This window comes from Henckelia pumila, chromosome 4, assembly GCF_033568475.1.
Source record: "Henckelia pumila isolate YLH828 chromosome 4, ASM3356847v2, whole genome shotgun sequence".
NCBI classification, from domain to species: Eukaryota; Viridiplantae; Streptophyta; class Magnoliopsida; order Lamiales; family Gesneriaceae; genus Henckelia; species Henckelia pumila.
This window is the reverse complement of record NC_133123.1, coordinates 34,528,590-34,599,958: the sequence shown is the minus strand read 5'-3', so window position 1 is coordinate 34,599,958 and position 71,369 is coordinate 34,528,590. Positions and strand designations below refer to the sequence as shown.

General features: G+C 32.4%; 6 protein-coding genes and 1 non-coding gene across 19 annotated transcripts; 2 read left to right on the top strand and 5 right to left on the bottom strand.

Moving 5' to 3' along the window:
* Positions 1-24,188: 24,188 nt before the first annotated feature.
* On the bottom strand, positions 24,189-28,429 carry LOC140862493 (uncharacterized). 7 transcript variants are annotated; one of them, XM_073265517.1, is made up of 7 exons: positions 27,991-28,428; positions 27,781-27,895; positions 27,625-27,670; positions 27,288-27,533; positions 26,379-26,617; positions 25,182-25,330; positions 24,189-24,550 (listed from the first exon to the last, which is right to left on the bottom strand). In XM_073265517.1, exons 4-7 carry the CDS (start codon positions 27,455-27,457, stop codon positions 24,338-24,340), a joined length of 771 nt encoding a protein of 256 aa, XP_073121618.1. In that variant the 5' UTR covers positions 27,458-27,533; positions 27,625-27,670; positions 27,781-27,895; positions 27,991-28,428; the 3' UTR covers positions 24,189-24,337. The 7 variants fall into 7 exon arrangements, with proteins under 7 accessions (XP_073121618.1, XP_073121623.1, XP_073121624.1 ...); XM_073265522.1 differs by having other exon boundaries at positions 27,881-27,895; XM_073265523.1 differs by lacking the exon at positions 27,625-27,670 and having other exon boundaries at positions 27,881-27,895; positions 27,991-28,429.
* Positions 28,430-28,896: 467 nt separating this feature from the next.
* Positions 28,897-33,621, bottom strand: LOC140863015 (protein ARV 2-like). Of its 2 annotated transcripts, XM_073266096.1 has the most exons (11): positions 33,488-33,621; positions 32,886-33,213; positions 32,739-32,786; positions 32,559-32,648; positions 32,381-32,426; positions 32,213-32,295; positions 31,960-32,054; positions 30,758-30,824; positions 30,478-30,553; positions 29,379-29,589; positions 28,897-29,300 (listed from the first exon to the last, which is right to left on the bottom strand). In XM_073266096.1, the coding sequence occupies exons 2-10, from the start codon at positions 33,006-33,008 to the stop codon at positions 29,492-29,494; spliced, it is 726 nt and encodes a 241-aa protein (XP_073122197.1). In that variant the 5' UTR covers positions 33,009-33,213; positions 33,488-33,621; the 3' UTR covers positions 28,897-29,300; positions 29,379-29,491. The 2 variants fall into 2 exon arrangements, with proteins under 2 accessions (XP_073122197.1, XP_073122196.1); XM_073266095.1 differs by lacking the exons at positions 28,897-29,300; positions 29,379-29,589 and adding an exon at positions 29,609-29,984.
* Positions 33,622-34,964: 1,343 nt separating this feature from the next.
* LOC140865495 (uncharacterized) lies at positions 34,965-37,117 on the bottom strand. Its single transcript, XM_073270158.1, has 2 exons — positions 36,274-37,117; positions 34,965-36,176 (listed from the first exon to the last, which is right to left on the bottom strand). The coding sequence occupies exons 1-2, from the start codon at positions 37,007-37,009 to the stop codon at positions 35,035-35,037; spliced, it is 1,878 nt and encodes a 625-aa protein (XP_073126259.1). The 5' UTR covers positions 37,010-37,117; the 3' UTR covers positions 34,965-35,034.
* A 10,870-nt stretch (positions 37,118-47,987) lies between these two features.
* Positions 47,988-50,877, bottom strand: LOC140866219 (uncharacterized). Of its 3 annotated transcripts, XM_073271144.1 has the most exons (5): positions 50,539-50,736; positions 49,085-50,274; positions 48,834-48,912; positions 48,259-48,373; positions 47,988-48,161 (listed from the first exon to the last, which is right to left on the bottom strand). In XM_073271144.1, the coding sequence occupies exons 2-5, from the start codon at positions 49,198-49,200 to the stop codon at positions 48,055-48,057; spliced, it is 417 nt and encodes a 138-aa protein (XP_073127245.1). In that variant the 5' UTR covers positions 49,201-50,274; positions 50,539-50,736; the 3' UTR covers positions 47,988-48,054. The 3 variants fall into 3 exon arrangements, 1 of the variants encoding a protein (XP_073127245.1); XR_012144822.1 differs by lacking the exon at positions 47,988-48,161 and adding an exon at positions 50,782-50,877 and having other exon boundaries at positions 48,265-48,373; positions 48,834-50,274; positions 50,539-50,686; XR_012144823.1 differs by lacking the exon at positions 47,988-48,161 and having other exon boundaries at positions 48,265-48,373; positions 48,834-49,093; positions 49,248-50,274.
* A 6,191-nt stretch (positions 50,878-57,068) lies between these two features.
* On the top strand, positions 57,069-61,415 carry LOC140864102 (filament-like plant protein). 4 transcript variants are annotated; one of them, XM_073268031.1, is made up of 5 exons: positions 57,069-57,259; positions 57,976-58,089; positions 58,883-59,063; positions 59,532-60,712; positions 60,887-61,415. In XM_073268031.1, the coding sequence occupies exons 2-5, from the start codon at positions 57,976-57,978 to the stop codon at positions 61,022-61,024; spliced, it is 1,614 nt and encodes a 537-aa protein (XP_073124132.1). In that variant the 5' UTR covers positions 57,069-57,259; the 3' UTR covers positions 61,025-61,415. The 4 variants fall into 4 exon arrangements, with proteins under 4 accessions (XP_073124132.1, XP_073124131.1, XP_073124130.1 ...); XM_073268030.1 differs by having other exon boundaries at positions 57,069-57,446; XM_073268029.1 differs by having other exon boundaries at positions 57,069-57,446; positions 57,821-58,089.
* Positions 61,416-61,562: 147 nt separating this feature from the next.
* Positions 61,563-68,420, bottom strand: LOC140867167 (fatty acid amide hydrolase-like). The gene is made up of 19 exons (XM_073272244.1): positions 68,315-68,420; positions 66,837-66,946; positions 65,136-65,196; positions 64,727-64,911; positions 64,522-64,651; positions 64,314-64,391; positions 63,975-64,122; positions 63,770-63,882; positions 63,593-63,668; positions 63,415-63,486; positions 63,178-63,316; positions 62,963-63,043; positions 62,758-62,861; positions 62,584-62,676; positions 62,436-62,504; positions 62,262-62,326; positions 62,126-62,187; positions 61,952-62,047; positions 61,563-61,865 (listed from the first exon to the last, which is right to left on the bottom strand). The coding sequence occupies exons 1-19, from the start codon at positions 68,412-68,414 to the stop codon at positions 61,803-61,805; spliced, it is 1,845 nt and encodes a 614-aa protein (XP_073128345.1). The 5' UTR covers positions 68,415-68,420; the 3' UTR covers positions 61,563-61,802.
* TRNAQ-UUG (transfer RNA glutamine (anticodon UUG)) lies at positions 61,702-61,773 on the top strand. The gene has a single exon. It is a non-coding gene; the product is annotated as a tRNA-Gln (tRNA).
* Positions 68,421-71,369: the final 2,949 nt, after the last annotated feature.

Here is a 71,369-nt window from a genome sequence, read left to right as displayed (position 1 = left end):
AAAATGTCATGAATACCAGATAAAGACGGAGGAAGTGCAAGCCTGTAGGCAAGATCTCCTATCTTCTCGAGAATCTCGTACGGCCCGATGAATCTCGGAGATAATTTTCCTCTCTTACCGAATCTGACAGTGCCTCTGAATGGAGAAATCTTCAGAAAGACTCGGTCTCCCTGATCAAAACTCAAAGGTCTACGCCTGACATTCGCATGCTTTGCCTGTCTATCTTGAGCTGACTTCATTCTAGTCTGAATGATCTTAACCTGCTCTGCCATATCTCTAAGCATATCCGGTCCCAAATCTGGTGACTCGAACAAGTCATCCCAAAACAACGGAGATCGGCATTTCTTACCGTACAATGCCTCAAAAGGCGCCATACCGATACTCGCTTGGAAGCTGTTGTTGTAAGAAAACTCGACAAGAGGCAAAGAATCCTGCCAACTAGTGCCAAAGTCTAGCACTACCGCTCGCAGCATATCCTCTAACGTCTGTATAGTCCGCTCTGACTGTCCATCGGTCTGAGGATGATAAGATTTACTCAGATGCAATCGAGTACCAAGTGCCCCCTGAAGACTGTGCCAGAAGTGAGAAGTGAATCTAGGATCTCTGTCTGAAACGATCGACTTCGGCACACCATGCAATCTCACAACATTGCTAACATACAACTCAGCCATCTGATCATGATGATACGTCATCCTGTACGGAATAAAACATGCAGACTTCGTCAATCGGTCGATCGCTACCCAAATGGCATCGCATCCTCGAACGGATCGTGGTAGCTTCGTGACGAAATCCATGGAAATGTGATCCCACTTCCATTCAGGAACAGATAGACTGTGCAATAGACCTCCTGGTCGCTTCCGTTCTGCTTTCACCTGTTGACAATTCAAACACTGAGATACAAACCTCGCTACGTCGCTCTTCATTCTCTTCCACCAGAACTGGTTCTTCAGATCGTTGTACATCTTAAGACCTCCAGGATGAATACTAAACCGACTGCAATGAGCCTCTCGGAGAATACGCTGTCTCAACTCCGAAATATCAGGCACAACAATACGGTTATTCACGAACAAAACATCATCTCTAACTTGGAATTCAGACTGATGACCCGATCTAACTTTCTCTACTGAAATCTGGATGCTCAGCTCAGACTTCTGTGCTTCTCTGATTGCAACAAACAACTCTGGCTCGGCTTGAATAGAAAACACTCTGATAGTCTCCCTATCTGTTTCAAACTCTAAACCAGAAGTGCAACAATCATCGATCAACTGAGAAACACCGATAGTAGAAAGAGATAAAGAACAAAGCTTTCGGCTCAAGGCATCTGCAACTGCATTAGACTTCCCCGGATAGTACTTGATTTCACAGTCGAAATCCTTCAACAGATCTAATCATCTTCTCTGTCTCATATTTAGCTCTGCCTGTGAAAACAAGTACTTAAGGCTCTTATGGTCAGAAAAGATCTCGAAAGACTCACCATAAAGATAGTGACGCCAGATCTTCAGAGCAAAGACGATCGCAGCTAGTTCAAGATCATGGACTGGATAACGAGTCTCGTGCGGTTTCAGCTGCCTCGATGCATACGCTATCACATGCTTATGCTGCATAAGAACACAACCCAAGCCTCGGTTAGAAGCATCACAATAGACTGTGAAACCTCCAGTACCCTTCGGAATAGAAAGAATTGGAGCACTGGTCAGTCTCCTCTTCAGATCAACAAAGCTAGCCTCACAATCTGGAGTCCAAACAAAAGGCGCATTCTTCTGAGTCAGCTGGGTAATAGGCTTGGCAATAGACGAGAAACCCTCGATGAAACGACGGTAATAACCAGCTAAACCCATGAAGCTTCGGATCTCCGGCACTGAAGTAGGTCTAGGCCAATTCATAACCGCTTCAATATTGCTAGGATCGACAGAAATCCCATCTTCAGAAATAATATGACCGAGAAAGACAACTCGATCTAACCAAAATTCGCATTACTTCACTCGTGTGTTCTTCAGTGTTTCCAACACTACTCGGCAACACAGTGTAGTAGCGATGAACACTTCAGAAATTCTTCAACGATTGATCTTCAATACTTTAGAATTTCTGCAGTACTTTCTCTATGTATTTTGCTCTCTATATTTCACTCTCTTCTCTCTTGATTGTCTTCTTTGATCGATCCTATGCACTCCTTTAAATAGAACTTCAAATTGTTTCCATAAATAAGAACCTACATATCAGGGAAACAAAATATCATTAGATATTGAATATTTCGTATCAGATTTAATCAATATTACCAACTTTAACACTTGTCTAAGAAAGGCAAAACTCCAAAGATAGAAATCGAATGTAATAAAAAAATAATTTAAAAGACAAGTGCACAACATGATCTTTCAAACTCCCCCTTTTTGCCTTTCTGGACAAAACACACAAACAAGTGCAAATAGCTCCCCCTATCTTTATGCAACTAATGCTCCCCCTGAATTTAAGCATCTCAGAAACAGTGTTGTGTGGTTGTATTATCAACACCGACTCTCAACACACAAGATCAGAGTATCAGATAGTGCATTAGCATATCAGAGATTAATAAATATTTTCGAACTTAAAGCAAAATAACAAACTAATAGATAAGGATAAGAAAAATCTTAAAACCAAATATCTAAACAGCTTCCTCTTCAGCTTGATCAGCACTTGATCCTACTCCCCCTTTTTGTCCAGAGGGCCCTGGTAGTCCAAGTTTAAGCCTATACTCAGCCATTAAGGCTTCATAATACTCGAGATCAGCTTTGGCTTGAGCAATTTTCTGTTCAGCATGAGCCATTTGAGAGCGAATAGCAGTAGCATTCAACATAATCTGAGCAGTGTTATGAACGATCATAGGTGGAACTGACTCAGTGTTGGCAACACTGGGTACAACACCAGTCCATGGTAGATCAAGCTTCCTATTTCCCTTCAACAGTCCAGGTGCAATCTTGATAAGCTCTTCTCCTCCGATCAATTCTTCATCATCCTTTGGTTTGAAACCTTGAGATTCCAGCATACCATAGATCAAAGAAGGAAACGGAAACTTTGTTGCTTTCCAACCACCTTCTCTAAAGGTCATAATATTTTCAAACACCAAATTTCCAAAGTCCAAAGGTGCTTAAGTTCCAATAGCAAACAATGCAAGTGCTTGTGGCTTAGTTACCACGGTTGTATTGGTCGATGGCGTCCAATTCCTGATTGCAATCTTGTGAAGCACAGAAAAGAAAGAGGTAAGCTTTGCAGCTGACAACCTTTCTGGGTGCAGTGGAAATTTGTGAACCATGCCACCAGTGATCACCTTTGTGACTTGATCAATGTCTTCAGTAACTGCATCATCTTCGAAATCAGCAGTATTGTAGTGCTCATTGATCAAAACAGGAGTAAAATCATACACCTTTCCCCTGATGTATACTCTTCCAAACTTGAATGATTCTTCATCTCCAGTCTTGATGTTCAGGTTGCAGTAAAATTCTAAAACAGCTTTCCTGGAAAAAGGTCCAGCAGTGGTGACAGTAGAATATAAATTCTGTTGTTTCAAGAATGTCACCAAATTCTGCTTTTCGAAGGACACTTCATCAATATTCCTTTCTTCCAAACAGTCCTTTCCAGATAGACTCTCCCATTCGTCAGTAGACTCTTTTGAATAAAACTGAAGATTGTATGCTTTATCAGGATCAATCTCAGAGTCAGATTTGGCTGTAGTGTTGTCATCAGTGTTGGAAACACTGTCATCAGTAGTTTGTTCCTCAGAACTTCCAGATTCATCAGAAGCAGCATCCTCAAAATTTTCTTCTTCAGAACTTGAAGAGGATGAACTATCAGACTTCTGGGGCCTGTTATCCTCAAATTCCTTCATAATTTCAGAATCTGGTTCATCATCATCATATGGAACCTGTGAAGATGCAACGGGTTTAGCCTTGGTCTTTCGAATATTCGCCATGAAAGTAGCCAGTGAAATTTTCTCATCAGTAGACACTGGAACCTCTGTGGTTGTCTTTGTGGTATCATCAACAACAGCAGCAGTTGGATTTTTCTCACTCGAAGCCACAACATTAGAATCTTCTTTAGATGAATCATCACTCGTTGATGATTCCTCATTCTTTGAGTTTGCCTTTGCAGCAACAGAAGGTTTTGGTATGGCAACCACCTCAAAGTCTTGATCTGCAGAATCATCTCCAGAAGAAAAATCTGGATCATCTACAATAGGACGAGAAGTCTCCCCTTTTCCACGAAATCTCTTGGTGGTAGTAAAATCGGGGTTGAATCCCGCTTGGCTCTTTGACCTCCTTGCTATTGGCTGCATTGGGAACACACGATTCAACACTGAGAAATCAGGAGGATTCTCAAGGTCGATTTCGTTCCCTGGTTCTCCTGGAGCAATTTCTGCCAAAGGTGTAGGTTGAATGGTAGCAGGAACAATCGCGAGAGTGGGGTTTTCAGAATGAACCTCTGAAGGTTTGTCTTCCTCTTGGTATCCCATCTCCGATCATATATCATGCGAATCAAAAGCTTTGCCTGCCATTATACAAAATTTAGAGAGTAAGGGTTTCAGAAAATTTTAGCAGAGAGAAAATTAGAGAAGGTTGAAAACGATAAAAGCAATTTCTACAGTAATAGAAATATATAGGGATACGAGGTTCAAACGGTTAAAAAAAATCAAACGCCCCTATCCCTCAAATCAGACTAGGATTCTCCCCCTAACGGTAATAATCCTCAACGGTTAAAAATCTCTTAATTAAGGAAATTCAATTTGATTAATTAAGGAATCTCTGAAAACTCTCACTTAAGAAAATATCAATAATTTCCCAAAATAAATAACTCCACATCGAGTTTTAACACCACTGAAACATGTTCAATCACAAACAATTTCAATTTTCAGCAAGTTGGGCAATTTTTCCAATTTTTGTTCGTCTTTGAACTTTTAACCCTGAGCTCGATATGATCACAAAAATGCAAAATGCATGACCTAATTTATGTCTAAACAGAATGTAATGAGATTAGATCAAAAATGTATGCAAAGTATGTGCAGTACGTGTTAAGCACTAGTGTTGGCAACACCTTCCAACAACACTGTAGTCTTCAAAATATTTTGAACTTTTTCACACTTTCAGAGCCATGTTTTTCTTCTTTTTATTTTGATTCAGTAGTGGTAGCCTGCACACTAAAAGAACGGTCTTCATTGGACTCTTTTAGGTAGCTTTTTTCAATTTTCTTCCGATTTTTGTTTGATTTTCAAGACATTGGTCACTGAAATTTTATCAAACCATGCTTTTTAATTTTTAAAATCACTTTTCACATGAGACAAGATCATGGAATATACGAACATCCCTCAACTACTTCGTGATTTAAAGCACTTTTTCATGGCAAGTGTGATCTGAAAATAACTTTGGTAGAAGAACTACAAAGTGTTAGTCACTATTATCAAACAGTGCAAAACATAGAACATTATGAATATGCAATATGCCTAAAGTCCTAAAAATGCAACATGCATGATTGGTGTTGTCCTTCAGTGTTGGCAACACTTCAGGACAGCAACTGTGAGTGCTTATAAAGAACACATGTTGAGAGATTTCTTTAAACTGGAAAATCTCTCAAAGTTTAATGCTTTTGTAAAAATATCGGCCAGTTGATTATTGGTCCCGACAAACTCCATTTGGATCATGTCCTTCTCAACTAAATCTCGAATGAAGTGATGTCTTATGTCAATGTGTTTAGTTCGAGAGTGTTGTACTGGGTTTTTTTATATTTCTATAGCACTTGAGTTATCACAGTACACAATTGGTGTTTCATTTTTAAGACCATAGTCTTGCAGCATTTGATTCATCCAAATTAATTGAGAACAGCAACTTCCCGCTGCTACATATTCGAATTCAGCAGTGGAAAGTGACACACGGTTCTGTTTCCTACTATACCATGACACCAAGTTGTTACCCAAATAAAAACAACCACCCGTGGTGCTTTTTCTTTCATCAACATCTCCTGCCCAATCAGCATCACTATAGCCTACCAAATTAGTATTGGTTTCGTTAGAGTACCATAGCCCCAAGTCTAAAGTTCCTGCAACATACTTCAAAATTCGTTTTATAGCCTTCATATGTGTGACTTTAGGATCAGATTGATATCGGGCACACAAACACACACTGAACATAATATCAGGTCGACTTGCACTTAAATACAGCAGACTTCAAATTATGCTTCTGTACAGAGTGTTGTCAACACTGTCAGCAACACTGTCTTTGCATATTTTTTCATTAGTTTCCATTGGTGTTTTCATATGTCTAACATGATCAGTACAAAATCTCTTTATCAAATTCTTAGCATATTTGCTTTGACACAAAAAGATTCCATCACTCATTTGTTTCACTTGTAAACCTAGAAAGTAATTCAATTCTCCTACCATGCTCATTTCAAAGGTAGCAGTCATGCTTTCAACAAAATCATTCACAAGTTTTTGAGATGAAGCACAGAAAATTATGTCATCAACATAGATTTGACAAATAAGAATGTTACCTTGTACTTTTTGAACAAAAAGTGTTTTGTCTACCTCACCTCTTTTGAATCCAATGTCAAGCAAATATTTCGTGAGTCTTCCATACCAAGCACGAGGTGCTTGTTTCAATCCATATAAGGCCTTCTTCAACTTATAAACATGATCAAAATGATTTGGATCTTCAAATCCCTTTGGTTGTCTTACATAAACTTTTTCATTCAAAATTCCATTCAAAAATGCGCTTTTGACATCCATTTGAAAAAGTTTCATCTTCATGTAACAAGCAATAGCTAACAGTAATCTAACAGACTCTATTCGGGCTACAGGTGCGAAGGTTTCATCAAAGTCCACCCCCTCAACTTGTGTATACCCTTGAGCTACTAATCTAGCTTTGTTCCTTACAATATTTCCTGATTCATCAGTTTTGTTCTTAAAAATCCACTTTGTTCCAATGATATTACTATGATCAGGTGGAAGAACTAAAATCCACACATCATTCCTAACAAATTGTTCAAGTTCATCATGCATAGCATTGACCCAAAACTCGTCTTTTAAAGCTTCACCAATATTTTTTGGTTCAATACTAGACACAAAACAAGAATGTCTTACCTGAGAGTATGCGGAAGTCATGCACACTAACCAGCTCATCTTTCGATAATCAACTTTTTCCTTTCTTCGGGTCTGCATCCTTCCTTGTGCATCTCCTATGATTTGTGAAGTAGGATGGTTTTTCTGAATTTTGCTAGGTACATCATGTCCAGCATCTTGTATTTAATCTTCAAAATCATCCTGATCTTCTGTATTCTGTTCATCCATAGTCAGTGTTGGACTCAGTGTTGTGCTGGGTGATTTTTCAGGTGGGACAACACTATTGACAACACTGGAATCAGTCTGTGGAGCAACAGTATCTAGCAGATCATCAATATGGTCTTCAATTGTTTTCCCTTTTAGATCTGCATAATCATCAAATACCATGTTAATAGATTCAATGATAGTTCTAGTTCTCAAGTTAAACACACGATAAGCTCGACTATTCAAAGCATATCCAAGAAATAAACACTTATCGCTTTTTGAATCAAACTTATCCAACTGCATCCTGTCATTCAAAACATAACATATGCATCCAAAAATATGAAAATATTTAAGGTTAGGCCTCTTTTCCATGAGAATTTCATAGGAAGTCATAGTAGAACCTTTTCTTAAATACACCCTATTGGATATGTGACAAGCAGTATTTAAAGCCTCAGCCCAAAATCTTTTTGCAATATTTTTTGAGCTTAACATAACCCTTGTCATATCTTGGAGGGTTCTGTTTTTCCTTTCGGCAATGCCATTCTGTTGAGGTGTCTTTGGTGCTGAATATTCATGTGATATTCCTTTCTTTTCACAGAATTGCTCAAACAATGAGTTTTCAAATTCCTTACCATGGTCAGTTCGAATCCTGATAACCTTCAAAGCAAACAGAGTAGTGATCTGCTTTATCAATTTTTTGAAAGAATCGAAAGTCTCAGACTTTTCTCTTAAAAAACTTACCCATGAGTACCTTGAAAAGTCATCAACACATACAAATGAATACTTCTTACCTCCACAGCTTTCAACCTCCATAGGTCCCATTAAATCCATGTGTAAGAGTTCAAGACATCGTGTTGTCCCACAGTGTTGTAACACTGGATGTGACACACGAGTTTGCTTACCTTTTTGACAGTCTTCACACACGTATGGAACTCCAGAAGTCAAATTTGGCATCCCACGAACAGCTTCATACTTGCTCAGTTTCTTCAGAGCTTTGAAGTTAGCATGTCCTAACTTTTGATGCCACAAATTCAAATCATCAACCTTGGTGAATTTACAAGCAATTTCTTCTCCAAGTTGATAACAGTTGTCCGATGATCTAGTTCCTGTCAAAACACAAGAGTTACTTTTATCAAATACTTAACATAGATTCTTATCAAATTTAACATAAAGATCATCATCACAAAGTTGACTAATGCTAATAAGATTAGCATTTAATCCTTCAACATGTAGAACATTGTGAAGCTTAGGCAGTCCTTCTACATTCAATGTGCCTTTTCCAACAATCTTTCCATTAGCTCCTCCTCCATAAGTCACTTTTCCTTTATCCTGTTCAACACAGTCAGAAAGATACTTTTTCAATCCTGTCATGTGGCGTGAACTGCCACTGTCGAAGTACCAATGACCTGCAACATTAGTTTTCAAGGAAGTATAAACAACATTACAACTGGATTTAGCTTTTGGTACCCAAACCTTTTTCTCAGTATTTTTCCTCCTGGCAGTGTTCTGGTTCAGTGTTGGCAACACTGATGACAGCTCTTTCCTGGAATTCCAGTACATATAGTCATACCTGAGTTTGAAACAGTAAGGCTTGATGTGACCTTGCTTGTGACAGTAATGACAAACAAACCTACGCTTCCTTTGATTTTTCCTCTGAACAGGAGCTTGTGTCTTCAAAGGAATTGGTTTTTCTTTTGCAATTACAGTTGGATTCTTAACAGAGTTATTGTTCTTCTTGACAAAAATAGTTTTTGATGACTCTCCTTCTTAAAACTTGCTATTATGAAAGCCTAGACCAGCTCTATCATCTTTTCCCATCATCAGAATTGAATCCAGCTTGGTCTTGCTCGAATTAAACTTTGCAAGAGTTGCATTGGCTCTTCCAAGCTCTTCTTTAACCTTGCCAAGTTCTAAATCCTTCTTGCTCAGCACAACTTCAAGTCTAGCCACTGAAGCTTTTAGTTCACTGTTCTCCTTTGTTAAAGCAGAATTTGACTTGTTCCTTACTATCCAATCATTAGACAATTCTTCATACATCTTCTGAGTATTATCCCAAGAAAGTTCTACTTCACCAGCTTCCTGATTTGAGTCTCCAGAAACAGATGCATTCAGACAGAATAACTTTTGGTCAGTGTTGTGACCAAGTGTTGGGACACCTGTGACAACACTGTTTTTCTGCTATACCAGAACTAACAGTGCATTGTGAGTTTCATCATCTCCTTGTTCTGTACCCTCCTCATCTTCATCATCACTTAGCGAAGCACTCATTCCTTTGCGAAGTCTGGTTGGACACTCATTAGCAAAGTGACCGAAGCCAGTGCACTCATGACACTTCACAGACTCAAACCTCTTTGAGTTATTCAAGGTTTTTCCTTCATTCTGAAATCGATTTTGACTCTTTGATGGGATGGTATTCTGTTCTGGTCCACCGATTCTTAAGGGTTTTCCAACAGCAGGAGTATTTAAAACTTTGGGCTTCTGACCAGGTTTCTTTGAATCTCTCATCCTTTTAAAATAGGTACCAAATTGTTTGGTAAGAAAGGCAATGGAATCATCTCCTAGATCAGACTCATTTACTCCTTGTGTCAAATCAACAAAATCATTATATGAGTCGTTAGAAACTTGAAGTGCAATAGACTTACCTTTGTCCTTTTTCCCTACATTCATCTCCAACTCATATGTTCGTAGTGAACTCATCAATTCATCCAATCCCAGAATTGATGTGTCTTTTGATTCATCAATTGCACAAATCTTCATTTGAAATCTTTCAGGCAGTGATCTCAACACTTTGCTCACAAGTCGTTCATTCGAAATAGCATCACCAAGATCAATTGCCTCATTTTCAATCTTCCTCAAGCGGCGTTCATAATTATCAATCGTCTCACTTTCTTCCATTCTCAGATTTTCAAACTGAGTAGTGAGAATCCTTCTTTTGGTTCGACGCATACTATCGGATCCTTCACAGTGCATTTGAAGTTTTTCCTAGGCCTGTTTAGCACAAACACAAGTAGTGACCAGAGAAAACATATTAGAATCAAGAGCAGTGAAAATAGCATTAAGGGCTTTGTTGTTCATATTCGAAGCAGCAGTTTCTTCGGCATTCCATTCCGTTTCTGGTTTGAGTGGAAAGTCTCCTTCTCCATCAGTTCTTCTTGGTGGATTCCATCCTTGTAGCACACGTTGTCATGCCCTTTCATCAATCGATTTGATGTAAACACGCATCCTGACTTTCCAGATAGCATAGTTGGATCCATCCAAGGTTGGAGGACGTTGAGCAGTTCCTGAATAAGGTATTTCCATTGTGATGTCCTGTCAAACACAAAAACAGAATCACACTTAGTATCGTCAAATGAATGTCTCTGATGCCACTTGTTAGGTTTGGACAGTCTAAAATCACAGAAATACCAAAAAACTTTTTGAGTGAGTGTTATCTGTTAGTGTTGTCAACACTTCACGATAACACTGTGCAGCAGATTATTTAACTAATAGCAAAAGTAAACAATAACACAGATAATTATGCACAAGTATCAAGTACTTGCGCGATGCCTCATGGCAAAATAATCACTAGAAAAATAAAATCAGTTTACAAAATCCAACTAGTGATTGTTTTATGAAAAACTATTTTTTTCAACAAATTGAGAAAATAAAAGACTTCCTAAAAACTAGTAAAAACTAGAATAAAACATCAATAGGAAGTTCTAAACCGTAAAACGAAAACCAAAGAAACACTTTCTGAACAACACTTCACTCGTGTGTTCTTCAGTGTTTCCAACACTACTCGGCAACACAGTGTAGTAGCGATGAACACTTCAGAAATTCTTCAACGATTGATCTTCAATACTTTAGAATTTCTGCAGTACTTTCTCTATGTATTTTGCTCTCTATATTTCACTATCTTCTCTCTTGATTGTCTTCTTTGATCGATTCTATGCACTCCTTTAAATAGAACTTCAAATTGTTTCCATAAATAAGAACCTACATATCAGGAAAACAAAATATCATTAGATATTGAATATTTCGTATCAGATTTAATCAATATTACCAACTTTAACACTTGTCTAAGAAAGGCAAAACTCCAAAGATAGAAATCGAATGTAATAAGAAAATAATTTAAAAGGCATGTACACAACATGATCTTTCAGTCGTGCTTGCGTATCGTATCTATATGTTTGTGCATGCACATGTGTGCGCTTATACTATATATGCTTGTATGAGCGGGTAGTTTGATTGGATAGACTTACAGACATAAATCAAAATACATAAATTCCATAGTCCGGCTTTACTTAGTGCATACCGAATGTTAACCACAACGAGTTCTTACGACATAAAAAATGCATAATACTCTCTGTCCCGCACATTAATTAGCTTTTAATTTTTTATATTGCTTCAAAAACACTTTTAGACTTTTTTCTTCACAAAATTTTGAAAAATTTGTAAAAATTTTGTGATATTATTTCACTGGTTGATTTTGTGAGACGTATATCCTATTTCATCTAACCCACGAGAAAGTACTGTTTTTTAATGTCAAAACTATCACTTTTTATCTCATATAGCATCGAATCGATTCGTGTAGATCATTTCACAATAAACTTATCTTGATTCTTTTTATATGTTTATCATTACGTATTCTAAGATCGCTATCATTGACTTTGGGTAGGTATATAGATTTAATTCAATATGTGGGGATAGTTTGGTCTTTTAAAATATGAAAATAAAAATTAAAAAAATATCAAATATATAGTATATTTGAAAATTTATAACCTATAATATATTAACTTAGGATATTAACGAATTGGATCGAACCGAATATTAAAATAATTTTAAGACCACAATTTGATTTGGATTAGTTATATTTGAGCTCGAATTCAATTTGAAGCACGAAAATTTTAATATTATTTGCTCGAATTCGATTCAAATCAAGACTCGAGTTCGAAATATTCAAATATGCACACGAGTTACTTGAAAATAAACGATATGCACATATATTTAATGTGCAGTTACATTATATCAATAAAATATTCAAGCTCACGAGCAGCCTTGCAAATTATTGAACAATCGGATCATAAAAGTTTAATACATGTTTGATGAGTTTAGATGGAATATAGATCAAATATTTTTCGAGTTGGTTCGATTCATATATATATATATATATATAAAAGGACAAAAATTGTATGATTGTGAATTTACATATTTGCTCTTTTACTCTACACAATTTTATGTAAAAGTAAATGTATATAAGGATATAAATGTAAAAGTTAAATATTGGCTAGGACATAAAAATAAATGTATAATTTTTTATATAAATAAATGCAAAATACATGACTTACTAATTATTACATATTAAATACATTCATTAGTGAGTATTAGTGGGTTGATTAGAATAAATAAATCAAAAAAATGTTACAATATAATGAGCCTAAAATGAATTTCCATCATTTAAGGTTTTTGGGAGAGATTTCATATTTGTTTTCATTTAATTAACTAAATAAATGAAATGAAATGAAATATTTTTGTAAAGAAATCAATTTTAAAAAGAAAAAAACAAAAAGTTAAAACTTTCCATAATAATTTTAGAAAAAAAGTTTAGAATTAAAATTTATTTTATACAAATTTAATTAATAATTATATTAGCCTAATATTATTCATTTTTTAATTGGCTAAAAATAAATATTTTTCGCAATGTAACACGCTTTTTTTCAACAAAAATCAATTAAAAAAAATATTTTTGTAAATAATTTAAAAATAAAAAAACCAAAAATTAAAACTTCCAATAATAATTTTAAAAAGGTTAGAATTAAAAAATATATTTTTAAAACCTTGATATTTTTGTATAGATAGATACGAAGAAGAACAAAATGTTAAATAATAATTATACAAATTTAATAATTATATCTATCTAATATTACTTATAAATTTTTATTGGCAAAACAAATATTTTCGAATCCATGAACAATGTAAAATGTAATTTTCCTACAAAAAGAAAATTTTCAAATTGTGAAATAATTTTTTTTTTTTTTATTCTATAGAATTTTGTACCGGATTGAAAAATAGTTTGACACATAAATGTAAAAGTGAGATATTAGTGCATGTGAATGAAATACTAGATCAATTATATTATTAATTAATTAAAATATGAATTATATATACAATTATATTTTTAAATTATTAAATGATAAAAATAATAAAAAAATTTATGTTTAAATAATAATAAAAATAACCATAAAACGGAGAAAAAATGATATTTTAATAGTAAAAATAATTATCAAATAAAATCAAATTTAGGATAACTAGTATTTCTATTTTTTTATTTAAATTAAAATTAATTGAATGATTAATGATCTCTTTTGAACTCTCGTAACTACAACACTAATTAAATATATTTCACCCCTATATATAATTTACAATATTTCCTTATCCCATAATTATTCTTTCCTCGACATCCAATCCATATTTATTTTGTGGTTTTCATGAACGTTTTTTACTTGAAAGAATTGACTTCTAATAATTTCTTGAAGAAGGTGGGTAGTGCTATAATTAAGCTCTAAGCTTTTAAAAAAATTGGTATTTATTTATTTTTTTCATCGACCACCACTGTTACTTGATATGACGATTTCATTTAATTTGTTTTCAAGAAAATTTATTCATGGTATGCAATTTATGAAGATGTATAAGTGATAATGAAATGTGTTGTGGTGCAATAATTGTCTCTGCTGGTAGAGCGGTCGAACCATGGTGCTTGAACTGCTGTGCGTTTAAAATATTTGAGTTGCACCATTACCATCAGCTATAACTTTTGGTGAAACGGCAAGCGCTCGGTCCTACAATTGGTATCAGAGCCAAGGTCATGAGTTCGATTCTCATTGATTAATTGTAATGAGTGCAATTATTGGGAGAAAGATTGTTGGGGTGCAATAATTGTCTCTGCTGGTAGAGCGGTTGAACCATAGTGTTTGGAATATTGTGCGGTTTAAAAGATTTGAATTGCACCATAACCACCAGCTATAGCTTTTGGTAAAGCGGCAAGTGTTCGGTCCTACAAAATGATAGTTAGTCTTAAAATTGACGTGTTTAGTTTTTTTAATTGCTAAAATTATTCAGACAAAATTATGAGCAAAATCTGACATATACAATTAATAATAAAATTAAAAATTAAATTTTAAAAATTTTTAGTAGCTTAAAAAAACACACATGAATTTTGCATTCCGGTAAAGAACTGCTTCAAAAGTCTAATCGAGATTTACAACTATAAAATGTGTTTAAAAAATATAGGGATAGAAAACATTATCATACATATTATTAGGATTAAATTTCATAATTTAGGTAATGTCCATATTTTGTAACGCATTTTTTCAAACTAAAATATTATGATTATATTAAGGAGGTGGATTTTAATTTCACAAAATAAATTCTAAAAAAAATGATTATAACTCTAAGTAAATATGATCACAAATTATAAATAGATTATGTATACTCATGAACGACACACGTGTTTTTTACTAGTATATATATATAGGGATGGAGCCACCCAAAATATATAGGGATGGAACCACCCCAAAGGCTGGGTTGGGCTCCAGCCCAGTCTACTTTTTTTTTTTGTTATAGTATATGGGCTTTTGCTTTTATTATTGGGCTTAGCCTTACATAAAATTTTACCATTTAGTATTTTTATTTGTTTAGCCCACTTGTAAAACATATTACGCTCATAGACTTTCAAAATTGATTTGTCTCCTACGCTAATCGACCGTTGTTTATTTCTGATGAAACTCCACTCTTCGTTGTCTGAACCTCCAAAGTTTAAATATTTAAGTCAGCCCTTGTATTATATATATATATATATATATATATATAAGTTTTGATTCTACGCACCTTAGGATATGAGAAATCTACGTGTACTCGTGCCTAAAACAACTCCGATTGCCTTGAAATTTTTACGGTAGGATTGTCTCGAAAATGCAAATTCAACGATGTATTATATGATATAAATTTTAATCTCGGTGGTCGGAGATTTGAAGATGACCGGAATTAGGTGAAATATGCAATTTTCGGCCATCTTCACATTTCCGACCACTGAGATTGAAATTTGTATCATATGATATATCGTTGGATTCACATTTTCAAGACGACTCTACCATGAAAATTTTAAGACAATCAAAATGATTTTGGACACGAGTGCATGTGGATCCCTCGCACCCTAGGGTGCGTGAGATCAAAACTGGTACACATATATATATATATATATATATATATAATACATGTATGGATAAATGTAACATTGGTTCATTTAACACTTTACGTGTGGATATAATTTGAAAGAAGTTGGGGAATGGATACGTACATTGCACATTGCCTATATACATGCATGGATTTAAATTGTTTCCCAAATGCATGATTCCGCCGAAAGCTGATTTTGAGGTTTGCCTACCCTCACAATTCACATCTTATCGTTAATATTGGACGTTATACTAATTATATATATATATCCTTATGCGTTATAAAATCTGTCTGCAAACATAAGGTAAGACGATTTGTTTGTACATTGCTGACGTGATGGGATTAGGGGTATAAACGAATCAAATTAAGTTGAATATATAAAATATTTGATGGCTTGAATTAGATGGACTAATTAAATATTATATCTATATGCCTCATGGACGGATTCAGAAATTAGAATTAAGGTGGGCTTGAACTTAATTTAATAAATTATATATTATTATAAGAAAACATAATATATTTTATTTATAATATATTTTGAAACTCATTTAAAAATTTCATGAATTTAGAGTAATACAACAATAAATAAGACTCAAAATTTTCATTTTTTTAAACCACTACAATTTATTTTAATAAAACAAGAAATAATTTCATTATTCAAGTAATATATTTTTCTCTCAAATCATAAAAATATCACTTTTTTATATATATTCATATCACACAACTATTATAATTTTAAAATTAATCTGAAACAAAAAAATATTTCATTTGTATCTATATTTAAGACTTGAGAAACCGAAGTCATAAGCTGAATTTTATAGAAAAATTTTAAACAATAAGCATATACAAGATTTAAAATTTTTTATACTATTAATTATTTTTGAAATTATATATAAATATATATATATAACCCAAAAAAAAATGAGCTGTGCACAGCCCATACATAGATTCGTTCATGATATGCCTTCACTTCAGCTCAAAAAAAGTTTGAACATGTTCGAGTTCGATTTGAAATTGATAATTTATATTACGAATTGAATCAAATATATTTCGAGTAGTCAAAAAGCTCATGGCCAGCTCGAATTTTAATTGTTTTTATTTTGAAACGTTATATATTTTTTTGGCAAATCACGGTAAATTATGGTGCTAGATTAATTAATACTAAAATTCTTAATTTGTAAGATTTATGTGAATAATTTGGGCTTTTGAGCTGATAAAGAACTGAAAGAAAAAAACCAAGTAAACGAGCATGTATCGAGTATCTTGCTTGTTGTTATTATGCCAAGGAGACAAATAATTGTGATAATTAACGATAAATCAGTATTAGCATAAGTGAGTTTCTAGCTATGAGGGGACCAAGAATTTTTAAAAATACATATTGTGGGTACAATAATAACAATTAATTATTATGATGTAGAATTTGAGTGGAGCAAATATTAGATTTTGAAAAAGAAGAAGAAGAAGATTCATGAAATTAATTAAGTATAAATTATTTAAATGCAGAGTATCGCATGAAATAAAAGAATAGATTTATCGAATTCCAAATTTTAGACAATGACTGGGAAAGTTTCGAAAATGGCCTCATAAGTTGGCTTACATAAGATTCTGGTCATCTAATAACTCAAAATTTGGGATTGATGCAATAAATTATTAATTTATCTTCATATTAAATCTTTTTTTTTTCTCAAAAGTTCTGACATGACATGATATCGAATATTACTCATTTCATCGAAAATGATGAGAACTCACACAAAAATATAGGGTTAATGCGAAAAACATTAATTTTACTAGAAAACAAATTTTGTACGCCGACTATATATACATAGACGAACTTACATGGTCGATTTTAAAATTTTCCAGCTAGAAAATTATAACTTATACACTACAATTTTCTTCCAATATAATTTGAAATAACATGTTGCGTAAAAGGCACGTGCTTAATTCTGAAGAGTCGTTTTATTAAGTGACCACGTAAGAATCCACAAATGTGTACCAAAAGACAACTTAAGACAACAATACCGAACAATATATCACTTTCATTGTTTATATATGAGTACGCCTATAAGTACTCATACCTCTACAAATTTAATTGTGACAAAATTTCATACCACTAATTTTTATATTTTTATAATCTAATCTATATATATATATATAGTTGTCCTAAAAATCTGAAAATACACACACAAATCTATAATTTTTTTCATTAAAAACTCATTCCTAATATTGTCATATATATATATATATATTATGAAAAAGGTTAAGAAAGTGAAGAAAGGTTGGTTGGTTGTTCAAGTAGGGTTCGAGGAGGAGGATGGCAGTCGAAATGAAGGATTTCAGAGATCTTCAATGCCGATATCTTATTTGTATCATCCTCGATTCCGGAACCTTCTCGAGAAAGCTCGCGAAACTTTTGGCTACAGCTCCGCTGGCCCCCTCATGCTGCCATGTTCCGTCGAGGATTTTCTTGTTCTACGGCAGCTAGTAGAAAGGGAATTAATTAAGAAAATATAACTAGCCTGCCTTCGGCGTCACCGCTAGCGCGATCGGCCATGGGAACATGAGTTTTTCAGTCTTGTCAATAATTCGAGTGTAATCAAAATATAGTCCAACAATTGCTCGATGATGATGAATTTTTATCTGAGCGTTAGTATATACATATCTAAAAATCTTATTAAAACATATATATATATATATATATATATATAGTCCAGCAATAACTTGTCTGGTAGTCCTATATTAATTTTGATTATTATATATATTTCATTTGATGTATCTATTTTCTCGTTATACATTATAATTTATATTATATATGATGATATGTGGGCATGATTTTATAGATATTAATTATATATCGGAAACAAATGAAAAAACTATAGGTGTATTTTATTATTAATTAATTATTATTTACAAAGCTCTTATTTCTTTTCGTTTTTTTTTTTCTAAAAAAAACTCTAATTACCCTTATATTTAATTTGGATAAATGAATAAAATGATAATAATACTCCTCTCATAAACAATGTTCTCGATAATCAGTACTATGCCCGATTATCAACTAGACTATTTGTCCTTTCAAAAATAAAAATAAAAAAATCAACTAAACTATTTGCAGATGACGGCCGCCTACCGTTGGGCAATTACAGTACTCTAATCAAAGTAATGAGCTAAATAGACAATGTGACATCAAGAATAAGACTATATAAATATATAATTTGTGATGGCGGAAACGGAATTTTTTATTTTATAATTTGCATGTTTTTTATTCTTTATCTAGATTTCGGATAATTTATGATTTTAGTCTACTAATTTTCGCTCTTTTCTTTCTTAATTTCAAATTTTAGCCATTTTTATTGGAGTACTTATATGATGTCGAAAAATAATAACGTAATATTGGAAAATCATATTACAACGGACATTGATTACGTGATCGATGTCATACCATTACTCTTAATAAATTATTAGACTAAAATAACAAATTGAGTAATAAGTAATAACATGACTCAAAATGAAACGTATAATTAGAGGGCCCAAAATATATTTTCCGATTCCTAATTACGATAATATCACCAATTATTAATTAAGAAACTATTACCAACTCTATATTGCATGACATGCTAAATGTATACATTGTTTAAAATAGTTTCCCGATGACGTCGACGATGAAATGATGAAAGATTAGTAATTCCCTTGAAACTACAAATTGTATATATTACAACACCTTTTTAGTATTTTTGCAGCTTAATTGGTGCAATAATTGTTCGTGATGTGTAAAATAATCCGAACGTGAAACTTGAGTTGTTGTGCGATTTAAAATATTTGAGTTAAACATTGTTACTTTTAACTATGAATTTTGGTAAAACGACAAACGCTTAGTCCTACATTAATTGATATATGAGTAACAATCACGAGTTTTATTATTGATTGCTAAGAGTGCAATTATTTAGAAAAAAAATTTGGGTGCAATAATTGTTCATGTTTGATAGAACAATCCAAACGCGACTTTATTAAAAGATTTGAGTTGCACTGTTATCATCATCTATATTTTTTTATAAAACGACAAATACTTGGTATTAAAATTTTATTTTTTTATAAAACGACAAATACTTGGTATTACAATTTTATTTATAGAGTTGTGGATGATAGTACGTACCATATATGCATATATCATACAAAATGATTAATATAATATGATTAAATAATAGTTTTTTAAATTAAACTATAATTGAATAATAGTTTAGTTGGCCTTTCAATGGATTCTAAGAATCTGATAATATTTTATGGATTAACAACCAACTCAGGAGGATCATATAAAGTATTATGTGGAGTAATACTATCACTTTTCCAGATTTTATGAAAAATTAATCTTGATATTTTTAATTTAATTTTTAGCAGATTTCATAAAAAAATTTAATATTCTAGCTAGCTCACATATCCTTGCTCCTTCATAACAAAATTGTGAATTCTCCATATCTATCATAATATTCATATTCCCCATTTTGAAATGAATAAATTTATTTAGTGGAAAATATTATAATTTTTACAAACAAAAGAATATAAACAATATATGTAAATATATATTAGGAAACAAATATAAGGATGTATTTAGAGCATATTGTCAACTCATATATGCACACTCACAAGTTTGTTTTTTTCTTCTTTTTTTTTTTTCCTTTTTTTGGTTGGGTTGAGAGGCATAACTCACACGTTGAATAAGAGTGTTTGTGAATCTAAATTTAAATGGATTAATTGGTCACTTTTTTATATGTTACGTTCGTTCTATGTATGCAATTACTCTGTGACAGCTTTTTGGAAAAAGTTTACAAAGAGAAAAATTGCAATTTTGATTTTTTCTTTTTGTCTTTTTGTTGTTGTTATTTTGGTGGTGAAGTCGTCAAATTTCATTCATAACATGTTATCTTTGTGTTTTATGGATATTTCGGTCATTTTTCTATTGTGGCATTGATGTGACTTCAATATAATGCTCACGAATATAATGTTCTATCAATACTCCTAATGAAAAATGATTAAAGTTGACAAATTAAAAGATGAATGATTAAAAACCCACTTTTAAACATATATAAATAACCAAAATTTGAAAAAAGATCACAAATATACATGAAAATTACAATTTTAATTTAAAATGTAATTTTTATTTAATCGATGTTCGAGATATAATTTCTTTTATATCTATTGATCTTGACTTGTTTACTAGATGGTTGAAGGTTAATCATTTTTTTTTTTTTGAAATAATAAAGAAAAAGAAGAAGATCATATATAGATCATAAATAATATTTGACCAGATTATATATCAACTATCTCCAGTGTGATTAGAGATATCAGTACTCCTAATATCCAAGAAAAATTTATATAAAAAAATTTCTTATATTCGTATATTATATTATAAATTTATGTTAAGACAACAAAAATCACCTAATTTTTTTTATATCTTTGCTACTTTATTACACACACACAATGCACACACACACTGACACACACACACTGACACACACATTATTTCTCGATGTTATTAGACTTTTCACATTTATAAAGGTCATGTTGTTAAATACGATCTGAAATGAATTAAATACAACTAATTAACCATATTTCTTTTAATTCGAAAATTAATCAAACATAGACAGTTATCTATATATAATATAACATATTGAAGAAAAAAATTAGTTTTTGGTTGGCCTAAACTTAGGTACAAGAAATTTTGGTTGTGTTGTTTGTTTACCATTTCTTTAGTAGAATTTCGCATAAAGTTTGAGCCAAGTTAATTTATGATACTTTGGACTAAATCTATAACTAGTATTAATTAATTAAATACATAAGATGGAAAATCTTCCTAATGTCATGGTCAATAAAATCCCCGAATATAATAATTGTATTTGCTCCATACAATGAATCCAAGAGACACTTGTAATATTGAACCAAAAAAATAATAATTAATAATAAGACACTCGAAATAATAGCTATGTAATTTATAATATATGATTCATTTTTTTTTATTGAAGCGGCATTTCGAATTGACTTGGAAGGTTTTGCATCTCTATTTTTATTGTAGATGAATTTTTCAGTATATATTTTTTTTTACGAAAATTATGATAGAAATTAAAATTTAAACATTCATATTATTATAACAATTATTTTCCAAAAAAGGGATAAGTAAATAATTTTATTAATCGATGGAATGAGAATAATTATCATTCAAGAGTACAGTAATTGACTCCGGTTCAATGAACCGGAAAAAAAATGAGATTTTTGGTGACTGCTAGTAAATAATAATGAGTGTCTGACTAGTGATTTTTAATGCTTAGTAAAATAAATACAAGTGTATCAATTTGCAAGAATCTTAATTAATATAAAATAGAAAATAATTGAGACTTTCTTTTTCAGTTTTTTAAAATACAAAACACTAATGTCAAAGCCCGGATCAATTTTGTGTATTTCTATAAATAACCATTGAAACGTACAACCTTCACAAAATAAGTGACCCCTTAATTAATTCATATGTTCATGTAATTCTTCTAATCTCAAATAATTACTAAAATGAAGGATCTTATGCATGAGAAGAAGAATAAGATGAAGGTGAAAAAAGGGTGTCTAAAAGTTAGGGTAGGGCTAGAAGATGAAGAATGCCAAAGATTCATGATTCCTATATCATATCTTTATCATCCTTTTTTCAAGACACTTCTTGAGAGGACTCGTGATGCATATGGATACGATGTCGCCGGCCCCCTCAAGCTTCCATGCTCCGTCGACCATTTTCACCATCTCCGGGGCTTGATCGAGAAGGAGAGAAGTAATCATCGCCACCATTTACGCGACCACCAAACCTACCTCCATGGTGCCTTGTCCTTCTATTCTTTTTGACTAGTGCGCTATATGTGCAGCATGAACAAGTTCAATCCTAGCCTCTTTGTGGAGCATGCTATTTTTTTGTTTTCTTTGCTTTGATTGTTAACTTAATTTGCTAGGCTTTGAGAGGTATTTGTCATTTTGTGCGATTGTCAAAATTATTAAACATCTTGGATGAGCGAATTCCATATAATATATACATATATATATATATATATATATATATATATATATATATATATATATATATATAATACTATATATGTGTGTTTGTGTGTAGACATGTATGTATGAACATGTTAAAGAAATGGCACCATTTTTAAATTTAGTTCAATGGTTGTTGTGATTAGGGACGATAATTTTGTCTGCGAAAAAAGCCCGAAACGATCTGCGTTCAGAGATGGGTTCAAGGAGATTTTTCAAATTCTTATAACAAATCGGGAGCAGGTACATAGATGTTGTCTCATTCTTGAATTTATCACAATAATAATAATAATTATGATGATCATCATTATCATAATAATAATAATAATTATTATTATTATAATAATAATAATAACTTTTCTTAACAATTAATAAATCAAAGAAAGAAAATTTTGTAACTCTCAAATATAATAATAATAATAATAATAATAATAATAATAATAATAATAATAATAATAATAATAATAATAATAACAACTTTTCTTAACAATTAATAAATCAAAGAAAGAAAAATTCAAATTTGTAACACTCAAATCTAATTCCCGATTCAACCCTTTTCCCCCATGACAATGATGTGCTTTCATTGTTTTGTTTATTAAACGGTGAATTATTAATGTATGTACGTATTGTTAAGTAATATTGATATTTATATATGCAATTGGATTCTTGTATCATATTATTTAAATAAATTTAAAGAAATTTTTTGTCAACTCAACCAGTATTTGAAGAGGTGGTGGAGAAGATAGAGTTAATCCTAAAAAGGTCGAGATACAATGATGAGATGGGTGTAGAGTCGTCGATTTGGATTAGGTCGACTTGGTCGGCCCACCCATCCCACACCACAATCTGGGTTGAGTTGGATTGGGTTGAGGATTTCTAGCCCGCCGATATGATGGTTTGCCACGTTCTCGACCGGCCAAACGGTTGGTTTTTGGTTGTCGGCCCGTCCCGATTAACCTGTCTGATAACTCTAGATGTGACAAAAGCATCTCATCACATTGTCATTCCAAGACTATTTGAAGCCAGGATGAGGATTTAATAACTCTGGAGTCGAGATGAGAATTCCCCAATTACATAAAAAGAGGATGGGGACTTGGAATCTCTTATTAGAAATGCGGAGATTGGGACGAGAATGAAGACACATTTTAAATTCAAAATCATCTCACCTCCCTAGTTACTGTGACATGTTTTCGTTACTATCTAGAGACGAAATCATTTCAAGTCCTTTTTATTTAAAAAGGACTTGCGACAATGAATCCTTTTCAGAACAAAATTAATGAAGTTTTTCACGACAAAGAAAATTTTGAAACTAGGGGAATGTTATTTGTAATTCTAAAAGCGTTGGAACTCTATTTCATTCCCAATTTCTTATTAAATGACAATATATATTACAATTTTCACTATAATCTCTCCAAACATTGTCGATACATTTTCCACATCGAAAATAATGCCAAACGGAAAAACGTGAAAGGATAAATTTTCTAACACAAACAAAAATAATGCAAAGACCTACGTTAGTAATTGGAAACACATAAAAGAGCATGTTTCCTTTGGAACCTAACAATTGGTAAAATACAGTATTTTTATATGTATACAAGTTCTCGGCCGTCGTGTCATGGCTACGCTTGTAGTGTTCATGCATCTGTCTGGTCGATAGACATCCATTTTATGCAAATACTACGATGAAAATGAATTATTGCAAACTCCATATAAAGAATATACCATTTATAAAGATAAATTTATGCTGGCTCCTCCGTCACAACGATAAGGAGGATGAACCGGCTATGGAGGACTTGAAATGGCTTCGTCCAATTCCTGCTTCCTTAACAGCCTACTGGAGGGTTCAAATTTGGTACCTAATGGCCATTGAATCGCTTTCGGATCCGAGTATCTTAAAAGGAAATGGCAGCCGACTGCATTGATTGTTCTGTCCATGAAATCGGACCTTGTCATATAGTCCTTCATTCGGCATATAAATTCCAGATGATCCCTTGCCTAAACACACAGAATAATTCAACATTCTTGTATTCGCTTCATAGATAAGAGTTGCATTGCAGGCAACAACAAGAAAAACAACTCATAATTTTGACAAATCTTTAAGTATCACATAAAGAATGTGCAAATTAGGAGCTCAGTAAGATGTTAACTCGTTTATGTGTGTGGATAGAGCAATACTCAATGCTGTGTACAGCAATTTTTCAAGTAATTAAAAGAGAATGACAATAACTCTTCGTGCAATAGCAAGTAACTGAAGGGATTATTGGATTCATTTGCATGGTAAGGAGCATACACAAGCGATGTATCTAAATGCATAGAGTATGCAATTAGGAACATAGGATGCCATTTTATTTTTCCACAAGCAGGCAGATAATTCAAGGGTTTTGGGAAACAGACAACTTGGGTACGCGCGAGATTTAGGAATCTCTATGTTCAAGTTGGGAAACAGACAACTTGGGTACGCGCGAGATTTAGGAATCTCTATGTTCAAGCGGATAATCAGAAACAAAAATTCAGAGTTAAAGGCGTAAACACTCAGACACACAGACTTCCTATTAGAAAGACAAGAATGGCAACAAATAAACTATGCCAAGGGACATGTGAAACAGAAAAGGATATAGAAGCAAACCTGTCGATACTGAGGAGCTCGTTTTGGAAGTTTGAGATAATCCATGCGATTCATTTCATAATCCCATAAAAATGACGTATGATGGACCCATCTATCCTTGGTAATAGATTGAGCGTTTCCACCGAACTTGCGGTTGCCAAGCACATAATCTTAATGAATCAGAGACATAGGAAGTGGTATCAAACTCACTGTGAAATTAGGATGAGCAAAAGCTGTTTTACCAGTGATAATCTTGTTAGGCTATCACAAAAGCATGGCCAAATTTTAGTAGCTAGTGATTTTCACTAGTGATTTTCCATGGAAGAATGCATGACAGAAATTATCAGAACCGATCATATGATTGTCTCATAAAGTTATTGGAAAGAAAAGAGTATAATCAGCCTACAGTTAATACTCACAAACAATTGGTAAAGTCATGGACTCCGTTTGAATAAGTACTTCTAAAACCTTTTTTAAAAAAATGTTTTAAAATTTGTTTTAATAATAAATATGTGTTTGAACGACTATTCTATAAAAACATTTTATCATTTCAAAAGTAATGTGTCTCGAGTTCCATCACTGTCTTATATTCTAAAAACATGTAAAAACACTTCTTAATTGCTCTTAAAAGTTAGACTTGAAGAACACTTTTAAAAAAATATTTTTCAAAAACACTTCACAAAAATCTTGTCAATAACATATTTTAAGTTTTTTTTCACTTATAAAACAATAAAAACGTTATAAATTATATGTCCAAACGGAACCCTGGTTTCAACGGTAACTTCGAGAAGTTCTGATAAATTGGACAAAAGGAAAATTCTAACTTGCTACCTATATAAAGTTATAAACCAAATCTAATTAGGGCGAAAAATGGTATGTGCTTATTGAATCCAATCAACTACAAAATACGAAAGATCTACCCAAGTTTTCATATCAACAAGGTGGCAGAGTTAGCAAAGAGAATGGGAAAAATTTGCTATAGATGCGATCGGAGCTGAATGCTGATCCTAAGGAATTAGAGAAGTGAAAAAAAGTGAAAAATGGAAGGAAACACCTGATCAGCAATTACAAGTATATGTTTTAAGCCAATTAACCATTTTATGAATTTGAAATCACACACCGAGCTACTCCTGCTCACGATATCAACTGTTGTCTATCAGCAGGAAAAGAAAAAAGAAAAGAAAAAGAAACCGTAGAATAATAATGGTACCAACATACCATTCTCACGAAGGGTAAAATCTCCAATTCCTTGAAATACTTCTTTATATAATAGGCTACTCCAAGACATGATAGGTTGAGGATATGACTGTAAACCTGAAATTGCATCCTTATTGCATATAAATGTCACAAAAATTGTCCCATGGTCCACAATAACTGTACCACCTCCAGTATACCTTCGAATGACCGGAATTTCATCTCTTAAAACAGACTCGGTATCAAGAAGTTCCACTGGCTTCCTACGGAGAAATATTCATTTAGTGCAGATCAACTTCTTGTTTTCTCATGGTTCAACTGAGTGCAGTGCTAACTACGGAGCAGTATAAGCCCCCGGGTGATAATCCTTTCAGATACACATGAAAATCTAAATGGCCCTGATACAAGAATCACTACAGTACTGACAGCAGGCCAAACACAAAATAAGAGCCTACTTCCTAGATATCCCGTTAAAAGACAAAATGGAGATATTTTTCTGTGGAATGACGAAAGTAGTCTGGAATTGGGATATAGAGATGGTAGCAAGTTTTTAAAATGCTGAAAATGGTCATGGAGTGGATTCAAGAAGTTGATTTAGGTACATAGAAAATTAGCTAAATGGGGTTACTTTCAAATTGACAACATTTATATTCCAGTTTGAGCCTGATTTAAATACAGTCGGTATCTAAAGTCTAAACAATCATAAGATATAAAAATCATTCATAAAACATCTGTTAATCAATTGACTGTGATCAAGGGACTATTATTATAATCAACCACAAGGGATGACAATTAAGAATTACAGCTAATTCGGGCTCAAATCTTGTAAAAAAAGCATATGAACACTAAAAGAATAATCTTTTACTCTACAGAAAGAAACAGATAGCTACAAATTTGTAAGACATATAGCATTTGATGAAGATACATACTAACCCTGAGACACCCATGACAATGGTGGGATGAGTGGTTCCATCATTGATGAGGCACCAGTTTTGTGATGTGGTTCTTAGCAGTCTCTCCTCCAAGTGCAGCTGCTCAAGAATGGGCATTCCATTTAGTCGCAGAAGATTCATCCCAACGTTCCTCGTCTGTGATACAGCCATGGTTTGAGTAGAATCTGTATCGGAACGGAAGGCGAACAAGGCCCGCCTTCACGAAGTTCCGCCTTCACAAGTAATCCTGTGGTGTACGAGAAGCTTCCTAATTACTCAAACCCGTGTCAAATGATTTATTTTGATTAAATTCTCATTCGTTACCCAAATTTAATCACCTTATCTATTTGGGTTAAATAATTCGTCCACCGTTAACTTTTAAGCCTGAAGTTCCAAAATAATAAATTTAAGCCTTTTGAATTTTTCCAAAAAAATACAGTATTTAAGTTCAACTACTTCTTACGTCCAAAAAACAAAAATCAACTACTTCTTACCTCGAATGCTCACCCAATTCCAAAATTATCGAAATAACCTTAAATCCTCAATAATCACATTACTAGTTCAACAATGAATTCTAAGTTCGCCAGAATTTACCTCCATGCCAATGAACTCCGGTACATACAACATTTAACAAATAATGCAAATAATTAATCAATATTGGTGCATATTTGAGCCGAAATTGAATTAAAATTTTCCTCACTTACCAGACAGCCTACTGATTCGCACAAGAAGGCTGGAAAGATACACCGGTGACCAGCAGAGCTCGGCCGGAAATCGCGCAGGACGGCTGAAATCGCGAGGAAAATGACGGGCTTGCTAAGAAAACTTTCCTCAACTCACATACACCCTACCCATGACCGGAAACAACTATTAAAGTCGGAAAAAGGGTCTCGAATCACCGGAGAATAACACCGCGTGCTAGTATGGCCGACGAGTTGCGCTTGAGGTCACGATTCACGCCTTAATATTGTTACCAAAATGAAGCCTATGGCATGGGAATTCAAAGCCCTCAGCCAATTTTAAGAATCCTGCAAAGGAGGGAGGCGTTCCGGTGGCAAGAAGGGGCAGCTGGTTTGCGGGAGCGGCAATAAAATCTAAATAATAACTTTAACTTGTTATTTTATCCTTATTTTAATCAAAATAAACTAATTAAATAATACTCATTTTGCTTTACATATTTTAAATATTTTTTTAAAAAATGTATGTGTTTGTACCTTTTTATCTGAAAAAATATATATTTTTGCATTTTCTAAGCTCACGTATCTTTTACAAATGAAAATCGATATAAAACATTTGAAATATAATATTAATATATGATATTTAAACACTAAAAATAGTTTAAATAAGATACAAAAGATTAAATTAGTATAAAATTTGAACAATTTTATTAATTACAACACATGTTTGGTTACTATATCATATTTAAAATGATTAGTACTCAAATATCAAATATTAGTAACATATTTCTATTTTTTTTTTTACCAATTTTCATCCAAAAAAAGATAAATGTATCATTAATATCAATACTTGTATACATGTTTAAGTGTTAAAAAATCATATATTAGTATCAGATCTTAAACAAATAGTAATCAAATATCATATATTAGTACAATATTTTAAATACTTTGTACCTACTTTTATTTGAGCTAATTTTTGGATTGAGTTATGTCCAGTACAATTCTTAACAAGTTGGTAAAATTTTGGAATTCAATGGAGAGACGTGTAAAAGGAGAACAAAAATATTGAGGGAAATACTAGGCTTTCCTTCACCGCAGGAAATTACTCGGAACAACTCAAAATACAGCTTTCAAGTATACAATGTAAAATGCATCTAAGCTTGTCTAACGAACGGAAGCGCAACAAATTCCAACATCTTCCAGATTTTCATCATCTTCTTGTCTATATAAGTAGGTAGTAGCACTAGTAAAGAGCAGCGTTTTCAGTCTAAGGTCGCAATTTCAAACCCGTCAAACCTTAGGAACTAATAAGGCGTTCAGCTGGCTTTTGCGGTCAACTATTCAAGATGCCACAATAACATTGTAAGAGTAAATGAATAAAATTTTGCGCCAAAACAAAAGTTGAGCAGCTTTACCTTACGATGGAAAAAGGCAGGCAATCTGTTGTTTCTCCCACAATGCATGGGGTAAGACCAAACTGCGGCATCTTGTTGCCATAGCTCTCAAAAGTATCAACGTATTTGTGAGGTTAGCATAGGACGATAAGTCCTTGACAGGATATAAACTTTAAACCATGAGCCATGAGGCAAACTGTCAAGCATCTCACCATCATTGAGTCGGTTATCACTGGGTTAACAACTGAGAGTTAATCAGCATATCTAAAGATTGACTAGTAACTCAAAGAAATAGTTGTGTGCTACATGAACTAAGTATGTAAATGATGGTCAATTCCAGGCACACAAAATGCGACTTCTGTTCAGCTGTAAAAAAAATAAGAATGCGTAGCCGAGTCAGGCAAAACAATTCCATGTGTTTGTGATCTTAGATGCCCAATGGCAGGTCACGGGTATGCATAACATAAATCCCAGTTCAACAAGCATTTAAGCGAACCGTTGACATTTTTCAGCAAGAAGAAAACACCAGGTGAGAATATGGCATTCCACAGGTATAAGCAGGTGAGTATTGGAAAATTTTGGCAGGAAGAACGATAGCGATTGAGGGAGGAAGGGTCAGATGATGGCCTGAAAGGGATAGAACTATCAGCAAGATTATATCTCTACTAAGAAAGTTTATTCTAAAATTTATCTGGGAAGCTCCCATGTTCAACACTAAAAAATCATTGTCTTCCTCATTAGTAAAAAAACAAAAAAGATAACATCTGCACCTTTAGGCAATATTGTCATTGCATGAGATTATAAACTATCTCTCACTTGCCCTCAACTAATCAGCCACATTAGAGGATGTGTGCAACCAAAAACAGAAGAGAAGAAAGAAAGAATAATTTGTTTTCAACGTCACCATTTCAATCAAGGCCAGATTTAAACTCTTATTGATTGATTGATACAAGGGGTGAAATGCTCAAAATTCTCATTAAGCAACTCGACTTCATTATATGTACTTATACAACAAACTGGACTAAATAAAACTTCAGATTCCATCTATCAGTCCCACCAACCCATGTTCACTTGATACTTTTTACAATGTCTTAATGCAATCCAAAACCAATTTTTGTACCTTTTAAGGCCACATAATTTGATGATACGATAAACATGTCAATGATAAAAATCACAGAGGATGGGAACTTCCATACCTACAAGATAAAAGGTTTGATTAGAAATGATACCCACACTCATTAGGTAACATGTGTAACACATAAAATTAATTAGTCATATCTAACGCGGTCTTCCGAACGAAAAAAAGGTATTTCACAATATCCTAATGGGAAGAGATCTCACCAAGTTCTTTTAAAAAATATATATATCGGCATGGGATCAAATATAATAATGAAACATACCATCATGGCCATGAGAAAGATCTTGAAATAACTTGAAATGATGACTATAAGCAACAACTCTTTCCACCTGTGGAATCAATGCTTAAGTGAATCAATTTCAGCCAGTCCTTTTCAGGAGAAGAATGCAACAGTTAGAAAGAAAAGAGATAGATAATTAAATAAGAGTCATAACACGTTGAAACCTTATGCTGAATTGTAATAGTTGCTATTAACCACTTTGTGCACGTATTTCCATCAAATTTATAATTTCAGTTTGATACTGTATCAGTACGACTTCTAGTAGTATCACATGCAAGTTTTAATATAAACTGTGTGGGTCATACTATTAGACTTCAGCCCCTCATCAAGTGGGATTTGCATCAAGAGATGCTGAGTTGCAGCTAATGCAATATCCACTCCATTTTCAAGCTTATCATGGATGTTTCAACAACCAAACAATGCCACAATACTTTGTCTTACCTTCTGTTTGCTCAGGATCACAAAGTACGGTTCCTACAAATTTTCAAAGTTTGATTATCATAGATGTCTACCTCTAATTGCAGCATCCTTTTCTTTTTCAATTAGAAGAACACGGATAAAATGGTGAAGTAACAAAACCAAGGGAAACTAATCGAATGACATCATGTACCTAAAGCAACCTGACTCAGCAATTCATTTATCCAATAACAGTTTGTTTGGTGCTTCAGTCATTGATGGTGTAAAATGGTATTACGGTGCAAAACAAATTGCATACTTGAGTTCACAACAGTCAATATTAAGTACTGCTTCAAACTAGAAACAGCAAATCAGTAGTTAGTCACTAGATCTTTTAATTTAGGCCACAGTGGACATATAAGATTGACAAGTATGAAAATTAAACTATTCTTGTTGTCTTCATAATTTCGAGTTTTCTTTTTTTAAAGAAAAAAAGTAACAGTGAAGAGTTAAAGTAATGGGTATTAAAACCTCTAATATGAGGATTGTATCACACTTTATCATAGTGTTATACAAACAAGGAATGACAGGCGCTGTTAAGAACTTCATACATAATTGACCAATTTCGTCTGTTAAAACAAAAAACCTGGCAAAAGCTTAAACCACCCAAAGCCAGTTCCACAAATATAAAGAAAATGGAAAATATGCAAGAGTCTGTAATGCCAGCAGCTAGTGACACATTGCAGCGGGGAAAAAATGGAAAGATCTGTAATTCAAGGAAATATTACCCAAAAACTCTAGCAGATGCACTCTGCAATTTTCCAGTGCCATGAATCATCACAGCAAGAAAGATGACGTTTTCAAGGACAACACTAGCGAACACCTGCGATACAACTTATTCTATAAAAGATCATTCCAAGTATTTATTTATTTATTTTTTTTGAAAGCATCATTCCAATTTTATATCCATCATCCCACTGAAATCTGAACACAAAAAGAGTTAACATCAAATTAACCTACATCCAAATCTGTAGTCCATACCTTAGAAAAATCCAGAAGAAATGAAACAGTTGTCACGGGCAAAGTCCATTCATTCTCATTCATCCTCAAAACCCACATTCTGTCTAGTACAGCTAAGGCATATCTTACAATATTTTAATCTATAGATTATTGGCAAACAATAATTTATAAGATTTAAACCATGGATACAGATGTCCAGAATAAGGAATGCCAAAATTGATTTCCATAACAAGCCCTGCAAAGTTGGAAATTCAAAATGGCTTTTACATTAGTACACAACACTAGTCAAAACTACTCAAACATGAAATCTGCCTAGTGCCTACAAGGTCCTTCGAGCAAATAACTAGATCAAAGAAGAGAAACAAACCTTAAAATTCACAGCCTCTTTAGAAAATCTATTGTAAAACAGATGCCTATAAGCTTTTGGCTTGTGCAGAATCAAATCGATTATGAGGATCTAGGTTATAAGAAAAAAAGAAAATTACCAAAAATATATTTTGAAACTTAATGTGTGAGCTGTTAATTCCAGTTTCTTTATTTAATTTACCATGAATTCACACTCGATGTACTCATCAGCAGCAGCTTTGCAGTATTCCTAACAATTAAAGTAATCGCAAAGAAAAAAAATCAGCAAATCCTCAAACTGACGAAGTTAAAATATTAAATAAGAGAAAAAAAGGGAAACTTTCGTTACACATTTCATGAGCCGAATATTTCCTGGGGAGTACTGAATGTAAAGCGTGTCAATGGGGAACCCACACTGCACACATTTGAATCCGCTAGTACAAGTACCATCGCAATTCATTTTTTGCTTCATTGTTATCCTTTGAAGAATGGGAATGATCAATGCCAACCAAGAACTTCTACTAGCAACCAGTGGGTGTAATCAGATTTAGATCAGTCACCTACTTCTCCATTCCATTCTTTTTCTGTTTTCACAACTTCTTCGAGCATAATCAATTAACAACTTGATAAAGGGGGAATAATCGACAATACCATCTTCAAAGGCCAAATTAAATCAACTACAACAAAGGTATAGAAAGAACAAACACAATTATCATTTGGATGTTAGGTTACAGAAACAGTTTGAATAGAAAAGCAAGATTCACACAATTATATATCTGGGGTGACTACAGGAAGAATCCCAATGGCACAAGGAGATAATAATAATATAACTGGATAGTAATTGTAGCTACATCTAAACCCGTGGTACCAAATTTCTGCAGAAACTCCTAAATTCAATAGATTAAACTTTCATTTGCAAAGGATCAAGCTTTAACAAGAATCAAAGCATGCCTTAGAGGAAAGAAGCGTGAAAAACGAGGGAAACACAACACCACCACCACCGTCTCCGCCAAGGTTGATAGCAGCACCGCCGGTTCCAACTCCCCCGTTCTAGTTTGGCAGTGTAAATCTACATCACAGATCGCAGTTTCCGTTTGATAATCTTATTAGCAATTTGGTCCTCCATGTTTTCCAACTATCCTGATTAGGTCCCTAAAAATATAAATTCAAATTATTAAAATTTTATTTTTGGAAATTTCAGTGTTATAAAATTCTCTATTCTTCTATTTTTCATTCTCAACCATATTAAAAATATATAATTACATAACGTATTACAAAACCAGAATCGGTTAAATTGTAATAAAATATGTATTTTTTTTTTTTTTTGCTTCACGTACGACCTAGTTCATTATTTCCCTTTGTTTTTTTTTCAATTACTATTACAATAAATAAATGCGAAAAAAAGAGAAAACTTGAAATCAATTTAAAAAAGCCACTAAAATTACATAAATGAAGTGACAAGAACCAAAATATATGTGAATGAACCAAAAAATAAAAATAAAAAAGAATAAGTTTACAATTTTGGATAATGTCATGTTTGTAAATAGTGAAATCTTCAATATCATTCTCTATAGCTATGATGTTCTCTATATTGGATAATCATTGTAGCACTCTCAAAAATAAAAATGGCAAATTGGAGTAATTTTATCTCCAAAATAGAAAAATGTTGGAGATGCCCTAACTTTAAAAAAAAAATTAAAAACCATTAGACGGTAGCTTTAAAAAATCTCCAGAACATTTTTTTTTTGTTTTAAAGAATTTCCAGAACAATTAAAAGCTCCATTATTTTGAATTTACTTTCATTGTTGTGACTTTAGCTTTTATCTTGATGTTTACCTCTATAACAAGCTAGCTACAAAATAGAAATACAGATTTTTTTTTACCGACTTTTATACATAAATTATACCCACTAAAGGCTTTAATTTTAAGATTTTTTTTATTGAATTTGTTAGTGGGTTTGTAACATTGAATTTGTATATTGTACAATGAGTTTGGATGTGTTTTTTTAAAGCTTGAAGATTCTCAAAATTATGTTGAATTGTAACTATTTTATTATTCAAATCAAACAAACGAAAATCTCGGGTACCCGTATCATAATACCCGAAATTACCCGATTTTTTCGAATACCCGATCGACAATTTTGGGTATGGTTCAGGTAGTTAAAATAACTATCCGACAAACCCAAGCCCGGCGATACCCGACCCGACGCCCACCCCTAACTTTAATCATCATCTAATCAGCGTTTTCTGGTTAGAATTAAACATTCTGACAGTAGATGGGCGAAAATAACGAAATTCAAAAATTATTGTACCGAAACTAAAGATTGATAAGTTAAAGGCAAGTTACTAGACAAAAAAGTTATTTTCAAAAAAATAATAATAATAATGACAAAATGTATTCAAGACATTTGAACAAGTGAGTCTACGAGGTTCTCATCATATGTTCTGGACGGTGTGATGAAATATAATATTTTACATCAAACAAATGGAAAATGACTTCTAATCAGAAAATAAAAAGGGCTTCAAAGAGCTGTCATATGGGTTTGGAACCTCTGGTGCACCAGAAGATCGATATCCACAATTTAAATGAATCCAAAAATCACAGTCTGCGCAGTGTAAGGCCGTCCCATCTTTAAACCCCTCGATGATTTTGTGGCAATACCCACATGTTTGGCTGCAAACACTCATCGTCCGTACCAAAGTCAATGGATGATCAGTACTGTGACAATTAGGAACTTTGATAGTGCCACCGAACTTGATTCCTGAATATTCCCCTGTTGAAGGAATGCACTTAACATGGAATGATTGGTCGCATTGGCTACAATGATAGAACCAATACTTGGGATCAATGTCTTCTTCTTCACAGACTTCGCAAAGGTGATGATCATGGGTACTATTATTAATGGAAGAAGAAGAAGATGTGAATGTTAGAGTTAGGGGATGTTCATCGAATTCGTGGGTCACTGTTTCCGGAAGACGAGCGCAATCAATGTGTATGCTGACTTTACATACACTGCAGTGGTATGTATAGTTGTAAACTTTTATTTTACTGCAACACGATGTAATATTTGTGCGAAAAATAGGAGAATTAGTTAGTACAAGCGGGTGTTGCTCGTGTGAATCATGCTTGATGATTCTCGGAGCCAAGGCACAATCGATATCAACGTCTCCTAGGAGGCTAAATGCATATCCAAATCCGTTGTTGTACTTTCCGCAGCGAAAACACCAAAACAAAGAAAAGAATCCATCCCATCTTGGGGACCCGAGGTGACCTGGGTAATTTGATCCATACAGCGAGTGTTTCACAGAAAGTGGCAAATCTGCACAAAATTTGTGGAGGAGAAAATTGCAATATTCAGATTCATGAGCGCTGCAATTGTAATAATATGGAGCTGGTGAAGAAGTAATGGGCTTAATGCATGCGTTGCAAATTGATTCCTCATCATGTACTGCAGTACTCATGCCATCAGTGATCAACACCAAAGAATGACTACTACTGTCGTGATATTTTTTTAACAATATGGACTCCTGATCAGAATTGCTCCCCTGTATCTGTATGGCCATCTCCTTCACTCCTGTACGCATTATCAAACTCGGAAATGTATTGTCTAACACCGTCGTCGGCAGATGAAGTACAACACCTGCAATTTTTGTGTTAGTTGTTTTTATATATATATGTCATAAATTCTACCATTCATATAATATAGGAAACGAAATATAAGTTATAAATTTAGTCACCTGAGTCCTGCATCTCATGTGATTTTGCGCAATCCACATGAGCCATAACATCATATTCATAGCAAAAATAAAGTCCAAACCTTTTAAATGCAATTTCTCCACAAATTAGACATTTGGAATCTCGAATATAGCGGTTTAACAAGGTTGCACCAGAATAGAGGAGGAAGAGATGCTGAGGATGTTTTTCGACTTTTACAAAGGTGGGTAACAAGGCACAATCCTGGTGAATCCAAAAATTACATTGGTGACATGAGAAAAAATAGCCCTTGTGCTCTCTCCCACAAACGTCGCATAGCATCGAAGCCTCCTTACATAAAGCGAACATGGGATGTTGAGGGTGGCTGATGTGTTTTATTTGGATATCCAATGGAAAACCACATTGAGGGTGGAGAACAAATTCACATTTGGAGCAATTGTAGGTGAAATTCTTACACAATTTCCAACAATAACCGCACCTACAGTTATCATCGCGTGGCTTTGCAAGCAGAGCAAGAGAATGTTTCGTAACAAAAGGATCATAGATAACATCATGCAAATAATGATGCAATTGGTGGGGAAGCTGTGTGCATGCTTGGTGGATGTAAAAGTTGCAATCTTGAATGGTGCACAAGTAATGGGGGCTCGATAGCACGCGCAGCCCACATGCGTTGCAGCTGTGAGGAATCTCCTTTGATTCGTTAAAAATCAATGGATGCTCGTGACCAAAATGTACCATCTTCTTATCTCTTTCCATCATGATCGAGTTCGAGTTTGTGTATATGAACGAATTATAATAATTCCTACCTTCTCTTTTCTTTTGACGAGAGGAATTATAGATTGTGTTGGTACACACACATATACACACATTAACTCACCAACTTGATTATTCTTGAAGTATCATGTGGGCAAACTATAGTTCGTTTTAAGGTTTTGCTTTAAATTAAAGTTCTTTGACTAGTGAATTTACTGATTTTTTTTTATTAATTTATGTTTGTTTTTTACTTCCTTTAAAATCAATACTCTCTTTCCCCTTTTAATTTCATATTTATTATTACTTAAAAAATTCATATTTATTAAGTTTGTAATGTAATTAGTTTTTACTTTATGGATATTACTATGTTATGATATATACTTTAATATTGTAAAAAATTATAAGATAAATTATATAATTTCATTTAAATTTTAAAATTTTTCGAGTTAACGGCAATTTAACATTGAATTAGTAATGAAGGGAATAGTAAGGTTCAAAAAATCCACTACATTATTGTCGTTTGTATCAAAATATTTGAAATACTTAAATTTATTGGGGAGAATTATATTTTTGGTCATATAATTTACATATTTTTCATTTTTGGTCATATTAAAAATAAATTTGTAATTTTAGTCATGTAACTTATATTTTTTTTATTTTTAGTCCTATAAACATTGAATTCGCATTTTTAGTCATGTAACTTACATGAGTTTTTCATTTTAAGTCTTGTTAACACTGAATTTAAATTTTTAGTCCTGTAATTTGCATTTTTTTATTTTTAGTACTGTTAACACTGAATTTTCATTTTTTGTCCTGTAACTTCCATATATTTTTATTTTTAGTCATATTATCAATGAATTTACATTTTTAATTCTTTAAATTGCATACTTTTTTTTATATTTTTAATCATAATATATTATGACTTACATATTCTAAAACTTTTAAAATTTAAATGAATTGAATAAAAAACAATCAACTAAAAATTATTTAAAATATTTTTACCTTAAATATCATCTTATAAAATACATAATATAAATAAACCATTAATCTAATGTGAATTATGTTTTTTTTTGGTTTAGTTTGGATATATATAATCTGAAATCGAACCATATAATTTTTGATTTTAAATTTATATATGAACTCCAAAATTTGATTTTCGGTTCGCTATTTTGTTTCTTGGTTTTGGATTTATGGTCTTTTTTGTTTTAACCAATTTGTCACATACAATTTTCGACAAAAACTACAAATAAAAAAATGAAAAAAATTACAAATTACATAATCTAAAAATGAAAATTCACCATTAATATGACTAAAAATAAAAATAAAAATATACGAAAGTTATATGACAAAAAAATAAAAAAAAATCAGTGTTAACAGGACTTAAAATAAAAAAAATACAAATACAGGACTAAAAATGTAAATTCAGTGTTAACAGAACTTAAAATAAAAAAATCATGCAAGTTACAGGACTAAAAAATTGCAAATCTACTTTTAACATGACCAAAAATGAAAAATGTGCAAATTACAGGACCAAAAATGTACTTCTCCCAATTTACTAGGGAGTGTTATTTACGTACTATCCGAAAAGTGTTAATAACAATCCACATTATCTATTTAATATAACATTAAACAAAATTATCCTTATATTATCATTTCTTAAATAATAAGATTTTGATTTCTTAAAAACTCAAAAACGAAACTTGTCAACAGTAAATTTTGATTAAAAAGACTTAAATATTGTTGATTCGAAAAAATTTCACAACATTTTACTATATATAAAAATAAAAATAAAAATAACAAAAAAGAATAAATTTGATCTTATTATTTAATATCATTTATAGTGTATTCAAAGTTTTTGTACATATACGAAAGATTGTTGGAATCGGTTGTGTGCGTAGGGGGGAATCGTTGTACGCGTTGAATACTTACACAATTAGAATAATTATCTATACGTGATAACTTTTGTTATTTTCAAATAAATAATTTTTGTTCATATTTTTTTAATTAGGAGTGATATATAAAAATTTAATAACATTTAGATAACTAAACTCTCTGTTGAATCCTAAGTTTTGGTAATTATAATAAAACAATATATCATTGTTATATATTTTGTCGCCCTTTTCTTGTAAGACAAGTATCAACCACCTACCAAGAATATCAGTAGCAACGACCGCTTACAAGCTACAAAGCATTAAGATTGTCTCGACCGGTCACGCTTCAAGTTACATCTGTCAACCGGTCACTGGCTCAAACTTTTACTCAACCAGCTTCCATAAAGCTTTCCTCGACCGCTCACATATAAGGTTATTTATCAACGGTCATAAGGAAAAACAACAGCATTTAAGAGTCGTATGAAGCATTAATGAGCAGCCAACTTGGAATGTGGAAAAGTTAATCGAAATGATTACTGAGACACCCTAGTTCAGAAGCTAACTGCAACTGTTACCTCTCAAATATAGAAAACACAGTTATTGTAGACCCTATCTCAAGGAGAGAGGTAAGCAGAAATAGTACCCATGCGTTTAAGATGTTGGGACTTCCCAGACAAGCAACTATAGTCCATGGACAGCTGCATTTATTGAACAATAAAGACGTTGGAAGTCTAGGTATAATAAATACTTGAGATTTCTCGAAGGAGAAGAACAACGAAGATTATTATCTGTAAAGATTTAGCAATCTCATTTAGCACTCTTATTCAAAGTTATCCACTTTGCTCACATCAACCTTTGCTATAACAGATAGTTATCAAGATCTTTGAGGATCATTTAAGAGTCTCTCAAATCCCTCGACTGCCTCAAATTGAAAGCTCGAGAACAAGGATTTGATCGTTTGAGTTTGAGAACTCACTCAACAGTTGTGTTGTTAAAGAGTTTGATAGGGACGACTTTGAATCATATATTTGTTGAAATCTAGGAGTTTCGAATTAGGCAGTGTTTAAGTCCTAATATCGAAATTGGTAGATTACAAGACATTGTAGTTACCAAAGTCTTCTAGTAAATTTCTTTCAGTGTGAAAAAAGATGAGACGTATAAGGATTCAGCATTCGAAGTTCCATAACCACTACTCTACTTACATTTTTGCACTTCATAATTGCTTTGATTATTCATGAGTCATGACTACAGTTAGCTTTGGTATCATTGAAAGTGAGCTATTATCGCACTTATATTAGTTGCTCAAACACATTCAGAAGTTGAGAACATCGATTGAGTGGACTCACATCCACTCAACTCTTTGTGTTAATTGTCAAAAATATTTTAAGAGTGTGTATTCAATCCTCCCTCCCCCTTCTACACACACCCGATCCCCAACACACTTTTACAAATTTAAAAGATCTTTTAAAGTGAATAAGATATATGTTAGATTTAGATAGGTAACAATATGCAATTTATGAAAAAAAATTTATTATATAATAGGGAAAACTGCAATTTTGGTCCTTTATGTTTGTCACTTTACGATTTCGATCCTTTATGTTTTTATATTTCAGTTTTAGTCCTGGATGTTTTGATTTTTGGTAATTTCAGTCCTTTTTATTCAAAAATGCTTGTGTGACACTATACACGTCAGCTCCACGTTAGCACTGAATTGATGTCACATAAGCGCCACATCAGAAAAAGGACTAAAATTGCCAAAAAAGAAAGATAGCAGACTAAAACTGAAATCTAAAAATAAAAAAGACCAAAATCGCAAAGTGAAAAACATACAGGACTAAAAAAATAATTTTCCTATATAATAATTTGGTAGTTTTTTTTATTTGATCATGATATGTCAGTATATAAAAAAATTTACACCAAAGACATAAAAAAGTGATTAGTCTAAGGACCTCATGCTTTATAATGTAGTATAATATACATTATAAAAAATTCTAAGATAATTTAATTTAATTGCTTAAAATTTCATTTAAATTTAAAATTGTGTCGAGTTAACTACGGCAATTTGACATTGAATTAGGAATTAATGGTGTGATCAATAATTGAAGTGTGAAAGTATATGGACAATAGTAGGAGTGATCAAATTTTTTATTAACCACTTAGAACCAAATTGTACAGTACCATTTTTTCCTAATTTGTTCTAATTAAAAACTGTGTTTAGAATTAATAATTATAAAACGCATTATATACATTGCGGTTATTATTTTTTTTTGTCAAAAATCGTGCCAAAACGCTCCGCTTAAACCGCTTTCCATAATATTGGGCATATGATTATAATAATTTATAAACAACATGTAACATTCAATTAAGTCGTAATTCACTCCATCTCTCATTCAAAATTATCCATCCTACAAGGAATTTTTGTGAAATTTTTAGGTTGTGTTTGGATGAAAGTATTTCAAATTCATGGATTTTGATTACTATTTTAGTGCTAACAATTAAACATAGAGAAATCTTAAATACATAACTTAAGTTATTTACATGTGTTGAGTTTTGGAACACAAGCAATCCTGATTTTGATGATAACAAAACTTGTTATTGTGTTTCTAACATATTTATCTAAGTGTGAAGTTGATAACTCAAGATGGAAGTCAAAACTCAAGTCAGCAAAATTGAATCTCTGGGGAATTCTACTATTTTGATTATATCTCATATATCAAAGATGCAAATGATTATCCTCTAAAAGAAATACAAAGAAAACTCAATTTGAAACATATTGTATTTCACATCAGTTGAGCAAAAACTGATTTTATCTTGGTCAAACAGACGTCGCAATACCAAACTGAATCCGATCAGTTTAGCAGAAAATACACCATCAATTTACCTCGAGCAGTTCCTGTATTATGGGAATATATTGTAGCTCAATTATCCGAATGGAACGATTCACCATGCGTTGGAAATATAATACAATTATATACAAATCATATTCACAAGTCAAAAACTGAATCGGATCCTAAGGAGATTCTAAACTGTATAGAAGTCACTAGTTCGGAACAGAAATTTTGCAGAGCAAAATTTCTGGCACAGTCTGGTGTATTAAGCATAACTTTTGCATATAAACTCCGAATTGAGTGATTCTTGATTCCATGGAAATTTCAGAGAAAGGACTACCACTTTCATGTTTATCACTTTGCCGAGATATCATCTAATCAAGAGCTATAACACTAAATTGATCGTATGCACTCAACTGATTCTGTGCTAAACTGATTTTGAGCAGCTCTGGTATTTTGAGCATAACTTTTGCATATGAACTCCGAATTGATTGATTTTGGTGGATTTGGAACGATAAGATCAAGGGATACAACTTTTGTATTCATCATGTTGCCCAGATGTCAACGGATATTCCAAATAGCATCCAGTTTAGCAACTCAGTTCTGCTTGCTAAACTGCTACCTAAGTTGAAGTTGGTCAAGATTAGTTTACCTACCCCAACTGAAGTTTTCCAAGACCAGTCTACTTACTAAACTGAAGATGCGCTCAACTGCTACCAAATTAAGGCTTGCTTAATTAATACCAAACCGAAGTTTGCTCAACTGCTACAGTACCGAAACTGCTACAGTACCCCCAAAGATCAGTTTAATACTCCAAAAAAAGTAAAGAAACAGTACGAAAGTATTTTAACGGCTCTATTTCTATGTCTAACGACTATATCACTCTTGGAGCCTATAAATACAACATCTTGGAGTTCAAACACAAGCTTTGCAAAAAGATTCAAAGCATGGGCAGCCTACTTTAAGAAATCGGCTAGTTGAGAGCAAAGCCCAAGGTGTGAAGAACACATCAAAATCCTTGAGCGTGAAAAGTTAAATTCTTCACACTCAACTCAATCACACATAAAAGAGAGATGCATTTCATAGATTAGTTGAATGAGAGTCTTTACACAAAGACGTTAAAGATTGTGTTTGTAGTCTTGGCATAAAGACGTAAAACTATATGCGGATTGTGAGGTTACGGCCTACAATCGAGTGGTGGCTAGGAGTTCTAAGATAGGCAGTGGGTAAGTCCTAGTCTTGGAGTGATTTTGTACAAATGAGTTGTATAAATCAAAGTCTTCTAATGATATCCTTTCGATGAGGAAGAAGGGGTGGCGTAGGAGTTGTTGAAATCTCCGAACATCCATAAACAAATCCGAGTCTATTTATCGCATTAATTTTACTTATGCTACTGATTTTTACGATGCATTTTTGAAGAGTTTTTTGTGTTTGATAAAATACCTAAATATTGCATTCAAAGTGTTTGATAAAATGTTTCAATTAAACTGTTTTCATTAATTCAACTTGCATCCTTTTAAAATGATTTACAAAATGTTAAATTAGTTTCTACGAATGATTATTTCGAGTGTATTCCGCTTGGTTTGAAAACCAAACTCGATTTAATTCATCGGTGCTCAATATTTCAAGAATCGAGCTATTGTAGCTCAAGAAATATTTTAAAATGTGTATTCACCCCCTCTACACACCGTGACCGATCATATCAACATGTTAGTTAGATGGATTAAAATGAATTCCAAATGACCCCTTTATTGGATGAACTTAAAATACATCCTAATTATCATGAATTAATATGTAAACATAAAAGAAGTGGATTTGATGTTTATGGTGTTACTTTTCTAAACAAAATAAAGTACATTTGAATCCATGGATTTGAAATACTTCTAAAGTTGCGCTTGGATGAAAATATTTTAAATCTATGGATTTCGATTATAATTTTAGTGCTAACAATGAAACATAGAGAAATCCAAAATTCATAACTTGATTATTTACATATTAGTTAGGTGGATTAAAATGGATTTCAAATGACGACTTTATTAGATGAACTTAAAATCCATCATAATTATAATGAGATACTTTATAAACATAAAAAAGTGGATTTGATGTTTATATTGGTACTTTTTTAAACAACAAAAGTATGTTTGAAATCCATGGATTTGAAATACTTTCATCCAAGTGCAACCTGATTAATTGAGTTTACCAAATGATGCGCAAGAGAATTAGTATTAAAAAAGAATTAATTTTTCAAGGACATAAAAATCAAGTGAAAACGTGTAATAAACAAAAATAAAAGATGATTTATTTTTAAATAATCCATGAAAGACATAAAATGGACTAAAACGAAATAGATTGAGGAGTTCGCATGAAGCTTTTGAATTCGATTGATGGAATTAAAACATCGACCCACTTCTTAATATGAAGGGTGTTTTAGACAAATCCAAAATTACAATATAATTCCATATAATTAGTATAATATGCTCTTGTATTATGTATGATAAAAGATAAGTATAAACACGGAATTATTTTTTTTTAAAAAAAATTAAAGTCATTATCTTTTAAAAGGGTTGACCCCGAAAGAGATCTCATTTCACATGAGTCAGAGACTCATTGGCTCATGCGGAGGTTAAATCGAGGGGTGCACGAGCGGCAGGGATCTGAAGGAGGGAGCAACATGGTCAACCCCCAGAACATACCCTACAATATTTCAGCAGTGAATATGCTCCACACGAGGATCGAACCCACAACGCTGAAGAATTTTTTTCCACGTCATCTCAAGCCTTACCAACTCATCTATGCCCCTGTAAACAAATTTAAAGTCATTATCGTTATACTCATGCCTGGCAAACCTTTTGGGTTTTTAAAAAAAATAAATAATAACAAAAATAAAAAAGTAATTCCTCACATTAATTAAAAATCAATGAGCCGGATTGTGTATTTGATTGTACATATAGGAATAAAAAATTTAAAATCACTGAAGTCGATTCTTGGAGTATTTCATGGTCAAAGTTTAATTTGTATTAACTTTTTTCTTTTTATCGTTCTTTGTGTGCACTTTTCTATACGTATATATGTTCTTTCTTTCCTTTCCTTTTTTTTTTCTTTTTTTTTTTTTTACTTTACATGTTTATCTATCTTTGTTTTTACTTCCTTTTGACTTAATACTCTCTTTCACTATTTTATTTTCATATTTATGACAACTAGAAAAAAATCTGTGTTTTGAATGTGGAGGAAGATTGTTTTTTGTGAAAATTAAGTACCTAATTGAATTAATATTATTTCAACTTTTTAGTTATTTTATTTTCACATTTGATAGGTTACACCTAAAAATTCACCTGGGCTCGAGCCCAATCATGAAGGTCTCACTCCAAATATTTTTGAGGCCCAAGCTTATTTAAATATTATTTATATTTAATTCAAGCAGACCCTAAATTCTACAAAGGCCCATAAGAGACTCAAGCCCGTGAAACTCTCCGAATATCTATAAATAACTCAAGTCACTTCATTATTAAGGTACACTTTCTTAAGCATTATATCGCTCTAATCTCGATTTTCCTTGAGTAATCACTGACTTGAGCGTCGGAGTGCCTTCGCCAGAAATCCTCCCGGCTCCTCTGACTTTGTTTTGTGACGTAGGAACAACCCATTGAAGATCTCCCAAGGGAACGTACAAGGACTTATTAATACTCTAAACTTTGCGGAAGCAACGTGTCGAGTACAAGTGATTTTTGGCTACATCAACATTAATATGAAAGTATAGTTGCATATGCGCATTAATATGCTTATATGTTTCTTCTTTATTTTTTTTTCTTTTTTACTTTACGTGTTTATCTATCTTTGTTTTTACTTCCTTTTGACTCAATACTCTCTTTCACTTTTTATTCTCCTAAATATGACAACTAGAAAAAAATATGTGTTGAATGTGAAAGCAGATTGTTTTTGTGAAAATTAACTACGTAATTGAATTAATATTATTTCAACTATTTAGTTATTTTACTTCAACATTAATATGAAAGTATAGTTGTACTCGCACATTAATATACATATATGTTTTTTCTTTCTTTCTATTTTCTTTACATATTTATCTATCTTTGTTTTTACTTCCTTTTGACTCAATACTCTATTTCATTTTTTTTATTCTCATATTTATGACAATTAGAAAAAAAATATGTGTGTTGAATGTGGAAGCAGGTTGTTTTGGTGAAAATTAACTACCTACTTGAATTAATATTATTTCAACTATTTAGTTATTTAATTTCAACATTAATATGAAAGTATAGTTGTACGCGCACAATAATTAATATACTCATATGTTCTTTCTTTCTTTCTTTTTTTTTTCCTTTACATGTTTAAGTATCTTTGTCTTTATTTTCTTTTGACTCAATACTCTCTTTTACTTTTTTATTCTCATAAATATGACAACTAGAAAAAATATATATGTTAAATGTGGAACAGATTGTTTTGGTGAAAATTAACTACCTAATTGAATTAATATTATTTCAAATTTTTAGTTATTTTATTTCAACATTAATATGAAAGTATAGTTGTACATGCACATGCATTAATATACGTATATGTTCCTTCCTTTTTATTATTTTTTTTCTTTTTTACTTTATATGTTTATCTATCTTTGTTTTTACTTCATTTCGACTCAATACTCTCTTTCACTTTTTTATTCTCATATTTATGACAACTAGAAAAAATGTGTTGAATGTCGAAGCAGGTAATTGTTTTGGTGAAAATTAACTACCTAATTGAATTAATATTATTTCAATTTTTTAGTTATTTTATTTCAACATTAATATGAAAGCATAGTTGTATATGTGCATTAATATACGTATATGTTCCTTCCTTATTTTTTTCATTTTTTTTCTTTTTTTACTTTACATGTTTTTCTATCTTTGTTTTTATTTTCTTTTGACTCAATACTCTCTTTCACTTTTTTTATTCTCATATTTATGACAACTAGAAAAAAATATGTGTTGAATGTGAAAGCAGGTTGTTTTGGTGAAAATTAACTACCTAATTGATCTATTTCAACTTTTTAGTTATTTTATTTCAACGTTAATATAAAAGTATAGTTGTACATGCGCATTAATATATGTATATGTTCCTTCTTTTTTTTTCTTTTTTACTTTACATGTTTATCTATCTTTGTCTTTACTTCCTTTTGACTCAATACTCTCTTTCACTTTTTTATTCTCATATTTATATTTATGACAACTTGAATGTGGAAGCAGGTAATTGTTTTGGTGAAAATTAACTACCTAATTGAATTAATATTATTTCAATTTTTTAGTTATTTTATTTCAACATTAATTTGAAAGTATAGTTGTATATGCGCATTAATATACGTATATGTTCCTTCCTTATTCCCCCCCCCCCTTTTTTTTTCCCTTTTTTTTACTTTACATGTTTATCTATCTTCGTTTTTACTTTCTTTTGATTCAATACTTTCTTTCCCTTTTTTATTCTCATATTTATGACAATTAAAAAAAAATATATGTGTTGAATGTGGAAGCATGTTGTTTTGGTGAAAATTAACTACCTAATTGATCAATATTATTTCAAATTTTCAGTTATTTTATTTCAACGTTAATATGAAAGTATAGTTGTACATGCACATTAATATACGTATATGTTCCTTCTTTTTTTTTTCTTTTTTACTTTACATGTTTATCTATCTTTGTTTTTACTTTCTTTTGACTCAATACTCTCTTTCACTTTTTTATTCTCATATTTATGACAACTAGAAAAATATATGTGTTTTGAATGTGGATTAATATACGTATATGTTCCTTCTTTATTTTTTTTCTCTTTTTTTTATTTTACATGTTTATCTATTTTTTTTTACTTCCTTTTGACTCAATACTCTCTTTTAATTTTAACATTAAAGGCCCGTTTGGTATTGGTAGCGATTTTTTTTTAAAAAGCGCTTTTTTAAGCTCTAATTTTGAGCTTTTGAAAAAGCTCAAAATTTAGCTTTAAAAAGTGTTCTTTTTTAAGCACTAAAATGTCCACCGAAAGACATTATAAACCAAAAAAGCACTTTTTTTGAAATTTTTTTTTTTTTTGTTTGGCTCTTGATACTAAACAGGCTCTAATATGTTTTTTTTTTGTTTGTCTTTTGATACTAAACGTGCTTTAATATGAAATTATAGATGTATATGCTCATTAATATGCATATATGTTCCTTATTATTATTATTTTTTTTAATATAAAAAACAAAAAAAAATATAATATAAATTTTCAATATTATAAATCAATCAAAATTTAAATTTTAAAAAATTAAATTTAATATGCAATTTTTTACTATTACAAATCACTCAAAATTAAAATTCTAATTCATTGCATACTAGAAAATACACTTTTGTTTTCGTAGACGCCGCAACAATCTCTTTTCTCTAATGAACATCTCATCTTGCTTTAGAGAAGATAAGGCCTTGTCTTCATCAACTTCTACTGCAACAGAAAAACACACTTCGTTATATGTATCAAATGTAAATTGATAAGTATTGAAATTAATAGAAAATGAAACATAACCTTAAGAATTAATTACCTGAGTTGAGACTTCTTGTTTTAAGCTTGATATGAAAATTAACCATGGTAACGCATAAAGTCTTGACGAAATTGTAGAGGCCATCACCTAGAAGGAGAGCAATAGATATGGAAACCTGCCAAGATAACATATGCAAATCAATGAGATTCAGGGCTCTTCCGTAATCCCATAGCATTCCAGTTCCCATGTAAGTCATTCTAAAATCTAAGTAAAAGCATGAGCAGAATATAAAACACAATTAAAAGCTCTTATATACAGTAAACTTCTCATCAACTAAGCAGGGAAAGTAAAATCAAAAGTAACCGGATTATCTAACTTGATAAGAATAGATCATTCAACAAATTCAAATACTTGATCATTCAACAAAATGCATTCAGATCCAAACGGACCGATCTACGCAGACCTTATCTCATTGAGAAAACCATATATTTTAATCTATCCACCATGGATCTAACATATAGGTAGCAGAAGGATCAAGCATGAATATTTCAAGCAATCAACAGCAAAGAATCAAAAGCAGCCGAGCTAAAACAGAAGAAAACACTTGGCTGAAATCTGAAGAGCGATATACTCACATCAAAAACTCGCCGGAAAAGTGAAACGATCTGCAAAATCTGGGCTTGGATCAGAATAGTTCCAAGCTTCAAATCCAACCTATAAACAACCAAAATATCATAGGAATTGGCTGGAAATCGGTTGGAAACGGAAGGAAATCGGGATTGGAAGACATCACGCAGAATGATTAATGAATGGAAAAGAAGCAACACGTGATTTAGATGAAACTTCTGCATGTGTCGGTCATGAAAATTCCATGCAGTCACTTTACCTGAAAAACCTTATACATAAAGCTTTAGAACCACTTGAAAAGGCGGAAAAGATTGTAGCTATACCTGTACATAAAAAAAAATTATTAAAATGAGATGAAAACTTATAAAAATACATGCATGTGCTAAGAAAATTGTAGCACACAAAGTAACTTGCCTAAGTACGCTTCCAGTCATAATCCACAGTTCTGTAACATGCAGGAATAAATATCCAAATTCATGCAAAAGCATGAAACTATCATTAATATAACACGGCATGAAGAGCTCATGATATACAAGTTAATTAAACAAGTTCTTAGTAAACACAAGCACTAGTATGGGTGAAAACAACAGTGGTAAAAAAAGATTATCAAATCTATAGAATATAGGACAAAATTGATATCAAATCTAATGAAATAAAACAACGGTAATGATTCGGTTTTGCCCTAACCCTTCCTAAGTCCTAACAAATTGAACAATATGTCTTTCAGATTTGGTTTTGCCCCTGAATTTTATGTTGGAAGCATATATATCAACAGTAAAAAGGTGTTTTCTGCAATTGCAAGTTCAAAAATCTAATGTTAACCTCAATCAACACGTTGATATATGATTTCTTTGTCTCTAAGTAAAACTCTACCATAACCGTGAAAGGAAGTAAAGAATATTTTAAAATATATTTTTTTTTATTTTTTAATAAATCTGTAAATATAAAACCTAAATTAATTAATTAGGTCAAAGTAGTTCAAAAGAAGTAGGAAAATTGTTCTCGAACCGCACAACTAATAGGTTAGTGAAACGACACAATTAATTAAAGAACTAATTCGGGGAACTAGCGCGACGAATCAAGTTTTAAAATAAAGAAAACAATGAATTAAAACCAACATATATAGTCATTTAATTAAAGAACTAATTCGGGGAACTAGTAGGTTAGTAAAACGACACAATTAATTAAAGAACAAATTCGGGGAGCTGTAGTGCCTTAATATTGCCAATCTCCTTGGGTATGCTGCCACTAATATTGTTCCAATGAAGTCCCTGGTGCAAGCCAACATATATAGTCATTGAATTGAGCAGTACCGATTGAACAATATAATTGTTAAGAACATAAACAAAAACGAGTGGTGAAAAGATGATCACTAACAAAATTTTTGTTTTTGGTAGCAGGCCAAGCTCTGGAGCTAATGTTCCAGACAGATTCAATCTCATCAAGTGCCTGATTAGGAGATAATTGAAACCAATAAGCTGCAAGACACTCAAATATAAAAGGGCATGCAGTTGGATTTTGTTTTTCTCGTGAAAATCTATATACATGCAGTCAATAAATAAAACTAGCTAGCCTAAGCAGTAATTTAACATAATTTTATGCACAATAACACTCTCTGATCCATGGATATGAGTGAAGATTGTTAAAAAGTACACATTGAAAGGGATTAAAAATCAGAGGAAGGGAAGAAATTAAAAAAAATCAACCACATACAGTTATTGGACGTGCATGAAACCATCAGTTTGATTTAAAAAGCATTTCACCCCAGTCCAATATGAGGTACAAGGATCGTGCTTCTGGCTCCAGTTAAAATACTTGAAATTATCATTCAATTTACAGCGAACTCCCAGTAATGCGGTCACTGCACTAGTTAATTAATATGAATTAAGCCGCGACAAGCTCTAGCTAGAATTAATGGTGAATTAGACGTACAATCATGCAATTAATTATCATAACCTTCAATTGGATCAGTAAGTTTCCCATAGACAAGTAGAGGAGAAGACCAATATAATATACTGAGATAGTAACAAATATTAATCCCACAACCCATACTTTCATCTCATCCATGAATCGAATTGATTCTACTGCACTGCGATTATTGATGAAGAAAAGAGATGAAAAAATCAAACGAGTTTGGAAATTAAATGAAAAGTGATTCACAATTAATTTTCCTTGTCAGATTATTAAAATAAAGTCCAACGTGGTAGGAATGCATACGGTGATGAACATGTCTAATCAAGTTACGAGTCGGGTGGTGACATATATAATATATATTTGCTAGTGGGGCTTGGGGGAACTAGTCTAGTCAAAAAAATTGAAGAAATCAATCATTATTATTATTATTAAACAAAACAATCACAATCGTAATACAACAACATACTCCATCACGAAGCATTAATTTAGATGCTAGTTAGTGAAACAAACCCAAGTATACTGTGCAATAATTAAGAATGAAAAAGTTTGCACAGGACACCAACCTGGAGTTGCTCAGGGAATGTAAGAATTCTTCGCTGTCATTTTCTGTAATCATCTTGGACATGGCATCAGGATTAGGGTTAAGAACAGCTAGAAAACATCACTGCGCGGCTGGTGTATGGAGGCAATAACAGTCCGCCCGTCTCGGGACAAAGCTCGCAATGTTTGTGTCACAAAGAATGCAGAAACACTGCCGCAGAATCAAACAAACCCGGGTTTTAATGAGATTATTCATCAGACAAATATATATGCGATCAAGAAAGAGATTTTTGAGCGATCACCTGTCGAGTCCACTGGTTGGTTCGTCGAGGAAAAATCGAGCAGCTTGGTTGTGCAAGTACCGATTTTTCCAACCATAATCGAGATCTCCAAGCACTAAGCAACCTACTCCGGTGGACGTCGCACCTTCTCCGATGACGTACGGCAGTGGCGAAAAAAAATCGAAGGGAGAAGAGATGGAATCGGGTTGGGCAATTTTGGGGATAGGTTTTCTTTCTTTTCTTTTTTGACGGTAGGTTTGTTTTTTTTTAATAATAAATAATAATGATAATAATAAAGGGTAAGTGAATATGTATATGTATTAGAGGTATCAATAAAATAATTTAAAAAGTGTTATAAAAGACAACGGTTTTACGAAACTGTTGTCTTTTAACCTAAAAAAACGCTCCTAGACAACAGTTGATAAAAACCGTTGTTGTATGTCCAAAATAAACGCTTATAAACAATAGTTTTAAATAACCGTTGTCTTTTACCACCAAAAGACAACGGTTTTAAAAACACTGTTGTCTTTTTTATTGAGAAAACGCCCAAAGACAACGGTTTTAATTAAAACCGTTGTCATAGGATAAAATACAACGGTTTTTACATAAAACCGTTGTCGTTTGGTTGTTAATTAACATTTTTCTTGTAGTGAAAGTATTTCAAATTAATGGATTTCAAATATACTTTTGTTATTTAGAAAAGTATCATCATAAACATCAAATCCACTTCTTTTATGTTTATATAGTATCTCATGATAATCATGATGGATTTTAAGTTCATCCAATAAAGTGGTCATTTGGAATCCATCTAACTAATATGTAAATAATCAATTTATAAATTTAAAATTTCTCTTTGTTTATTATTAACACTAAAATTGTAATAAAAATCAATAGATTTTAAATAATTTCATCCAAGCACAACCTAAAAAAATTTATATGAGAATACACAGAATATTTTTAAAGCATATACATGTTTAAATATTCTTTCATTTATCTTAGGTAGTGTTTGGAAGAGCTTTTAGTAAGCAATTTTTAGCTTTTTTTTGAATTTTTGTGAAGGAGAAGCTGAGAAGTAATTCCTAGAAGCTCTCATAAACACTATTTAATAACTTGATGCTTTTCTCTCTTTTCATTTTTTTATTTATGGGAAATTGATTATTCTAGTCCATTTCAAAGTCATAATTTTAAAAATGACCTTCTTTATTACACATTTTGCATTATGTATAATATAATAAAAAAAATCCTAAAATACCATTTTATTGATAATTTTTAATTTTTTTAAACTTTTATCTCTTCTTCATTTATTATGTTGAGTTTTCTGAGATCAGACATATTCTTTTTTCGTAATTCATCTGTTTAATTATATAATATTTCTCTTTAGGAGCTGATTTTAGCAATCCTTCATTTTTATTCAATTTATAATATATTAATTTTTTTAATAATACTTATATAAATTAACATATTTTAATAAAATTATGAATTGTTAGTTTAAATTATAGTGTGTATGATATCACCACGGTTTTCCATAGCCATATATCTATGCGTATACAGTAATCTAAATATGAAATTAACCAACATTTGTGGAAAAAAAAATAAGTGGAAAAAAAATAAAATTCATAACAAAAAATAGGATTGATGTGCTTCAAGACTAGCTCCTTATTTATGGGATGGGAGCAGAATGATGCTCTGTACCCTTCTCCTCCTTACTACATACGACCAACAATGGAATTGATGAGAGGATAAAATACTTTGAGATGTATAAAGTGATTGTAATTTGTGAATAGGGTTTAAAAGGATATCTTTTAATTTGATATAATAAAAAGATTATTTTGGTTAAGTAACTTAATTGAAGGCTAAAATTGATTATATTAAAATGGTGAAGGTTATTTAAGAAAATTTCCCTTTATGATCTATCATTTTTCATTTTTAAAGCATATACATGTTTAAATCTTCTTTCATTTTATCTTAATAACTCGATGCTTTTCTGTCTTTCTATTTTGTTACCTATAATTTTCCTCTTGAATTTAAACTATATTTTCATCATCTTCATTATGCCCGCTTGAGATTACTTTGTCAATTGTCGCCAATAGTTTGTATATCCTTTTTCCAGTTATATTTTTTTTGCGTTATGATCAATGTTACATTATGTCATTTTGTTTGCCTTTTTCGGCATGTGGGCCTTATTTTGGTCAAGGGCTCAAGTCCACACGTAGCCCTTGGATAAGGGATATGCCCACATGTTTTCATGTGGGTTTCCTTTTGATCCAAGTGTTCAACTCTATCAAGTCTGTTACGTCTAGTGGAATTCATTTGGTGATGCATAGTCTCTCCCAATTGCACTTCATTACTAATAGAGGCAAGAGCATGATTGATATGCTTGAATGAAATAGAATTGGAATGGAATCAACTTTAAAATGAAATAAGAACATGAATGAAATGATAAGTTTATTTCATTCAAACGATTGGTAACGGAAAAATAAAACAAGAATGAAATAGAATTATTTTTAATTATCAAGTCATTTTTCACTAAAATTCAAAATAGTAGCTACTCAAAAATATTTATTATAGATTAAAAAATATTTATTATAATTATTATTTAAAAAAAATAAAAAAAATTATAACTATCAATGGTCTATTAATCATTATAAAATTATCTTTATATTAAAAATAATATAAATATTAATCTTAATTTAGTAATTATTATTATTAGTATTTTATTTATTAAAATACGTGTCTTTTAATAAATATTATTATTTTTATTATATTATACATTTTTATAATATACGTGATATTGTTAATTTTTTTATTTGGTTATTAGTATTTTCATCATCATTCAATTGTCATAATTTTATATTTATAAATGATAGTGTCCTAATTTTATAACATTTTATTTTTATGATTATTATTTTAGGTATTTTATTAAGCTAAATAAGTAAAATAGTTTATAAATGAAAAAAATTAGGAGTGAAAATGACAATTCCAATCCAAAATGGATGGAATGACTATTCTCACGAATATGAAAATAGTCATTCCAATGGGAATGGACATTCTCATTCCAAAACCAAACCAATCATGATTGTATAGGGAATGAGATGAGAATGTTCATTTCATTCCTATCTCATTCCCTCCTACCAATTATGTCTCAAGTCTTATGTGAAACGATCTCAGAGATCTATATTCGTGAGATGAGTCAACTTGGTTCATATATAAAGTAATATTTTTGATATAAAAAATAATATTTTTCGTAAGTCAAGTAAGGCGGAGATCTATCTCATAAAATCGACATGTGAGATGATGTCACACTAATTTTTGTGTAATACTATGGATGACAATGGAACTCCGCCCCACATTAAACCCGCCCCAAATCTTGACCTGGTCAAACAGGTAGCGGGGGGTCTAGATCCCGTCAACAGGTCTAGAAGCGGATCTGAGATGGGTTGTGAGTTTTAATGGGCCCGTCACATTATATATACTAGTATATTGATGCACGCGTTGCGTACTTGTATAATATGTAATTAATTCGATTTATATTCGAATTAGAATAATATCATAGTTGTAAAAATCACCGAGAGATTAAAGTACAATTTGAAATATCGAAATTGAAAAAAAAAAAACAAAAATGTAATATCTATGTTACATAAGGGCAATTTGGGTAGGAAAAAAAAAGATAGTGTCTAAGGATCAGATTTTTTATATATAGGGGAAAATATGTAACTAATAATATATTTATATTTTATATTAAATAATTAATTTTATATTTTTTAAAATTTTATTCAAAATATTTTGTTTTTTTGTTGTTAATTTATTCATAAAATATTGTGATTTGGATTTAATTTTGATAATATATTAACTATTTTATTTTTTAAAAATTTACTATAATAAAAAATATATTTAATGTAGAACGGGTTCACGGGTCCAACCTAGAACTGCCGTGTTTCGATGCTAGGCGGGTCTATAGATGAGGCAGGCCAGGTCTAGGTTCAATTTTTCCTTGGTGGCATGGGTCTTGAGATTGACCAAAGCTGTCTCAGACCCACCAAATTTCCATCCCTATGTACTAATAGATCAGACTCACTATGAGTTATATTATTTTTGCCACAACTCTAAAAATGAATTTATAGGGATAACACCTATTTTGGTCCCTATTGTTTTCGTTTTCCCCAAAATGGTTCATCTTTTTTTTTCGGGCTGCCAAATTGGTCCTTAATATTTTATAATGTTTCCCAAATTCGCCCCTCCCATCATTTCGACATTAAAAACTAACGAATAAAAAACCAATCTTGGTAAATACCCATTTTAATCCCTCTTGTTTCTGTTTTCCCAAAATAGTTCCTCTTCTTTTTGGACTGTAAAAAATGATCTCTAATAATTCATAATTATTCCAAATTCGATCTCTACCGTATATTGACATTTCAAGTGAAACTATTTAAGATATTATAAGGTATGTGTCTAAATAAACTACTTAATAAATACTCACTAATATCAAAAAATATTTTACAAAATCACATCGACTAATACTCACTAAAATTTGAGGATCCTTATCCGAGATCTGAATCCAACCTGAGCTCAAAATTTCAATTCCAGATCAGTGAACTTAAAACCAAGCAATGAGTTTTAGAGGGGGTCGGGAGGATGTCTTGGCATAGCCTCTCCGACGCTCAAGTAAAGAGATGAGCTAGGCACCCATAAAAAATATGTACATTAGACACAAGAATATGATTGTTAATAAAAGCCTTATACTGTTTCTGTCATTTAAACAGTCATATTCACACTTTTGGTCACGGCCTCTCATCTTCTGTTGATTTTGGACTCTACTGGTGCACTAGTTACTGGTCGGCTACTAGTTTCATCCGCTACTGGTTGCCTCGGCTACTGGTTTTCAACGGCTACTAGTTTGGACTGCAAATATGATTTTATGTAAAGTTTTATCTAAATTATAATTGTATTGGGATGAATTGTTTTCTCGTATGGTATTTGAATTTCTTCTCTTATGTTTTTATTCTTTTAAAACAGCATATTATGTGTAAAGAAATTTACTTATTTAATATTTAAAAAAATTATAATCGAATGTTTCTATTTTAATAAGGTGTGATTTATTTATTTATTTATTTATGAATGAATGTATGAATAGTTTAAAAAAAAATGAATGAATGTATGAACGAACGAACATATGATTGATACAATCTCGGGGATATATGCATAACTTTTAATTCTACGATTTAAATTTATAAATTATATACTGTTTAAGCAATACATAAGTTATTTATTTATTTATTTATGAATAAATGTATGAATAGTTTCAAAAAATGAATGAATGTATGAACGAACAGATGATTGATATATATGCATAATTTTTAATTCTATCAACTGTTTAAGCAATGCATAAGCTCGGGGACCGTATCATATGAACCACGGGCAATGGTGAATTAGGCCATGCTTTCAAGTTTCATCGAGGGGAAGAAAACAGAATCTGTTTTCCTCTAAACTTTACACGCTTTTTCGGCCATATCCTTTAAATGGTCAACAATAATTAATTTAAAAAGTATAACATTTCATTTTTACACAAGAAGTATATGTTTTTTGGTTGACCAACTCGTCCATGCTTTTCGTTGGAAGTTATGTGCATTTTCTTTGAATAGAATTGCATTGAAGGAGCTCTTCCGAGGGGGGCGTGAGGCCTTTTTTGCATTAATTCTTTTGTGGGTCTTCTGTTAGTGTTCAAGATAAATTAAAATGTATGATTTGATGTCACTCTTATTTACAAGTCTTTTTTGGAGATAGCTATGGGGGCAGTCCCCACAAGTTCCGAGCTGTATTACTGCTGATCCCCATCATGTGTGTGTCTGTTTTTTCGATAGTGGTGGGGAATTGAGAGGTGCCCATCAGGTTAGGTGGCCAAAGTTTTGAGCTTTAAGTATCTGTGTGCATTTGTTGTCCTAAATAGGTCAAGTCTCAAATCAGCGTATTGTTGCACTAATTGAATTCGATAAACATTCCATATTTCTCTTGATGGTTGGTTGGTTAGTTAAAAAGTGGATTTTAAGCAAAGTTAGACTTTTCACCCGAAATTTCCAATGTGCCTTTTTATTTATGTTGATGATCATTGGGAAGAAATATATCCGTCCTGCATATCTTTTATATGATGTTTTGAGCTGAACTTGTGATGGGTGGTTTGGGTGATCATTTTGACCTGTAAATGGGATTTGAATGGATTTCTGAAATCTTTTATTCTTGATATGCACCTTTTTTGGCTTCTGAAGGAGTGTTTTGAAGAGAGTTGAGTTGGGAATATGATTAGCGGCTTCATTATTTTGCATTGTGGTGTTCGGTAGTGGTGTTGATTTGTGGTGGCAAAATGAGTTTGAAATAGGAGATGAAGCTTGAGTAAGTGGGGTGTGATTGTTTTGTCCCTTAGATGGACCGGAGGAGTTGGCTGTGGCGGCGTAAGTCTTCTGAAAAAAGTCCCAGTGGTGAAACTGAGAGCTCAGGATCTTTGTCATCTCATTCAGAAATATATTCTGATGATCAGGTTAACCAATTTTTGCTCCATTGCATTTGGCATCAAAATTCCTATACTTTCATCTGTTTCATAATCTCATTTTGGTTTTTAACTTCAGCCTTATATATCCACAAAAATAATGAACCACGTTTGTTGATTCCAGGTTATGGATTCCCATGTTTCGCTTTCACTAGTTCTCTTTCAGGACCTTGGGGAAAGCAGATACCGAATAATTGTGTGTTTAGCTGACATGTTTTTGGGCCCTGATTTTCTAGACTGTTCTGGTGACTATTTCACAATGTACACTTAATGAATAATCATAACCTTTTGAATTCTTGAATGGGTAGAAAATTTATGTTTTTGTTCACAATTAAGTGCCATCAAATCTAGATTTCACATGCTAATTTAACTTTGAACAAAATGGACCACATCAGCTGGAGGACAAGTGACAGCCTCTTGCTTTTCTACTCTGGACAGCATTTGTTCCTGTTCTATTATTACTATCTATATCTTCAATTATTGAGACATGCACTCAGGTTGATTCTTGCAATCACTAGGCTGTGTCTGAATATGACATGGATAATGTGTATGTGAATCCATGCATAAATCCATCAAGAACTTCTCATCCATTCAAGCCAAGGAAACTGTTTTTTCTATCTGTGTCCATCTGGTCATGAAACTACTTGTCAGCAAAGTCTATTATCTACTAGGATGGGAGAAAAAAAGGAAGCTTATGTGACTGTATATTAGCTACTGAATATTTGTTTTCCCTAGATATTGTTGATGGATTAGTGAGAGTGACTTAATTTTGGCTGTTGCACAGAGTCTGGCAAATCAAAACATGCAATCCCCTGAAGTCACGTCTAAAACTGTACCTGGTGATGAAGACCGCAATGATAGTTTGAAGACTCTGTCAGAGAAACTATCTGAAGCAATTCTTGATGTTCGCACCAAAGAAGACTTGGTTAAGCAACATGCCAAAGTTGCAGAGGAAGCTGTCACAGGTATTATCCCTCTCTCGCATCCTTTCTCAGTTGGAATCTGTTGCGCGTTTGTATGCATGCAATTTGCAGGGGGGCAGATCGGGAAATCTTGTCGCCAGGATGTTTGGGGAAGAAAAAGAAAATGAGAATGACATCATGTTTTTCCTCGTGATTGTGTTTTTCCTAAAATAACAGAGGAAAACTAATCACTTTCACGATGTAGTTTCAAGAACTTGGTGTTGGGAACTAAGATATTATTGTCAGCTGCGATGGAATAGAGTGACTCTATTACAATTCTTAGCACTTATGTACTTAATGTGCAGAAAAAGATAATATTCTGCTGCATGTTGAGAAAGGGGCAAAGTGTGATTACATGTAACATGATCTAACTAATAGCTAGCCTAATAGGAGTAAGGATAAACCATTATGGTTAGAAAAATATCTTTTATCCAGTTCTGAAATCGATTTTAATTTGAGCTCATATACCAGGGTGGGAAAGGGCTGAGAATGAAGTATCAATTCTGAAGAAACAAACTGAAGCCTTAACTCAGAAGAATTCGATCCTTGAAGAACGTGTTGGCCATCTTGATGGAGCTCTTAAAGAATGTTTGAGACAGCTTCGACAAGCACGAGAAGACCAGGAACAGAAGATTTATGATATTATTGCCAACAGAACTCGTGAATGGGATTCGACAAAATCTGAACTTGAGAACCAGCTTGCTGACATGTTCTCTAAGCTTGAAGCTGCAGAGAAAGAGAACTCCATCCTTAAGCTCAAGCTCGTTTCCAAAACCAAAGAACTGGAACGAAGGACCTGTGAGAGAGATCTCAGCACCCATGCTGCTGAATCTGCTAGTAAACAACATCTTGAATGCGTTAAAAAGATTGCCAATCTTGAAGCAGAATGCCGTAGGCTAAAGGCAGTGGTTTGTAAAGCAACACCGGTTAATGATCACCGGTCAGGCGTTGAGGAGAAAATACTGGTTATCGAGAATTGCAGCTGTGAAAGAAGTGGATTAGAGTCTATTGGTGGTGAGCCATGCCACCCCGAATCTTGGTCATCTGCTTCAGTAACAGAAGAGGGACAGTTTAAGAATGAAAGAAGTTTTGAAAGGAGTCTCATAATTCCTTCTGCTGAGATTGATCTCATGGATGACTTTCTTGAGATGGAGAAGATTGTGGCACTACCTGTAATACAAGGTGGAAACAACTCGAACACCATAATCAATAGTCGAGAAGATCGTTTGAAAGATGATCTGGAAGCCATGATCAATCGAACGGCTGAGCTGGAAGAGAATTTAGAAAAGATAGAAATGGAGAAAATGAATTTGGAGGTGACTCTTAACGATTGTCGTATTCAGCTTAAAACATCAGAGGATCAACTCAAGCAAACAGAGGTAAAATTGTTGAAATTGAGCACTGAGCTGGCTGTGACCGATGAAGAAAAGAGGGCTTCCCAGAAAGAAATTGAATATATGAAAGAAAAGCATGAGCACGTGACAAAACTTGAACATGAGATAGAAACTATGCATTCAACTATTTGTTCGTTAAAAAATGAGGTCGAAAAAGAAAGAAATTTTTCAAAGGAATTGGAAACTGAGTTATCAAGAATGAAATTTGATTATAAGTCTCAGAGATCAGCAATGGTGGAAGAGTTCAGGATCATTCAGGTTGGCTACTCAATACGTTCTTGCTCCAACTTAGTGGTTCACTTAACTATTGCACCGCCATATTCATTCTGTGTTACACGTAGTATTTATTTATTTTTTTCGCATCATATAAACCATCAGATTTTACTATATCTGCTAAATTGTTGATTCCGTGTCTCTTGCTGTTGGTCTCAGGATAAAGAATTGGCAGCGGCTAAGAGTAAATATGCCGAATGTCAAAAGACACTCGCTTCTCTTGACCGACAGCTGAAAATTCTAGCTACATTAGATGACTTCTCAACTGACTCCGAAGAACCTGTACAAATCCCATAAAGGAGTGCTGGAACCAAGGTTATCCTTTGGAGTGTCTGCTCCGCAAAATGAATCGTTCGAGTACCCACTAGAGAGATCTTTAGGAAGAATGACTCTGAAATGGCCTGGTACAAGTTTTTGTTGGATCAAAGAGATGAGATAGAAATCAAGAAAACGAGGCAAATTTGATATCGGAACTCGGAAGCACTATCCAAACACAGTTGAGATCTGTATAGCACCGCTGATGTAGTGATGTTATGTTCGTCAAGAACAATTTTTTTCCTTTTCAGTTACTTTTTCTCACCTCACAAGGTGTAGTGATATACATAGTTTCAGCAACCAAACATGCTTTACAGAATTAGACATTCTGATTAATATAATCTCAAATTCCATTTTTGTATCATTTACTCAATAAATGTCAGCAAATGGCTTCTTCATGTATTTACTCATTGTCCAAACTTATATGAAAAACTTGTCATGTAATTTTTCGGGGCTCGTTTAATTATTTCGAATATTTCAAGAACAGTTTCGGCCCTTTCCGGGAACAGGCAAATGGCAGTCTTTCCACTTATGGTAATCGATTAACGTTGGAATCTCGTACAACACTTCTCCTATGTATCTCAAGAAAAGCAATGTTTTTCGTTGTTCAATTTGATAAAAAAAAATTTATTATAAATGTTAAAAATATTAAACATGTTGGTTCTATGGTGTAGTGGTTAGCACTCTGGACTTTGAATCCAGCGACCTGGGTTCGACTCCCGGTAGGACCTTTTTATTTTTTCTTCCTCCAATTTCATATTTAATCCTTGCAGAGCATATCATAGAAAACCTCTGGTTTCTTTTGTTCCGAGAGGCAAAGTGCCTGAAAAACAAGAATCATGCTTGATATTAGTTAACTGAAAACTTTTACATGAAACCATTTCGACAGAATTTCCGTGTCATACGCACTTGCATCGCGTAAGCAACATGAATTAACAGCGATTCTGACCACGGTTTCCCGATCAACTGAAGGCCGATAGGCAAGCCAGATTGATCGTATCCGACCTGTCAAATTTGTTTCAGGTTATGACAATACATTATGTGAATAAAAATTTAAAGATCTTGATGCCTTTGTGAACTTACTGGGACAGTTACTGCTGGCAAACCAAGAAAATTTCCAGCTACCTGGTACCGGACTAATGCAGCTAAAATATTTAACAGGCCTTTAATATCCAGTGCCCAAAATATTCTATGTTGATTAAATGAGTGTTGAATTTACCTCCATTTATGTAGTCTAGCTCACCGGTTCTCGTGGCGTCGTCCTTTATATCATATGCTGTCACACTGGCAAAAAAGTGTTTCACGGGTTATAAAAACAACCCTTCTAAAATCTTTGACTCGAAGAATTTTTGTTGAATCAGGAACAGAAGGGTAGTAGTGGTAGTAGTGATACCCCACGGTTGGAGTAACAATGAAATCCGCCATCGAAAATATCTTTTCATGGAACTGAAGCTGCCGATTCCTGCATTGGTTTATTGCTGAAATGAATGATCTTCAAAAAATATTGAGTTTATAAAGGCAAGAAAATCTGCTAATGCAACCTGATTCTTTGTGCATTTAAGTATTCTTGGCTGTCGAAAGAACCATATGCAGAAAGTCCGAACCGAACATCCCATCCCATTTCAGCCTTGCTCCTGATATATATGATCAATCCTTGTTATGTCGCAGTCTGATTATTCACTTGTATAGAAATAACAGTAAAACAGAATACTCACAGATTATGTGAGTATCTTGACATTGAGGAGCTGCACTCTGATCCTATTGTGATGTAATGCGCCAAGCGCATGACCTCTAGTTCTGGTATCGTTACATCTACAATCTTAAATTGCAGGAGGCGATTAAACCGGTGGAGAGTAAGCTGAATTTTTTGTTTTGACTCTGAAATAAACATTAGAAATTTAGGATTATATAATTTGATACCTTCCAGCCATATTTGTCTGATAGTTTCATCACCGCGTTAGAGCAGCAGACTTTGATATCATCACTGCAGTCATCAAACCACTGATAGAACACATAAAAGTTGTAAACATAGGCTTGAAATTTGAGTTTAGATGTTAATTTGAAGGCAAGGAAATGAAGATACTGGTATCTTATGTCATTTTGGTAATGAAGAATGGCAAGAAATGATCAAGAACCTTTCCATATCGCGCCATTTTGATGTCACGGGACGTGTAGTCAGCAGATTTCAGCAGAGGCAGAGTTAGTTTAGGCTGGTCAGGTACAGCTGTCACGCCATTTTGATATGACGTAAGATCGCCGCTAATCGCGGCATAACTGAAATTTTTGAAACGTTAGAAATTGTTATCCAATGTGACAGATGAAATCCAGCATGAGCTAAAAAGATATTTTGTCTGTAAAACCAAGAAACTGACACTATAAGAGCATCCTCAACACTTGCTGCAAGAATCCCAACCATCCCAACTGTATAGTTCAGAGGAAGAACACTGAAAGTACAACATAAGGCCTAAAGTCAGAATGAATGCACAAAATTTCTCAAGAATCATATCACATCTAAATAGTAAATAAGCATAAGAAAGATGCGTTTCGTACCCCTCAAGTGGCACACGTGAGAACGTAGGTTTCAGGCCAACAACGCCACAAAGAGCTGCTGGAAGTCTTACAGATCCTATGCAGAACAATAAAGTTTGCTCGAGGACACGGATTTTTACACTAGATCATTGTTTCATACCATAAATTGCAACTAGAAGCACAGTAAGTTTAGTTTACCTCCTCCATCAACACCTAGTGCAACAGGGCACAATCCAGCAGCAACCACAGCAGCAGATCCACTGGACGAGCCTCCAGTAATCTTGTTTCGGTTATACGGGTTCCTTGCTGGCCTTTAATGATCAGAGGAGGACTAATCAGTATCAATTATTCATAAAAGTTCTCAGAAAAAGCTTAAAAACACTGATTTCAAGCAAGTGCATACCCATAATGAGGATTAATCCCACTGACTCCAGCCCCAAGCTCATGCATATTTGTTTTTCCCACTAATATGGCACCACATAACCGGAGACGTTTGACACAGCACGCATCGTCTTTGCACTGTCTTACTTTGTCCAGCCACTTTGTACCACCTGCATCAGCAAATTTTTTCACTTCAACCAACAATTTTCTCAGTGCTAGATTATACACCATTTGTTTCATTAGGAGAAGAAAATTTCATGATAAATTTGTCCAAAATTGCAAACTACGATCCCTCGACTAAATTCTTGATTCGCCAATAGTTACATTAAAGAAACTGAAAACATTCTTGCAATGAACTGACCTGTTGTTGGGTATGGCATACAATCTATTTCATCCTTAACAGCAACCAGAACTCCATCTAGAACTGATATAGGTTTGCCTGAAGAAACATGTATAAAAAATACACAAGATTTTACCATACTTCCCAACCCATACTCCTCTGTTGATTCAAAAACTTCAAACAGCAAAATCAAGTTCCATCATTCTAGCACGATTTCTTGATCACACACCTTGTTTATACCGAAGAGTTGATTCTGTCGCCTGCTTTAGAATATCTTCTACACAGAAGTTGATAAAGAATGACATATTCAGAGAAGGACTGGATGATTCACAAACAGCGGCTACGAATCTTTCTGCAACCTGTTAAAGAAGATAAATTTAGCATTACATTTTATGACTGATGCAAAGTTACATTTTTTCAGCATATCTTTTCACCATGAGAGGAGTTGAGTCTCCTGTGGCATAGGCCCTGGAAAATTCCGGTATCGTCCAACGCTGGAAACCAAGTTTCTGAGTCTTGGATACATTATCTGGTGATTCAACACAATCCAGAGCCTGTTGAACTTTCTCAGGAGGGGACATGTCAGGTTCTAAGTATTTTACTTCCTTTTCTTGGATTCCTATAATTACAAGAAAATAAGCAGTCAGAATTTATATTAAGATAGTGTTTGAAAGAGCTTATAGGTAGCACATCCCAGCTTTTTCTTATCAAAATTTCACAAAATTTCAATTTTTTGTTAAAAAAAAAGCTCAAAAATGCTTCTACAAGCTCTCCCAAACACTATCTAAATCTTTTGTATCGTACAACAGCTCGACCGCCACGTATCTACTGTGCATGTGATACCTTCATGTGGGTGCAGAGGTACAAAAAGAGGTGGTTCTTGTAAATCCACAAAGGTGACAAGCTGCAAAATAGTGTCATTTCTGTGAAAAAAAAATCTTTTAAATCATCCAAGAAATTAATGCACGTTTTTATCGAAGGAAATAGAAAATTATTGAAAATGTTTCGACTCTCAAAGGTTCTGGATTATAGAAAATAATGCAAACTGAGAAATTAGAAAGAAAGGAGTTTACTCTTGAAAAAGTCCTCAGACTAACAAAAATTGATTTTAAGTTTGTGGGGAAAAAATTTATAATGGTAAATTACTTACATTTATTCATATATATCTAACAAATATCATATAATCCACATTTAAATTATGTCTTTTTATCTCACTTAAATATTAATTAGCCGTCTACTAATTCAAATTTAATATCACATATTATCCGTTGTGTTTATATTACTAATTATGTAAATTTCAACTATATAATAATAATAACAACAACAATCACAACATAATCAAATTTCAGTTGTGGAATTAGATTTTATTAACTTCTTTGTAGTTGTGGAATTAGATTGGTTTAAAAATTAAAACAAAAGCAAATGTCAGGCTTGTTGCACTACATATTCAAATGCATCCTAAATAATTCATGAATATTAGCCTTACCTAACATTGGTGTCAACAAACAATTCATATTGCATGTGTTCTTGTGCCCTCCATTTTAATTAAGGGATATTATATTAAATTAAATGATAATAAATCTTATAGTGAATAAAAGATAATCCATTATATAGCATATATAGGTTGACAACTGGTACACACAATTTAGATACATATTAATATAGTTGTTAATTGCATTTATTATAGCTAGTCTATATATTCATATAGAGTTTATATAGTATCTTGATTTCATGTTAATTTGTCTATCAACAAACTTATATATTATTATATATATTCGAAAACGTAGATGGATGATAAAGATCGATGAATAGAACCGAATATTCTCCATAAATTTTCGAATTTTATTAGATAATAATTAAATATATTTTAAAGAAAATCAATACAAACTTCAGAAATTTAATTGCTTAATTGATCTGTTGACCATAGCTATATATATAACGTAGTTTTAACTACAAATTTGTTTTTATCTCGAAATAAAAAAAAATTAAAAACAATAAAAATGTTAAATTCCGTCAGCTAAAAATATCATTCAAAATTTGTCCGCTGGAATGAATTTAAAATCCTTGTTACGTTCAAAATATTTGTACAAACTAGCATTCACCATATTAATTCCAAAATAAAGCAGCATTCATTGTGCACACCGAAATGACCCTTAAAAGTTAAAAGAAAGAGACAAGGTTGTTAGTGTAGAAGGTATCTTTCATTTACTCTTGCTTGCCGTTTTTCTATCACATAACAAAGTAACAAACTAATAAATGAAACTTGCCACCACAATGAGAAAGTTAAACATTTGATCAGGTATGCATTATATATAGTTGGTTTCTTGTAAGACGGTGAGAAGAATCAACACGATCATATTTATAATAAAGAGCTATGTTTTTGTGGCACTATTCTATTGGATCTATAATTTATCACATCTTTATCACATCCAATAGAATAATGACACATCATTGGTGGGTATGGTAATGGGCATGATAGGTGCGCACTTGAAAAAAAACTATATATATATATATATAATATTATAAGAAAGATGGGTGTGTTACCTTGTGGATTTGATTGTTCCTCTTCAAAATGTACATTAATATACCTCCGAAAAAAGGTAACTCCAAAAACCATGCAAACACCTTTATCAAAAGACCAGCCATTCGAGGAGCTACACATCCACAAATGTAATTCAAAATCAAATTAATTCTCAATTAATTAATTAATTATATTATATATATAGTGTATATAATTGCTGAAATTTTAATATGCGTAAAATGACTGAAAATGCAGTACTTTAATTAATTTAACATAGTTACGTACGTATATTGACCTATAATACAGATTAAGCTTGTGATAATCACATTGAAATCACTCCGAAATCGGGTAATTTTTGTGGATTTGGGTAGAATCTGAACCTAATATAGTATAAGGGTTCAGGTATCAGATAGTAAGTTCCTACTCGATCAGGTAATTCACATACCAAATTTAATTTTTAAACTTGTTAACTTAATTTATATTATATATAAGATATTTAATTAATTAAAATTAAATTATGTATTTTTTAGTTGTAATTTAGTTAATTTGCTACTGCTAATATATTAATATTCTTCTTCTCAAAAAAAAAAATTTAATATTCTTTTAATTTTTATTCTAAATATATCCCAATAAATTAGAAAACCATAAATTTAAATTCAAATTATACTTGACCCGAACCTGAAATAATCCCAATTATTATATCCCGATTATTTTGGGTTAAAATTAAGGAAAAACTGTAATTTTAGTCATTTATGTTTGTCACTTTGCGATTTCGGTCTTCTATGTTTTCATATTTCAGTTTAAGTCCTGCATGCTTTGATTTTTGGTAATTTTAGTCCTTTTTATTCGAAAATGCTTACGTGGCACTATACACGTCAGCTTCACATCAGCACTGTGTTGGCGCCACATCAGAAAAAGGACTAAAATTGCCAAAAAAAATAAAGATAGCGGACTCAAACTGAAATCTGAAATTATTGATGACAAAAATCGCAAAGTGTCAAACATACATGACTAAAAAATCAATTTTCCTTAAAATTAATAATGCATCATCTTTATAGTTTTTTTTAATTAAAAAAAGTACTTTTGGAAAAGCTTTCTTAATTTCAAGTTCCCGTTTTTTTTTTTTCAAGAAAATCCTTTTTGTAACATATAAAATTCAAATTCTAGGCATAATGATAATGTAAATAGGAAAAAAAAAATTAATAGCCTCTCTCCGTCTCGTAATATTATTATATTATATATATGCAACAGACAGAGATCCATGCATGTAAGAGAACCCACCCAGAAAACAAAACTCAGTTGTAACATTAATCCAACATCTAAAATTTATTTTCACCTAACTTCTAAAGTCTTGATTTTCTGGTTAAAATATTAAAAAAAAACTGTTGGAATGATGAAAAATCTAAATTCTTAAAATATCAAAAGTTAAATATCAAAACAAATCATACATCAAAAAGAAAAAAAGCAGTGATCACAAGTAGCTAGCTATACCGAGTAATACCTTTGACATTGGCTCCAAGGTAAACCTCGTCGCTTTCGGGGCCGAGATCGACTTCGTAAACCGGCTTGTAAACAATGTCTTTCTCCTTCAAAAACCCCATTAAGTTTCCAAGAACAACAACTAACAACCTTTACATCTATCTATATATACATATGGATATATATAGAGAGAGCTATAGGGGGGTGTGGTGGGGTAGCTAGGGGGGGTATAGGAGGCGGAGAAGACTATGAAATGATATTGATGGAAGATTGTCTGTAATGGAAGTTGAATGAATCCGATTCTAATAATGTTAATTTCTGTTGAGAGAAGACAACGAGAGTGAGGCTAGCTAATTTTTTGCACACTAATCTTGCGCTTCTTCATACTTGAATTGTTTATGTTATATATATATATATTAGAAAAACAAATATATTTTATGGTTATTTTCAGTTTATCTTTTTTTATATATATATTATTGATATAGCGTAAAATTAATAAATTAATTATGATTTCGATTGAATTATTTGCACCCTATATTTTAGGTAGGGGTTAAATTAAGGTTAGGCCAAAAAATATGTATATTACTATTCCGTTTAGAAGCGAATTCAAGACAGTTTGGTGAGGGGAATCATTTTTATTTGAGGGATTTTTTTTTAAAAAATGTGGAAAATGTCATAATTCACTTTGGCCTTAAATTAATTTATTTTATTCATCAAATTAGTAGCGCCGTTAAAACGGTTCAGCGAGACATGATGAGGGATGGAACCCGAAATTTTTTTATCTGGTATGTGGACAAAATTTTATTTCGATATAACACATTGTTTTAATTTAAGGGCTGAATTAGAAAAATACTAATAATTCAAATAAAAATAATTAATAAGTCGTAACTTGTGATTCTACAAAATATTAAACTTGTCATTTGTCAATGATGAACTAGGCAGTAATATATAGTGAGAGCAATCTCCCACTGGATGCATGGTAATTGGTATGTGTGGCAGTGTGGGAACTAAATAAGTAAAAACTTACATGAAGATGATAGAATTATTATTTAAACCAAAACTCTGCAATACAAAAAATTAAAATTTTAAGCTAATCTTTAATCATTACATAATTTGAATTTTATCGGGCAATGAATTTTTATTTTATTATTATACGACAAAAGAAAAGCACATATATTATATTTCTACCTAATTCAACAAACTTGAATTATATCATAGCAATATTACCTAAATATCATACACAAGAATTGGAATATATTTATCTAATGAGTTTCTCCTAGAATTCTAGTTTTTGTACTTTTAAGTTGTTACTTCTATTTGTTTCGGTTGGATAAAATTTATTTTTATAGATTGCAAAGAATGAATTTTTAAGTAGGCTTTAAGCTTTTTAATAGAACAAATAGAAGTAACAACTTAAGGGTCCCCTTGATATATGTGATGATATTTTAAAGGAATGGATAAATAAAAAGTATGTAGGGATATATAATATTTAGGGGTGGGCGCGTGTCGGGTATCCGATATGTCGGGTAGTCATTTTGACTACCCGATCCGAAAAATCGGGTACCCGATTTTTTCGGGTAAGGTCCGTTTTTATTTATTTTATTTTTTTTTTTGAAAATTCGATGAATGTAAAAATTAAAAGCAATCCATATATTTGTGGTTGTGAGCTACTTCTACCCTCAATATTTACTTATTTTTCACAAGTTTTGAAAAAAAAAATCTCAACTCTATTAAACAATTAAATAATCGAAATCTATGAAAAAATAATCATCATTTCTCAAGTGATGTATGTATATCCAATCCAAGGAAAACGAACGGTCATTTTAGTTGAGAGCAATAGAATGAAAATAGAGAGGATATGTACTTGGATAATACATACTATATAATATATATTGAATTTTTCAAAAAAAAAAAAAAAAAATTTGTCGGTTTTTGTCGGGTACCCGAACCCGATCGGGTAGTAATTATACTACCCGACACCAACCCAAAAATTGTAATATCGAACCCGAACCCGATTTTTTTTAAAAAAAATTAATCGACCCGATCGGATACCCGACCCCAAATGCCCACCCCTAATAATATTAAAATCTCATAAGAAAATTGTTTGACTCGTTTTTTAAAATTTAGGATTACATTTACTCACCTACATGTTTTTTTAAATCTCATAAGAAAGTTGTTTAGCTCGTTTTTTCTGCACAATCTCAAGTACTATTCACAATACTTGCTCCCTACCGTGGACTTATTATCCGAGAATCTCAGGCGTAGATGGTCAGGTAATGTCGGGCCCTTAGATTATCCAACGAAGATTGAAAATTGAGTCAAACACCAGATTAAAAACTAATTATGCCCTAATATCCCTACCAAACGGGCCCTAAAAATACAAAAATTAGATTTGAATGTTAATAAAATAGGCTAGGATGGATAAATTCTAGTGGGCTATTGCCCACCTTTGCCCCCACTATGTTACATCCGTGGACAAATGGATCGGCCCATAACCTGCTGCAACTTGTTATTAAATGAGACATGAGGGTTGAATTGTCATTTTGTCAGGTTACAAAAGTCAAAATACCAAATTAAATTCGTCTATTTATGTGACAGGAAGATACCTTAGATTGATCTAATCTTGTGTTGAATTTGGTAGGATGAGACTAGGGGTGCAAACGAATCGAATTGAGTTGTATAATAGTAAAAAATTAAGGCTTGAATTCAGCTCGAATTAAGCATATTCGAGTTCGAGCTCGATTCGAAGCTCGAAAATTTCAAACATTTTGGCTCGAGCTCGGCTCGAAATAAAGTTCGAGTTCGGCTCGAAATATTCGAACCTATTCATGAATTATCATTCGAACTATTGTTCGGATATTTTTGGTTAGAAATGTCCGAAAAGGTTCGAAATGTATATATATTTATTACATAATTGTATTATATTAATAAAATATTAAGGTTCGCGAACTATCGAACAAATAATGTTGGCTCGAAAAAAAGTTCGAACATATTTGGGTACGACTCGAGTTCGATAAATTCGAATACAAATCAAATATTTATTTAACCGGTTCGAAAAGCTCGCGAACCAACTCGAT

What these genes read in the sequence shown, in the direction of transcription:
- LOC140862493 (XM_073265518.1), bottom strand. Translation starts at nt 27,457, where the DNA reads ATGGCTGTATCACAGACGAGGAACGTTGGGATGAATCTTCTGCGACTA. An exon ending in ATTGTCATGGGTGTCTCAGG is followed by an intron (nt 26,618 to 27,287) that starts GTTAGTATGTAT and finishes ATTTCTCCGTAG; the next exon opens with GAAGCCAGTGGAACTTCTTG. An exon ending in TTTTACCCTTCGTGAGAATG is followed by an intron (nt 25,331 to 26,378) that starts GTATGTTGGTAC and finishes TGATTCATTAAG; the next exon opens with ATTATGTGCTTGGCAACCGC.
- LOC140863015 (XM_073266095.1), bottom strand. Translation starts at nt 33,008, where the DNA reads ATGAAGCAAAAAATGAATTGCGATGGTACTTGTACTAGCGGATTCAAA. An exon ending in GCATCTGCTAGAGTTTTTGG is followed by an intron (nt 30,825 to 31,959) that starts GTAATATTTCCT and finishes TTGATTCCACAG; the next exon opens with GTGGAAAGAGTTGTTGCTTA. An exon ending in TCTTTCTCATGGCCATGATG is followed by an intron (nt 30,554 to 30,757) that starts GTATGTTTCATT and finishes TTTATCTTGTAG; the next exon opens with GTATGGAAGTTCCCATCCTC.
- LOC140865495 (XM_073270158.1), bottom strand. Translation starts at nt 37,009, where the DNA reads ATGATGGAAAGAGATAAGAAGATGGTACATTTTGGTCACGAGCATCCA. An exon ending in ACATGAGATGCAGGACTCAG is followed by an intron (nt 36,177 to 36,273) that starts GTGACTAAATTT and finishes CAAAAATTGCAG; the next exon opens with GTGTTGTACTTCATCTGCCG.
- LOC140866219 (XM_073271144.1), bottom strand. Translation starts at nt 49,200, where the DNA reads ATGTATTTTTATAAGTTTTCATCTCATTTTAATAATTTTTTTTTATGT. An exon ending in TTTTCCGGCGAGTTTTTGAT is followed by an intron (nt 48,374 to 48,833) that starts GTGAGTATATCG and finishes TTATCTTGGCAG; the next exon opens with GTTTCCATATCTATTGCTCT. An exon ending in AACAAGAAGTCTCAACTCAG is followed by an intron (nt 48,162 to 48,258) that starts GTAATTAATTCT and finishes TTTCTGTTGCAG; the next exon opens with TAGAAGTTGATGAAGACAAG.
- LOC140864102 (XM_073268031.1), top strand. Translation starts at nt 57,976, where the DNA reads ATGGACCGGAGGAGTTGGCTGTGGCGGCGTAAGTCTTCTGAAAAAAGT. An exon ending in AAATATATTCTGATGATCAG is followed by an intron (nt 58,090 to 58,882) that starts GTTAACCAATTT and finishes GCTGTTGCACAG; the next exon opens with AGTCTGGCAAATCAAAACAT. An exon ending in TGCAGAGGAAGCTGTCACAG is followed by an intron (nt 59,064 to 59,531) that starts GTATTATCCCTC and finishes CTCATATACCAG; the next exon opens with GGTGGGAAAGGGCTGAGAAT.
- LOC140867167 (XM_073272244.1), bottom strand. Translation starts at nt 68,414, where the DNA reads ATGGGGTTTTTGAAGGAGAAAGACATTGTTTACAAGCCGGTTTACGAA. An exon ending in AACTCTTCGGTATAAACAAG is followed by an intron (nt 64,392 to 64,521) that starts GTGTGTGATCAA and finishes ATGTTTCTTCAG; the next exon opens with GCAAACCTATATCAGTTCTA. An exon ending in GGGATTAATCCTCATTATGG is followed by an intron (nt 63,883 to 63,974) that starts GTATGCACTTGC and finishes TGATCATTAAAG; the next exon opens with GCCAGCAAGGAACCCGTATA.